Source organism: Ascidiella aspersa, chromosome 5 (genome assembly GCF_963924565.1).
Source record: "Ascidiella aspersa chromosome 5, kaAscAspe10.2, whole genome shotgun sequence".
Classification (NCBI taxonomy): domain Eukaryota; kingdom Metazoa; phylum Chordata; class Ascidiacea; order Phlebobranchia; family Ascidiidae; genus Ascidiella; species Ascidiella aspersa.
The window spans coordinates 5,589,494-5,650,483 of record NC_139451.1 but is presented as its reverse complement, the minus strand read 5'-3'; the positions used below and the strand labels follow the sequence as shown (position 1 = coordinate 5,650,483).

Here is a 60,990-nt window from a genome sequence, read left to right as displayed (position 1 = left end):
AGGCAGTGATTCCCAAACTTTTTTGGTTCGCGGCACACTGAAAATATCTTAAATATTTCGCGGCGCACTTTTAACAGAACAACAATAGAGTCATTTTACAATCGCCCCTAACACACGACAAACTATTTGTAAATGTCTCAAAAAGATCTGTTTTCCGAAATTACAGAAAGTTTCGCGGCACACTTGGCAAGCTCTCGAGGCACACAGTTTGGGAATCACTGGTCTAAAGACCACTTTAATTTAATAAATCTCTTTTTTTGAAACCATTGAAGGTTTGATGGTGATAGATACAACACATCCATTTCAGAGAATTCCAATAGTTTAGTCTACAAATTTACTCACTAATGTCAGCTGAGAAGTAAAATGGCAGAACGTAAAATCCCTTTTCATCTTGTTGTTCAGTCCATTTGGGAATGATCTTGGCAGCAGCTTTTGTTTCAACACCTGATTCCTGCGCCATAACCCAGTCCATAACATCAGCTAAAACATACACAGAATTTAATGACGGGAGCATTATGAAGTTGTAATAAGCAACAATATGTAAATCAAAACAATCAACTTTACCACAGTATTGAGATCATGATCATAGTAAATCTAAATACGCAGTAATATCCAAGGCAATGTAAGACCTTAAGGCCCGTTTACACTACAGCTGCACTGAGCTAAGCAAAGCGTAATTTGCATTTAAATTCTATTGTGGCGAGCGTTTCACGCTTTGCTAAACTCAAGCCCCCTGCAGCTGGAAAAAATACACTTTGGAGAGTGTTTAACGCTTTGCTAAACTCAAGCCCAGTGCAACTATAGCAACATGATACGTTTGGGGGCGATTTTTACGCCCATGCCAGCTCAGCGCAGCTGTAGTAAAACAATTCCACGCCTGGCTCAGCTCACTGCAGCTGTAGTGAAAACAATTTCACGCCCAGTGCAGCTCAGCTCCGCTCAGTGCAGCTGTAGTGTAAACGGGCCTTAGCATCGTGTGATTAAGACCTAAACATGTCGGAATAAGTCTTCATCGAAAATAAGGTCCAAAATACAATGGTGGACAAACTTTTTTTGTTGCGTCCCAAAATATTTTTTCCAGATACATTGAAGGCCCACTACGTAAAACCACTACAAAAACAGGGAAGGATGTGAAGGATTTTTTGAGGGGTCTGGGATGCAAATTGCGGAAATTGTCAAACAATTACGTCATAATAAAATTAGCTTTAAAAACACCTGTTATTTCGAGCGAACGAGTACTCACATGTGCTGTTAAAAGCAGTCCAGTCAATACGTTTTTCAAAACAATACGTTTTTTTCTTAATATTTGGTGGAACTTCATTTAAAATGATAAGTGACGCATGGGCCACATAAATTATGTTCTAATATTGCTTGAAATAACTGCATCCATAGCCTTATTTAACAGAGATTGGACAGTCGAGTTTATGAGTCACGCGACGCAAGATGACATAGTATGCATAGCGCCTTTGGGCTGAATAGATTTAGGTAAAACTAATAAGTTTGTTATTTTCATCTTTAAACTTGAAGCCATAGCCTGGAGGGTCCTGGGATGCAACAATAAGCAATATAAAAACTATTAGTCACACCAAATTTTTAAATCCAGTACAATGACTGTACGGCTATCACGGGCCCACAACTCCATGATTAAATTAATATATTAAAAAATAGCTTGCGGCCCACAACACGATACAACTGATCTATTAACAAATTGCTTGCAGCCCATTAAAATAACTAAAAGGCCTGCATTTGGGCTGCTGCCCACAGTTTGCCGACCACTTGTTTAAATGGACTAAATACCGTCTAAAATTGTATAGAAATTGAGGGGACTGTCTTGCATCAGCCGTTTTGCTGCCGACGTTCCGGTGCCCTATAGATTGGGGATAGGGACGGGTAGCCTATCGGGTGGGTTTAGAAATTGGGTTAGGGTTGAACTTTATAGGGATGTTTGGGGTGGAATGGCGTACAGGTCTTTTTTGACCATTTAAGCCCCAATTCGTCTGTTTAAGGCAGGGGCGGGCAACTTCTCTAGTCAGCGGGCCTGATATGGGAAATGAAGTACTAGGCGGGTGAATAAGTACTTCGGCATCCAATCCTTGTTAAATGGGCAACTTTACGTTTCGTGGCAAAATCCAAGGGAAATATTGGTTCTAAATTCTTAATCTAATTTGGGAACACACATTAAGACCTAAAAAGCAACAATACCTAAAGCAGAAAATCGATAACAGCTTAGTACATCAACGACATAATAAACCAAAATACGCAGTTATGCCTACTACAGAATAAGTATACTTATCGTCTAAATCAGGGATGTCCAACCTGCGGTCCGCGGGCCACATTGCGGCCCGTCTAAAATTTTTGTGCGGCCCGCTAGTCATTTTCACTCACAAGTAGTATTTCAAACGTTCAATATTAGCCTAATTAAAATGTACCACTCAGCTTTTAAGGGCGCACTTATAGTATAGTATGGGTAAAAAATTATATATATAACTTTAAAGGCCCGTTATAACTCTAAAGAGCAATACTTAATCTTGAAACTTAATAGGTTCTGCGGCCCATTAAATTATTTAAAGTGTCAATGCGGCCCACTATAATAAAATGTTGGACATCCCTGGTCTAAATAATACATACATCGGTCGAAATAAGTGCTAAATTGTTCGGAATCGGGCCTAAATGGCCAAAATAACACATGGAACTGTAGAAAGAGGGTATCAGACGGGGTTAGAAAATGGGCTAGGGTTTAAATTACTAGGGGAGTTAGTGATGTACCTAGAGGTGGGGTTTGGGGTTAGGTAAAATGTTTTTTAGGCCTGATTCTGGTCATTTAGGACTTATTCCGGCCGGTTTATACCTTATTCCGATTTAGAGTATTACGACTATTAGGTACTAATCCTATGTTGGTCTTGTTTCGACGTTGATGTTGGTCTTTTTTCGATCTTATGGCTGGAGTCCGCTAATTGTAATAAGCAAGTAGTGGGGGATTAGGGCAGACTGTTGCCGCGGGCCACATTATCATGTGACACCGGAAACTGTCTGCGGGCCGCTCAAAATCCCATCGCGGGCCGTATGTTGCCCGCCCCTGGTTTAAGGTCTTATTTCGATTTAGACATTATTACGACCATGAGGTATTAGTCTTAGTTTCGGTCTTATGGCTGGAGTTGATCATGTTTAAAGTTTACCATTTTTTCTTTTTTTTCTTTTTTTGCAAAAAAAGCAAGTGTTATACATGTACTTATTATCTACTTATAAGCAAGTTTCTCGACCAAAAAAGTTGCACATAGGTGCGTATTATCCTGCTAACGTTCCGGTATATAATAGACATACCACGGAAACATATACAATATCAAAAATATTACATGTGTAGACGAGGTCGCCAATCCTGGTGTTGCACTTGCATTCACACGTTTCCTTGAGAAGTTTATATCCATAAGGACAGTTACAGCCTCGGCAGGGACCTGGAAGTTAAAATTTTTACCAAGTGATCTGGTCAGATACTTCAATAAATGCAATTTGCTTATGGCAGGGGTTTCCAACCTGTGGTACGCAAAGGTTTTTCAGGTGGTACGCGAGTAGCTACAGTTTTTTTCACTAAACCCTGAATTCACAACTTCATATTTTGTTTATCTGGTTTTGTTTACATAAAAAAAAATTCCCCGAAACCCATTCTTATTGTTACGTAACTATTCTTGTTGTTTCGAAACAATGCGATCTTCAAAATACAGCCATGTCAATCATCGGCAAGGAGCAAAGTTGCTTTGTAAAGCGTACAAGCTGTAGGACAGTTGGCGTTAATTATGTCAAATGATTGCTCTTGATAGATGTTACGTACTGTTTTGTAGCTTAAGTTACAAATAGCCTTAAATAACGCTTGTTTGTAAGCTAAAAATATATAAAAATATGATTCGACCAAAATAGTTGTTCTACAAGAAGTGGTACGCGTGACACTACAGAGCGGTACGAGATCGTAAAAAGCTTGGGAAACCCTGACTTATGGAATTTTTCATAGATATATTTACAGCGTATCTAGTAGAAAAACGATAAGTGCTTCGTCAACTTATACTGTATATGCATTTTGAAATCGGTATATTCACAGACAAATGTATAATAAATCGCAGTTTAAGACTCAAATTCGAAATAACAGTTGTCAAAATCGTGCCTAAATACCCGAATGCAGTGGTAAAAACACAAATATTCCAGGCGAAATACTGTTTTTTTATAAGTTGTGTCAACAAAACTATAAAACATAGGTTCTTAAACTTTTTTTACAGAGGACCCCTAAATTTTTTTTGCTTCGCGCGGACCACCATAGGCAGAACATTTTTAAAAATGACGTCACAATTTTACGTCAAAATACAAATAGACTTTTAGAAGTATGCTGACGACAAAAAAAAGTAAAATGGAGTCTAAATACATTTAGCGCTAAAACGTTTTTTTTTGACTAAACTATTTTATTTTAAAAATTGATTACTTAAATATATACTGATATTTCAATTTAGCCTGCATGGAACCACTGAAATTAGTTCAGGGACCCCCAAGGGGCCCATGGACCCCAGTTTAAGAACTCCTGTTCTATATTAATAGTGGCATTACCAGTAATTCAAAGTAGGCTGTGTTACTTTAATTAAATTGATGTCAGTGAAAAAGTCATAATATTATAGAATCTAGAATATTCAATCAAAACTTGTTCAGGCACAAGAAATAATTTAAGGTAGGCCCATAAATTTGTGTTAGGCCTACATAAAAATGTGTGTTTTTTTTACAAATAGTGGTATTAAGAGTTAATTAAAGTACGGTGTGCCAATAAAAGTGACTATTCATAGTGATTTAACTTTAAAACTATCACTTACGGTGATGTAGAGGCTAAGCACCTATATCAAATCGTAAAGAGTAAGAAACGACATAAATTATTCAACAGGTAATTTAATAATATCTTAGAATATTTGGCCAAAACATGACAAGGCAAATTTTATGTTCTAATTTAATTTCACAACATGCAAGAAATCCAATAAGATCCAAAATGAAACACAGGTGTAAAATATAAAACAATTATTTTTTTACCTCGTGGCTCTTTTTGGATCTTACGATATGAATAAAAGATAAACAACTGGCAGTGTTGGAACAGGCATAAATCCTAATATAAACTACAGAAATGGTAATTTTTACATTGTATTGTTTGTGACATATATATACAAATGTTTAACTACTGGATAACATATTTATCGCAATAAACCTACAAGATACTAACCATTTCCTTGAGCATTAGTGACAAATATAAATGCCACAATGTATAAAACCTTCATTTCTAGTTATCTGCAATAATTTAAATAATATTTTTCAATATTTAAACAAAATTTTAAAGTTTAAATTTTTTTTCAGTCTATTCCTGGTAAACACTTTAGTGCCGTTTTTTTCACCACACTATTTTAAGTGATATACATTATATATATATATATATATGTATATATATATATATACATTTACTGAATACGTTATCCTATTAGTAATAATTTTGATCAGCAAACAGGAAGTTAAAATGATTTTCAGTGGATATGATTCATGTTTGAAAACAGTTGCTACAATTAGTTGCAGTATTAAGACCGGACTTTTTTATTTTGCCTATATTGAAATTATTTTAAAGATTGCAACCTTAACATATTTAAACAGTGTGTGTTTTATGAAAATAAAAACACTTGGTAAAAAACAAGGCTGTTTTGAAAAATTGTATTTTTTTTTATATTTTGAATTGATATGTGTGCAACCAAATGGCTTTAATGATGTATTTTTGTATCAGCAAATACTGTTATGTTGCAAAATTTTCCCATCTTTTCTTAAATTGTAACCAATAAAGACACAAAACTTGTGTTAAATAGTGTTATTTTTTAAGTAAATGGTGAACAAATGCGATTTTTATATCGTCACACTCATAAAAAAAGTGATTTGTAAAGATTTTTAGATTTTCTGCTTAAGTCACTCCTTGTTGCCGTCCCCATCCATAGAAAAAGTGCCCAAGTCATTTCGCTTTCGCATGTGCATCTCCCTTGTGTTAATGTTTTTCTCTAGTGACCTTGTGTTTATGTTTTTCAATATAAAGTCTCTTTTTTACAAAGTAGATGTCAACAAATTATAAATGTAAATTTGGAGTGGGCTATAGGTGTGTGAGGTCACGCCTGTTGCCAGTACTCACTTTAACAACTGATTTAAATACAATTATCAACAGAGGATTAACCCTATAAAACATGTAAAATCTAGATTTTAAATGCATATTAAAAACCAGCAACCAGAAAATATACACGAAGTCGCACAGAGATTGTATATTCCTGTTTTATAACAAAATGGTTACTGTTTCAATGCTTTAATTATTTTTGTTCTTAAACCTAGTCTGGTTTACACTGAAAACACTTAACTCAAAAGTGTTTAAGTGATTTACTATAGGAAAGTACCAGTGTTGTACAATGTAAACAAGTCATTTCAAAATGACTTAAGTCCCAGTAAAGTCATTATGAGCGCAAGTCAACTTCAAGTCATGTTGCAGGGCTAAACTGAGTTGGAAGGGGCTAATGCTAGCTTATGCTGGATTGGAATCCGACTCCATTTGTTAAAGGTTCTTCGAAGGTTGCGTGTTTCAAACAACTTAGCCTTTGAATAACATCGGAACGGCAATCAACTTACAGGAATAGCTTAAGATCCATGAACAGTACTAACAGTCCAGCATAATAACTTCTGTCCGTTACATTATTTTAGTTGAGTGAGTTGGGCCATTGTCCAGTTGGCGTCAGTTCAGTTTAGTTTAGTTAAGGCAAGTCAGTTTCGTTAAGTCTCGTTTTGCTTAACGCAAACTGCTTTTGTAAACATCGCTTGGCCAAAGAGTCGTTTAGCAGAGGCGTGTTCACGGCATGGAAATAACATCTTCGTGTTTCTTAACGCGGTCAATGTTTTATGGTGACAGGGCTGCGTTTGGGTCACGTCATAAAGTTGATTATAAAACTTAAATAAGAACAAATAATAAGACGACCCACTCAATTTTTGTTATGCATTTAAATTTAATAAAAAATAAATAGGACAATTGCTCTATTCCAGGGGTGTCCAACTCAAACATGCCGGCGTGCCAATTTTTATCTTATAACTTCTTCCCGTGCCAAAGTTTCGTAACTAATTCTTTTCAATCTTAAAAGCGCTTTTTTCAGTCGATGAGCTGACTTTGCTTCTTCACACCAAGCTATATAATGATGTGAATGCTAGTAATTGTTAGTTGTCCTGATTGCCGTGATTGTTTTATATTGTGAATAAAACAATGGCAGTTGGCTTTATAACAAATTTAGGATTTTTTGACAATTGGCTGAATAACAATTTTAGTATTTTTTTGGGGGGGCTTGCGTGCCATTTTTTATTACGTCGCGTGTTGGACACCCCTGCTTTATTAAATTTGAAATTAATTACTATTTCTGACATGTCACTATTTTTTTTTCAACAGAGGGTCAAATTAAAGTAAGAAATGTCTTGAAAGGCCAAGTTCAAAATAGTATCTAACATACACGTACAAAACATAAGGCTTTAACAAGCCCGAATTTAATTAATATTGGCCATAACTTCGTATTGCTCCAACAACATTTTTTTTAATTGAGATATTTTGCTCAATTTTAGTGAATCTAACCATACACTGCAGTCAGCGACTTAATCAAATCTAACAGCGACACAATTTTCAGTCGTAACCAGTTTAGAAAATATTGATTGAAAGTAATTCTTTTTTGCAGGGCTGAACCATATTTCTGTCTGGTTAAAATACATTTATTGTGTGAACTAGGCGAAGCAATTAACAAACTAACACAGCTCAACAGTTTCAATAAATTCTATGCGGCTACAATGATATATATTAACACAGTAAGAAGATTAAGTAACAACTTTCAATAAAAGGTTGTTTGGTTTTACAGTCGACAACCACTAAATAGATTTATAGATATATACTACTAAACAAACACACTGGCAATACGTTGATTGGTTTCCCAACAAGCGAAGCCCAAAAGAAAGTTGAATATGAATGTTATTCCAACTTCTTTTCGAAATCTTTATCTAAAACAAAATAAAATTAGACTAGTTAAAAATGTAGGGATTGATTTAAATATGCATTCCAATTGTGGGATTAGTTTGATTTTTTATGGAAAGCCTCGTTAGAACCTTTAAGGAAATCACACTGAATAAATATATGCCGAAACTTTAGAAGGTGTTTTAAACATGCCATTTCTTTTCCTCTATTATAACATTTTCTAATCTAGGAAGATGATAGTTGATTTTACTGAAAAGAAATTTATACATCAGTTAATAAAATGATCTATGACGCACTTCGTCTTTTCCAACTAACAAATGCAATTTTAATACTTTAGGTCTGCGGTTGGTAAACTTTTTTACCGCGGAGCCTAAAAATTTTGTTTTGCGCCGCATGGATCGGCAAGAATATTTTAGAGAGGGCGTCATATATTTACGTCACAACGAAAATAGAAAAAAAAACCTGCTGTCTCTGTCCGAAAAAAAGTGAAATCGAGTCTAAATAGATTTAGTGCAAAAACATTTTATTTAAAAAAAAAAAAAAAAAATTGATTGCTTATATACACTAATATTTTAATTGGACCTTCATAAACCCCCTGAAACAAGTTCACGTACCCCTAAGGGTCCATGGACCCCAGTTAAAGAACCCCTGCTTTAAATAAATAAAAGTGAACATATACGTTTTATTATACAGGGTTGCCACCCATTTTATGAACTTTCAATGAGTTTTGAAAGAAAATTTGTAGGTTTTTAAAGACCCGAAATATAATTGCTTGACGTTTTTGGAATGTAATTCGAAAACAAAACAGTATAAATACAACGGTAAATAAAAAAGGTAAAAATATTTTTGAATTGTTTTTTGGAACACCACTTTACAAACCCACAACATATTCTGGACATCAAATACATTCAAAAACATTTAAAAAAATGTAGGATTTTTTAAAGACTTTTTACTACGTAAATCATTAAAAGACAATTATAGAAATGCTAAGACTTTGTGGCAGCCCTGTTATAGTATGACGGTCTCACATAACATTTCTCTGTGAAACAGGTCCGACAAAATATCATTTATAAGGGTTCAGTTCAGTGTAAAATGTCTACAATTTGGAGTAATTTTCGTTATTTATTTACAAAAAGGATTAGTAGTGTCATGCATTCATGAAATTTCGTAAAATCCAAATAAATTTCAAGACGACTTTTCCTGGCGGCACCGCTGTTATTCCAGAAATTAAGTTTATTTTTATTTGTACTGGATCAATTAACCTTAAGAATTTGCAATTGAGGGCCAGATATAAAATTTTGTATGAAACCTGATTAACTGAAATGAGAGTCGTAAGATTGCATTCTGATGGAAACAATAAATAAACAAAAGAAGAGGGCAGATAAAGAATTTTGAGTCAACTTTATATTAACTTGACTATTCTTAAACAGAGGAAATGTAGTACTATTTAATCAAAACTGGAATAGGACTACAGTATGTTGAAAAAAAAGTTTGCCGAAAGTGATTTTAAACTTACCAGCAGAAAGGCACAATGCTTTACTGAAATAAGCATATGTTTAAAAAAAAAATTGTCGAAAAGTGATTTCAAACTTACCAACATGAAGGCACACTGCACGACGCCCAGCGACTTTGAGAAGTAGCGCACCACAAAAACGTCCGGCCCACCGAACGGCAGTAATTGTGGGCTCCTAAACCTCTTCCTGGCCAAAATTTCGGTTGACTAGAAAAGCAAGAAAGGAGCGTTAGAAAAAATATGACGATCTTCAAACAAAAAAGTGCAGCAAATGTGAGAATGCTAATTTGTGGGAAGACGCTGCCATAGAAGTATGACATAATGCCGGCGACTTGGCAACTATGTCGCCCGGAGAATCCGCCGCCAAACCAAAGCTATTGATGCAAAACATTGCTTTATTTAAAACATTTTTTTCAAATATTTAAAAAAATTTAAATAACTTTTTTTTAAATACATTTTGTTGAAAGATCCATTTTACCAAAAAAAAACTAACCTATACTTTTATCCGGTTGAAGTACGTAAATGTAAACAAAATGTCGGCTTTGCGTGATCTTTCACCTATTTAATTATATTTGTGCCTCTTTTTTAAGCAAATATATTCAGTTCAAAGGCGCCTTGCATACATTTATCAGAAGGCTGTTTTGTAACTTCACAATTTAAACGCGGATACAAGGAGTAAAAAAATGAAACATAGTGTCTTTCGGTAAAAAAAGTCACCAACAGTTCGATTTGATGAGTGCCTACTCATAATTCAAACGCAAATACAAGAAGTCAAAAAAAATAAAAATAAAAAAAACAATCTTTCGGTAAAAAACTTGACTAACACTTTTTGATTTCTGTCTACTCACAATTCGCGCAGGAAATTTGACTCCAGCAAATCCCATCGGATACAAGAAGCACCACCATGTGCCACGTCTTTTCCACCTCTGTATGCATCAATGTCACCAGATTGAACGCACCCAACAGGGGGTTGGGGGATCGGTGGGTCTAAACAATCAATCGAAAACAAAATTGTTAATCGTAGAATGAATATCAAAACCCATACAGAAGTAGATAGCTTTTTGGGAAGGTTTCGAGTAAATATTAAGATAATGGCTAGAGGTTGCAGATAGACGTATAATAAATTTTAAAGCCCATACAAAAGTTCTTGTAGCGAAGTTGTTTGTATTAATCGTGTCCAGTTATTAGAATAAACTGCGACACGCCAAAACGAGACACGTAGACGAGACACAAGGAAAAAGGCAAAACAGGAAAAAAGGCGTTTCTAACAAACGTAGGCGTGTCGTCACTACAGTCTGGTCAATACAATATTTTACACCGGTTGGTTGATTTTGATTAGTTGATTATTGCTGATTGGGGTTGAGTATCATATTAAGAGTTGTCTGATACTTGACATTTATTTACTGTTGCTGCCAGGATTATATTAATTATAAAGAGGGTTCTTCCGACAATTATTTATTCTGTACCGACGTTTCGATAACCTATCCAGGTAATCTTCATCAGGGCATATAAACTTGTAACCTTGCAGACGTATATATACAGTTAAGAAAAACGACGAAAAGCAAGGTGGCAAAACGAGGCGAAAAAAGAAAACAAGGCGCGAATAACGTGAAAACGTGAAAACCGGCATTTGTTTCTTATACACAAAATTTGGACGGAAAATATCACGATCTGATACGATACCTAATGACGCCATTATCAGTGTTCCCACCAAAGTGCGCAACTGTGCAATTGCGCAGATACAACAGACAAATTGCGCAGTAAACTTGCCTTTTGCGCACCTATACAAACACATGGTTGGAAAAAATCCTAAATGTGTCCTTTACAATTTACAGTTAGCGGTCATATCCGTTTTAAAACCTGTTACTGCGCCTGCGAGAAGCGTATTCAACTTTTGATTTTTAAAGTTAGGGTAAGCAGTTTAACATGGGTGTACAACTCAAAAAGGCCGACGTGCAAGTTTTTATCTTATAGCTTCATCCCGTGCTGAAGTAACTAATTTTTTATAATCGCTTGTTTTAAGCTAAATTCTACAGATAGATTGGCCTTAGGTAGTGTAGTAGAAAGGCGCATTACTGCAATTACTGTAATTTGTCTTACATTTACTTAATGTTTCTTCACACCAAGCCTTATAATTATGTGAATGCTATGGCCTCCACAACATTACAATTGGCTAAATAACAAATTTAGTATGGTATTTTTGAAGGACTTGCGTGCCATTTTTTATTAGGTCCCCCCCTTTTATTAGGACGTGTTGAACACCCCTGCACTATAATCATTATCGCCAAAGCGTGGCTGTATTGTACAAATATATTTTGTGTCGGATGTACACCGGATAAAACATGGTTTTTGGAGTAGTACCGATACTACCATTTGGAATCAAACATCAGCTCAGGTATTAACAAAAATCTCACAAATGCATGTCGGAAAAAAAGACTAATATAAAATCTTTAAAATAACGTGAATGATCGTAAGGTACATTAAATAAGCTAAATATAAGATTTAAACAAAATATGCATTTTTAACTAAAATGTTCAGGCTTTGTAACTCATTGCACGGGTTTGAGTTGTAATTTGAATGTAAATAGTTACGCCATAATCTTCAATAAATCGACATTTCGTTGTTCACAAACGTTTCGGCAAAAACTCATGCCATCATCGGTGTAAAATCAAAATTAGTGGCCTTCTTTACCCCTGTTACTTTTTCCCTTTTTTGGTGTTTTATCGCTTTTATTTTTACTTTGGAATATTTACACTGATAATGACATTAAGTATTGCTCAAACATTCGAAAGTTATAGTCTAGTATTTGTACAGCCTTGCTGCTTATCTGGATTTTTAAACAGTTTTTTAAACAGTTAAAAGAAATTGCAAAAAAAACTTACCAGGCATACAATATGGTATGTTGCAATACTGCTTGCCCTGCGAATAGTCAAGTCCATAACACCAAGGCCATATGTCGCCGTCTGGATTGCGACAGTAGTTGTCAGTCAAACCGGCGACAACAATTGTTTCGAGATCGCTGAAACGAGAAAAAATTGAAAGCTACAACGCCATTTTTTTTTTTTTAACCAAAATAGTAGAAAAAATTTTGCTCACTTTTCACCATTCTATAACGTGGCATTCATCTCACTACTAAGAAAGGTATAACAGGTGTTCATTTTATTGTTTTATCCGTAATCCAACAAAAAGGTGTACATTTCAGCCTTACATGCCAATATAGTTATTTTCAAACATTTCCAAAAAGTATATGGCAAATGCTATAATGAGAAATTCATCAAATCATGTTGACAAAAAAAAACTTGTATGCTTGTCCACATGCCTATTTGTATGACAGGCATGTTTTTTTTTACAAAAACACAAAAACGTTCCAGCACACTTGTTGTCTGTCTTTTCATGTAAACTAGTGTGATGTGCAGCAAGGTCACACTTAAATCACACAGACAGTAAACTAAATACACAAAACCTAATAGAGTTCGCATGTGCAGTCCCTAATTTCGAAACTAATAAAGCCTAAACTCAGCATTGAGAAACACTGATTTAACTCATCAAACAGTATTGTTGGAATCTGTTAAAAATATCAACCAGCATGTACTGGTTATTTAACTTACGTATAGGTGTGAAACCAATAACCTACAGAAGTTTCTTAAATTTGAAACTTTCACAAAATGCCACCTACTTGTGCATGGGCTTTGATATTCGTTGTACGTCCAACTACAACCTCCAGTCATTATCTTGAGAAATATTTGAAACGTTCACAAAATCCTACCTACTTCTGCATGGGCTTGGAAATTCAATCTACGTCTAACTTCAACCATTAGTCGTTATGTTAAGATGTGTTCGAAATATTCATGAAATGCTACCTATACCTCTGTAGTCTGTATGGGATTTGATATTCGTTTTACATCTAACTACAACCTCAAGACATTATCTTAAGAGTTATTCGAAACATTCATGGAATGCTACCTAAACACCTGTATGGACTTTGAAATTCATCCAACGTCTAACTACAACCTCCAGCCATTGTGCTCTTGAGAAAAAAACGATTTTACTTATCAAATAGCGTTGAACTTCGTTAAAAACAACTACGAGCATATACAAGCATAATCTAACTACAAACTCCAGACATAATCCAGTATTCGAAACATTCACAAAATGCCACCTATCTCCTGTATCGGCTTTGATATTGAATCTACGTCTAACTATAATCTCAAGTCATTATGTTTGACTAACACTGATTTAACTGATCAAATAGTAGACGTTGAACTCCGTTGATAACAACAACGAGCTTATATATAGTCTAACTACAATCTCCCGACATTACCAATTATTCGAAACGTTTACAAAATGCTAGCTCTTTCTGTATTGGCTTTGATATTTGTTGTACGTCCAACTACAACATCCAGCCAATATCGTAGGAATTATTCGAAACACCCACAAAACGCTAGCTACTTCTGTATTAGTTTTGATATTCGTACCGGTACCACTTGTATATACAACCTCTAGTCATTATCTTGAGATACGAACTTTTTTGCAAAAATGCTACCTACTTCTGTGTGGGGTTTGGAATTTATTCTACGTCCAACTCCAACCTCCAACCATTATGTTAAGATTAATTCAAATCGTTCACAAAATGCCACCTACTTATGTATGAGTAGTGGTACGCATTTTACGTCCGACTACAAACTTGTGTCAATAGTAATCACCTTGAAATTTCTTCGCAATGCTACTTTCTTTTGAATGAACTTTGATTATAAACAATAAGCCCGTTTATATGCACCTTTCGCGTGCAGATTAGATTAAGGTTCAATCCGGATTGAAAAGTAATTCGCTCCAGCGTCGCAATTACATGGCGCAAAATTCAAGCCAGCTTAAGTGTACAAACTGCACTGATATGCATTATTACGTAATATTCCAGTAAACCTCTGACGCACAACCGATTTTTCGGCTTAGGCTACTACTTGCGGTAGCAATCTATTGCTGCTTGTTCGTTTTTATTAACCTAAAATTAAAAAAAGAACAAGAATTTACTTGAGTTAGGTTTGCCGATTAAGTACGTTTTTGACTGTATAGTGCTTCAGTTTACCTGGCACGCAGAATGTAAGTGCAGGAAAGTTAAGTTTATGTGTGCTGGTCAACGCTATACACAAGGCAGAGTGGATGACTAATGAAAACTGTATTTGGCGCTGGCCTAGAATCCTACCACAGCGTTGAGACAATTATTAAAGCAATGTACAATATTTAGGTGAAGACGGGCCAAGTATTATTTATACCTATACCCAAACCCGCATCCTAACCCAAATAATGTTCGATTTTGTGGATTCTAGACCAGCGCCTCTGTCACAAATTAGTATCTAACGAGTGTATATAATATTCTTTCCTTATGCGCTAAACTTGTTGTTTTGTTTACGACTAGCCGTTCGTGTTACGTCATAATGCCCCAAAAGTGGCGTGATGCTTACTGCGTTAAAGCAGGTCATTCTACATTAAACGATTTCGGCCGTCAGCGAAACGAACAGATTAAGCGGCGAACGAATTGAAAACCACTCCTTTTGAACAATTAAGAAACGAGAGAACTTAATTCATTCCAGTGCCAAAACGAGAGAGAATGAATTAACGAAATAGATTCGAATCCGGCTTAAACGTGCATATAAACGGGCTTAATGTTACGTCCTACATACAACTTTCAGCCATTGTCGTAAGAGATGTTCAAAACGTTCACAAATTGACGCTACTTCTGAATGGGCGTGGACATTCCATCTACATCTAACTGCAACATCCAGCCATTTAGATCTGACGTTGATATATTAGACTTACGTAAAGGTGTGAGCCCATGGCGTCATCGAATCCCAGCGCTGACATTCCGCCCCAGAGTCAGTTGTACTTGCATTTCCCCTGTACAAGAGCGATTCGCTGGCCCCTACCTCGGTACACCCGATCTCGGGGAGAGGGGGTGAGGGGACGAAGGGGATTGTAATCGGGGGCGAGGGTGACGCTGTTGGTGAGGCTAAATCAGAAAATTGAGTTTGAAAAAGTTTTTTTTTTATTAAGGTAAGGGATGCACAAGGTAACATTAAAATTTTATTCGAAATCATACTGAATCCAAATGGAAATAAATCTTTACATAAGTTTTTTTAAACTGGAGGCTGGAGCCCAGCATTTTTCCGGTGATTGAGCATTCTATTATTTTTGTGGAGATGGAGCTGGAACCTTTCTTTGTTTTGTGGAGCTGAAACCATTTTTATTTTTGTGGAGCCAGAACAAAAGCCGTTTTTTTGTGGAATCGACGCTTGAGCCAATTCAATGGCTAGCCAGCCGAAAATTTTGGGGGGCCAAAAAGTTTATACTTTTACTAACTGCAGTAACGAACACCAATAACAATGATAGCAAACCGTTTTGAGCAGCAACTGACTGAGTGTTAACGCAATACTCAAAAACCATTCAAAGTGCAAAAACTGTCTAAAAGTAGTAAAACTACTTTAAAGTATAGCAAACGTAATAATAACTAATTTTTTGTGACGTAACAATGCATGATAATTGAAGGTATGGCATGCCTGTGATCGATTTTTGTGGAACTGCTCAAAAATACTAAAAAAACAAATCATTAAAAGAAAAATATTCATAAATTTTTGGGGGGCCATGGCCCCTTAGGTCCCGCCCTGGTTACGCACTGAGCTATTTTTATTATTTTCGTGAAGCCATTTTATAATTTTTGCGAAACCGGAGCTGCAGCCATGCATTGTTATTTTTGTGCCTCTATTTTTAATATTTGAAGAGCTTATGCTATGAAATTTCTATTTGTTTAACTCCAAAACAATTTAAATAGCTAAAATGAAAACTACTAAACAGTTTAAGTCCTGAAAGTGTAACTTAATTAAGGCTAAAACATCGAACACCCTTTTTTGGGTGGGTGGACTAATTTCAGGGCCACCATGAGGTCATGTTGGAACCTTAGAGTATAATTAAAAAAAAAACGATTTGTTTACAAGAAAAAAAAAATTAGGATTAACAAACATTCGCTTTGCCTTCTCCTTAAGTGTATTTAAACTCGATTAAAGTTCAATATTGGCACATAAGTGCGACCGTAAATAACAGGTTCCTCTAGGTCTACTTGTATTATGATCTCTAAAAAAGTAGTCCACGCAAAGCAAAGTTTTTGGGGGTAATTAGGGAAAATGGGAGCAATTGGTTCAGTGTTAAAGGCTGCTAAGTAAGATCATGACATTACAATTTTGATAGAAATAATTCTAAAGTTATATAAATTTTACAAAATTTAAAGGAATTTTTTTATTTTTAGTCACAAAATGAAAGTTGAACTCTGACAGCAGTAATACTAACATCCAATTTGAAAGTGATTTTACAAACGTTATTGGGGCCCCTTATCCACATAGAAAAAACAGTCAAAATATTATAGCAGTATTACTTAATCAACAAAAAAGCTCGCGCCAAAAAAAAAATAAATTCAAGATGGTAAACACTATCACTATAAATTTTCGATAGAATTTTTACTTTGTTAATTGCATATCTTTGTTCGCTTACGTGGACAGGCTTGCTTGTTGCACTTCCGTGATACAACAGCTTTTCCTTGACACATGTAATCCTTTATAAATCCCCCGACGCAATCCCTGACCTTATATTTCCTTCCGCCACCACAAGGGGCGCTACACGCTGAAAAACTTGACCACGTGGACCAAACAGCAACTGGAATAAAACAAATTTTTTTTTAATGCCCGAAAATTATCTTCAGATAATGGCTCGAGGTGGCAGTTAGACGTAGAATGAATATCAAAGCTGATACAGGAGATAGGTAGCATTTTGTGAATGTTTGAAATACTTGATTATGCCTGGAGTTTGTAGTTAGATTAGGGATGGTCAAATGTATTCAATGGAAGAGCCATTGGCAGAAAATACAAGTACCAGCGGGCCTTAAAATTATTTCAATACAAAAATGGTATATAATGCAAGGTCAACGGTAATAATCAACGCAATAATAATAACGGTAATAACAAAATAGCACGCATAATATCTATTAATATCAGTCTTTTGTTAACTAACTCTTTGGATTCTATGTGTGTTGTTTTTCGGATTCTATATCTATATATATATTGGCGTGATAAACGAGATGCTGGCCTAAATAAAGAAAAGAAAAAGAGAGAAACGATTATAAATGGTACTTTTGGTAACATTTAGAACTTTTTTTGAATTTTACGATTCAACTAGAAGAGCCACAAAAAACATGCCGGAGAGCCGCATGCGGCTCGTGAGCCGCAGTTTGCCCACCCCTGATGTATATGCTCGTAGTTGTTCTTAACGAAGTTCAACACTATTTGATCAGTTAAATCGTTGTTTCTTCTCAAGAGCATATTGGCTTGAGGTTGTAGTTAGACGTAGAAATAATGCCCAAGCCCATACAGAAGTAGGTAGCATTTTTTGCAAACGTTTCTAATAAATTTTAGGACAATTACTATGGAGGTTGTAGTTGGACGTAAAATGAATAACAAAACTCATACCGAAGTAAGTAGCATTTTTTTAAAGAGTCGAATAAATCTTAAGATAATGGCTTAGGGTTTTATTTAACTTATACTTGAATATAAAGCCTATATAAACTTTCAAACTGTACCTACCTTTGTACTATATCTAATATCATTATGTTTTTACTCACCATTGTTACAAATAGAAACGTTACAAGGCGCCGTCTCAGTCGTCTTTATGTGACAAAAAGGTTTCGTTTGGTTAGTCGGATTGCGGCACTTTCTACCTCTTAGACCCTTGGTTGGAAAATCTGATGGCAATCTAAAAGCGTAAACAACAAAATAGCAAAAGTTATACGAAGAAAGTTAGCCAATTAAAGTAAATACGTGTATTCGTCAACTGCCTTAATCCTGAAATTTTCCTTGAAATTTTGATTTGTAAGCAATTTATAAAGGTACAAAAAAATCCTACGCAACTGTTACTTCTGACTCCCACATATTTTACAGGGAGTTTACTTCAATTCAAAGGTTGTTTATGGCGATGCTTAGACTTTTTTTGGAAACAGGTCTAAAACATAAAATAATTTCATAAAATTTTACACAAAGATAAGTTCGCCTTATGAATAGGCATCATCGATTTAACAAAAAACTAACATGTATAAAATGCCGAAAATGTAGTTAAAATGTAAAAGACCGCTTATAAAATGATACAATATCTATAGTTGTGAGTTCAGAGGCAAAATAACAACATATGGAATGGCAACAAGCGACAAAGAGAAAAAAAGAAAAAAAGAGAGAACACGTTTTTTTGTTGTTTTATAGAAAAAAGAGAGCACGTTTTTTGTTGTTTTATGACAAAAAGAGAGTGCACGTTTTTTGTTGTTTTATTGAAAAAAGAGAGAGCACGCTTTTCGTTTTTTTATTTAAAAAAGAGAGAGCCCGTTTTTTGTTGTTTTATTGAAAAAAAGAGAGAGCACCTTTTTTGTTGTTTTATTGAAAAAAAAAGAGAGCACGCTTTTTGTTGTTTTATTGAAAAAAAGAGAGAGCACGTTTTTTGTTGTTTTATAGAAAAAACGAGAGAGCACGTTTTTTGTGGTTTTTAAAAAAAAGAGAGAGCACGTTTTGTTGTTTTATAGAAAAAAGAGAGAGCACGTTTATTGTTGTTTTATAGAAAAAAGAGAGAGCACGTTTTTTGTTGTTTTATTGAAAAATAGAGAGAGCACGTTTTTTGTTGTTTTATGAAAAAAGAGAGAGCACGTTTTTTGTTGTTTTATAGAAAAATAGAGAGAGCACGTTTTTTGTTGTTTTATGAAAAAAGAGAGAGCACGTTTTTTGTTGTTTTATGAAAAAAGAGAGAGCACATTTTTTTGTTTTATAGAAAAAAGAGAGAGCACGTTTTTTGTTGTTTTATTGAAAAATAGAGAGAGCACGTTTTTTGTTGTTTTATGAAAAAAGAGAGAGCACGTTTTTTGTTGTTTTATAGAAAAAAGAGAGAGCACGTTTTTTTTTTAATATCTGTGTTTACTGTTTATTTATTAACAACAGAACGGTATTCAACTAAAGGAATAGCTTAAGGCCAGAGTATGATCCTAAAAGCTAGCACAGTAAAAAATACTTATTCTTTACTGTATCCTAGGGAATTAAGGATGCCCAGTAATGTCCGTACTTGTCGGATAATATGGTGGTAGCGGTGCCAACCCAATACTAACTTAACAATGAAATTTTATCCATCATTTGCGACCCAATGCAGTTATTTTTTTTTAATTTTGTGATCCAAACGCAGTTAAATAAAAGGTAAATTTTCTAAGCAATAGTAGGTTAACAAATAAAAGACCTAAAATTCTCGCAGTTAAAGCGAATTTTGGCCTATTTACCTGAAAAAGTTGTGTCGGAACTTTTAACTTAATTTTTTTTTTGTTTGAACATAATAATGACGTCAACATGTTGGTTTCGGATCGTATCGCGATAATATCGGGCATCGGATTAAACTGTGAGGTATCGAACATCCCCGACTAGGGTGGTATGGGTGTCAATCCGATTATAATTTCATATAGGTATGATTTGTTACCCAATGCAGCATTTTCTATCTCAAAAGGTATGTTCTTTAAAAAGGTATAAAAGTAGTAGGTTAACAACCGATGGTAATTAAATTTCTTAAAACTACTGCCAATGTTGTCCTTATGAGCTGAGAAAAATTGAATTTTATTTTAATTTATTTTTTTTTTGTTTGAGCGCAGTAATGACGTCATGGGCATCGGATCGCGATATTTTTTGTCCGAAAAATCCGGTGTTTGTATCGTATTAAAATGTTAAATATGGGACATCCCTTATTCATACATATAAGTTTAGAAACCTGCTGCAAATTATAACTGCCACCACTAAAATATTCATCACAGCACCAAAAGGTATTTACGAAAACGACCTTACGTTGTTGTCTTGGACCACCTCCTGCATCTAACTCCCGATTCTGAAACAGACACTGTTCCTCTGTAGCTGTCAAGGTCATTGGGGTCAAAGCAGTCTTTGTCCGGATCTAACACAATTTAAAAATATATGTAAAAATATTAAAAAGAACAAAATAGGACTATACTAGCTGAAATAGTCATAATAACGTTTAAATCGGGATAAGTCGTAAATCCGTCGGAATAACATTAATAATTAAAATCGGGCATATACAGCTTCTTATTACCTAACCTCAAACCCCACCCCTAAGCACATACTGCCCTCTTAATTTTTACCTTAAATTAATTCCTAACACCTACCATTACCCCCAAACATGGGCAAAAAATCCGGTGCCAAAACAGCGGCGCCCTAACGGCGCCGGTCAAACTAGGGCACCCAAGCGTTGACACCAAAACGGACAACGTCAGACCTATGGCCCCCGGTCGTCATATACCCTGTTCATATAGTTTCAGGCAATATGTTTGCCAGTTAGGCTTAATTCCGATGAATTTAGGTCATATTCCGATTTAGACTTTATTAAGACGATTTAGATCTTATTCTGTCGGGTAGGTTAGGGCATATGGTTTTCTAATGTCGTTGCTCGTTGGTCTTAATACTATGGTATTGTAGTTGGGGTGGGGGTTGTCTTCGTAGTGTTGTAATGACTTAAATGTGACTTAAATAAACTTCACTGTGGGAAAATGATTTGACCTGATTTAGGTCATTTGGGCAAATTACTTTACTTGACTAATAAAAATTACAAGCTATTCAAATTGCTAACAATCGAAGGAGTATATCCAATTTGAATAGCTTGTAATTTTTATTGGACGCGGAATTGATTGGTTCTAGTTATGACTTGATTTGTTATTTATTTAAAAATACTTAACTTGTACTTAAGTTATTTTACAAATGAATTGACTGAGACTTGAGCCATTCCCGAATAACTTGTTTACACACTGGGTCTTAGCGAAACAAACAAACAAACAACACCCTGGACCCGCGATTACATTTGATTCCGAAAAACACAAACAAAGACAATTGAACTTTAAATTAAATTGATCAATTACTTACATCTGGGACAAGGCGTGTTGCTACAGGCTTCCTGAACAAAGACTTCTGGTCCACAGTATTTCGAATCACAGAATCGAACTCGTGTTTTTACTCCGTTACCACAAGGCTTGCTGCAAGCTGAAAACTCACTCCAGCCATCCCACGATCCCACAGGGTCTGTCAAAAAACAAATTAAACAAAAAATCTAAAACATATTGCTTTTATGTTTTATGTTGAAATAAAAAAAATGAATACGATTACGAAATTGGTATAGGGAAATTTTTTAAGGTCCGAATAACTTGTTATTTTCGACGGCTTAGACGTAACATCATGACGTTACTCGTGACGTAACTTTGTGACGTCATCCCTAAGACTTTATCATGTCCCCCCAATAACAAAACTCCATGATCCTCCCCTAAACGGTACCATGAACGATTTTTTGACCAACAGTGCAAAACAGGATCTACAAAAATAAAATTAAAAACAAACAACCAAAATTGGGTCAACGTGGATAATTAGACAATTTCAATGAATTGGAGCAAAATGCGGATAATTTTAATTATAATCAAACTTTTGAATTGCTTGTGCGCTTTAATTTCAATTGTAGCTGGAATCTAATTCGATTTATTTTTACCAAAAACGCTACTTTATGTCTTTTAGGTGGAACAAATTTGAATTACAACTCTTTAGAACGACTTGTAGGTGTTATTTACAGTCTTGAAAAGCACCGACTATGCTAAAACACACAAAATTAGAACAAACGATTAAAATTAAATCGGTAGTGAATAATTAAATATAATTTTAGTTCAAATTTTATTTGAAATTCTTTTTTAAGAATTTGATATTTCTAACTCTAATAAAAAAACTAAAATGAAAAACATTCTAGTTTTAATTTACCTAAAAAAAAACTGAAACGCTATAATTTTATTTCTAATCCAATATGAGAAAACTAAACCGATGGAATTTGTAATTCTATAGTTTAATTCTAATTAAACATACTGAAACTTTCTAATTTTGATTCCAATCTAATATGAGAAAACTAAAATGAAATAATTTTAACTTTAATCTCAATCTGAAAAAAACGAAATGCTCTAATTTTAATTCGAATCTAGTACGATAAATTCAAAATGAAACAATTCTAATTTTAATCTAATTGTAAAAAAAATGGAATGCTCTAATTTTAATTTGCTATCTAGTTTAAAAAATAAATGAAAAATAAAGCTAGTTTTCCAAGTCTACTACAAGTCTAGTTGTGATATACAATTTAGAAACGAACCTGTCGGGCAAGGTTGAAGAGTGACATCCTCACAGGGCCTAGCTTCCCAATATTCACCCGGACACTCCGCCGAACCAGGTTCATTACCAATACAATGACGTGCTCTGCGAAAAATTAAAAATCACAAATATACGAGAGGCAAAGTGTTTAAATGTGGGTAAAAGCTTCACCAATGTTCCGCATAACGTTCAGTGAAATTCAGCAAAATAGAAGCATGGAATGGAACGAAAAATCTTTATTTTAAAGATTTTTTTCTCTTTTTGAGAGAACAATGACAGAATCGTTAAATCGTCCCCAAAACATAAATAAATGTGTTTTCGTTCTACCACAATATTAATACGCTTGTAATCCATTTTGCATCCATTTTATGATGCATTTTTAGTGTTAAATCAAGTTGAAATTCGATATAAAACACACTTTTGATTTATTTTTTTAGGTTATGAAACTGATGATCCTACAGAGAGAACCTAATAATATTCTATCTACTAGTATGTAATGGGTGATATGTGAAAAAAAAACATTTTTGAAAAATTATTTTGATGGATCCTGATGACTGTTTTATGCGGGGAAAATTACTCACTCAATTTTAATCATAGAATTGTTGCGCTTTTGCAGTTTTACTTTGATTTGTCAAATACTTCATATTGAGTTTAAAAAGCAATCACGATAGTCGCCATTCCAGTTAAATAGACCAGTACAATGTTGTAAACAAGTCCTTTCAAAATGAATTAAGACCCAGTCAAGTCATTCGTAAAATATCTGAAGTCTAAGTCCAGTCATTTTCAATAGTCAAGTCATAATTATACAAGTCAATCTCAGACCAAGTCCTTGTCACAACAACTAAATGTTAACTACTAAAACTGGTAAACCAGCTCGAATACGAGAAATAAAACAACTAAAATATTGCAAAAAAAACGCAACAAATAGCAAGTAAATTTCTTATGTAGAAGAAGTTACGACATATAACCAATATTATGAAATGCTTACTAAAAACACCTCTTTTTAAACCAACCTCATTTAAACGGTCATTTATATCAAACACTTAAGTGAAGTAAAGTCATTTGAACACTGGACACGTTTAACATTTATATGGGCATATCCAGAAGGTGCCAGGCAATGCTCCTTCACCTAAGGCAGTCTATTTAATACACCTAGGGTCCATAATAGGTTGAATAATTGTTTCAAAGTTTCATAGTAGGTTGTTTTGAGACAATAGTCGGCAAAGTGTGGACCGCAGCCTAAATGTGGGCCTTTTAGCCATTTTTACCTGGCCGCGAGTTAATTTTGATAGTTCAGTTTTTATCCCAATGTTACCTGTACTGATAAGCTGGTGCGCATGTTCCTGAACAGGACGACCAAGTATTAAATTCAGTCCAGAAACCCGGGGTGTTCACTGGTGGAGGAGCCTCTTCTACCATTGGAACTAAACACAAAGAATTCTATACTTAGAACACCGCCAATTACGCTTTATATATTGAAATTGAAACGGAATAGATAACTAAAAAATTCGAAAAAAATTAATATAATGCATTTCAGCTGAGGTCACTTTGCAAACGTTCTTTAGAAGTTAAGATTGGGCCGTCTAACAGTTTAAAAGAAAATTTGTATTTGTTAATTCCAGGAAAGACTACCAAAACAACTTAGAGCCTGAGGTGAAGATCGAACTTCCGACCTTGGTCATACCTGGAGCGTCGCTCTACCAGCTAAGCTACACAGGCTCAGAGAGAAGCGAATCGAGAAAAAAACATGAAGCAAATGTTGCTACATTCTGTTGGTACGAGCAACTTCATATTGAAGGTGCTCTACAGTACCATATCATCATCCAATGTGATAAACACTATGATCTAGCACTTCCGAAACTGCTGTTGGACCAAATGATACGCAAGCCGTAATCGTTGAGCAAAAAGCAGCTGCAGAATGGCTAGATCACAGTTATCGAACACATATGTGTGTTGACTGTGTATCTTTAATTAAAACTCTTAGTTTCTAATGTTTCTCTCGCATATACCGAATATCCTTAATATATTTCACTTGCCATCAGGGGTGCATGTGGGGATTCCACACGGTTCATAAAACACATCTGGGTCAGTTGTGAAACACCAGGGTCCATCGCTGTGAAAATCAGGATTCCGGCAGTAATTTTCTATCAGGTCTGCACCGGTTATCTCTGAAGGATCCCTGAACATAAAACACTGATCTTCCAATTGCTTGGGATTAAGAAAATCCACCCAGTTACTTGGAATTAAAAAAATGGCCTTACAATTGCTTAGGATTAAGACCGTCCACCTAGTTACTTGGAAATAAAAAAATGACTTATCAATTGCTTGGAACTAAGACCATCCATCCAGTTAGTTGGAATTAAAAACGGCCTTACAATTGCTTGGAACTAAGACCGTTCACCTAGTTACTTGGAAACAAAAAAAATGACTTATCAATCGCTTGGAACTAAGACAATCCACCCAGTTACTTGGAATTAAAAAATGGCCTTACAATTGCTTGGAACTAAGACCGTCCACCTAGTTACTTGGAAACAAAAAAAATGACTTATCAATTGCTTGGAACTAAGACAATCCACCCAGTTACTTGGAGTTAAAAAATGGCCTTACAATTGCTTGGAACTAAGACCGTCCACCTAGTTACTTGGAAACAAAACAAAAAGGACTTATCAATTGTTTGGAACTAAGACAATCCACCCAGTTACTTGGAAATAAAAAATGACCTTCCGATTGCCTAGAACTAATTTTTGGCTCAGAGCAAGCTATACATTACAGATCCATGCATAGTGTTATGGACAAGCTTCATTTGTTGATTTAATTTAATTTTTTTAACAATTGTGTGTTTTTTTTTGTTGTTGTTTTTTTACATTTTTGCTTATTTTAGGTAAACTGACTACAAGTGTGTTGATCATTGATCAAGTCATCGCAACACTGAGAGCAATTTTTAACAGAAAATTTATTAAATTTATTCCCTGGAGTATATAAATTAAAAATGTTTTTCGAAGAATTAGTATCAAAGCCCATACAGAGGTAGCCAGGCAGTAGAATTTTTTAAAAAATTGGAAGGATAAATCTTTCATGACTTATCCTCCACGACCCCCAGTTATTACATTAAGAAATATTCTAAACGTTTACAAAATGCTTTCTATGTCTGATTGGGGAACCGACTCTACAACCTTAAAACTATTATCTAAAGATCTATTCGAATCGTTCACCAAATGCTGCGTACTTCTGTATGAGCTTTGATATTCATTATACGTCTAAATACAACATTAAGCCACTAACTTAAGATCTATTCGATATGTTGAAAATGCTACATACATTTGTTTTGCCTTTGATATTAACTCTACGTCAAACGAGAACCTTCAGCCAGCATCTTAAGATTCGTTAGAAATGTTGACAAATGCTATTTACTTCTATATGAGCTTTGATATTCATTATACGTCTAACTACAACCTCCCGCCATATTTTAAGATCTATTCGAAATGTTCAAAAATGTTCAAAAAAAATGGAAACGTTTATAAATAGTCCCTACTTCTGCTTTGGTTTTGATGTACAATCAATGTTTTGTTTCTGCTGGTAACTTACAAATTGTGGGCATGAGGAGAATGGGCATCCCAGCGTTGACAAGTTCTTCCAGAAGCAGTTGTGTTTTTGGTGCCGTTATAGCTAACACCCAGGTCGAGAGAATAATGACAATCGCTGGTCTTGGGAATGCCTCTTTTCCCGTTACAGCTGTACATTGCCAATATTTGTTGCTGATCGTAGTTCGACAAAATCCACCTCTGTGTTGTGAGGACATTACCGGTGTTTCTAGAAGTTACAATAAAGGTTAACTTACTAACACTTGCCTGGGACTAGCATGACATTTTTTTTTTAAATGAACTAGTGTTAAGCGAAACACTATTGTTAATCCTGTTGATAACGCCAGATTTTGGTTGGACCAAACTTAAAAAGTTTTTTTTTTATGATTTTAGGTTGTTATGGCATTTTTTAAACAGATTCGCTCTATTACATATAAATGTACATACTATATATACTGTTTGGGTTGTTTTTCATAAGTTTTTTTTCATTGTTTAGTATAATAAATATAAGACATGGCAGTTTGGAAACACACTTATTCTAAAATGCTTAATTTATTGCTATTCGTAATCAATTATGTAAATACTTATTATCATACTCAATTTTAAAATATGGTATTTTAGAAACAGATGATTCTAATACACATATACTGAAGTGCCTAATTTAATCGCTATTCGAAATCAATTATGTAAAAACTTAGTATCACACCCACTTTTAAAATATATTTAGAAACAGATGTATTCTAATAACATGAATTCATATACTATTTGGACTCAATTTCAGAATGATTCACATTTCGTTTATATAAATAATGTTAGAAAATGGCCACTTGGAAACAGGTTAATTGTAAAATGCGCAATAAAGTTTCTTTTTTGACTGGATTTAATGTCTCACAATTTTTTGTCTGGTACGGTACAATACACAACTTGTTAAATATAACTTGGGGCAGAATAAATTCAGAATATGAGCTATATCTAAGGTGTTTACGTCACAGCTAGAAAAATTTTTAACCTTCGCCATCCGTCAGAAAATACTTACGCCTCCACGATTGTTGGGTCGCCATTTTTACTGAATGTATACGAACGGTACTGCATTATGGATAGAATGTCATACGGCGTGCCAAAAGAGTCAATCTGGCTGGGCGAAAACTTGGCAAAATTGCTCTCTCTTCCTTAAAGGGTAAAACACATGTTGTGAGTCATCATGCTTTAAATTTGTTAGCTATAGTAATAGGGCTATTCGATAATACCCGATATCAGTCCGACCCGGTCCGATGCCAGTTTAATAAAGAAGTTGCAGCCATGATTTGCGACTCAATATAGTGATTCAATCTTGATACGTATATTTATCAAACAAAAATAGGTTATTAACTTGAGGTAACTCAAGCTATGAACACCAAAGCACATTTCGGCAAAACATTTTAGAAAAAAATACCTTTGCGCGTTTTGATTTCATCTATTTTGCATGTTTAATCATAGTTCTGACCAAATTTACCATCAAATCCGATCGCGATACCTTTCGACCAAAATATCGGGTCCCGGTATGAAACGTTTAGTATCGGACATCCCCTAATAAGTAACTTGAGTGTATTAGCTATACTTTTTCTTACATACATACTATGCATACTGTATATTACAAGGCAGGGCTGCGGAGTCGGACTCGGGACTCGGGACTCGAGTAGGACCACGTAAAACTAGCCCGAGTGTGACATGCGCAGTGCCAATTTTTTAAACTGATATGGCCGCCAACTGGAAATGGTAAAGGTGGAATAGCATTTGGAATATTTTCTACCATGTATTGTGAGTGAATAAAGTATACGACACCCCTATAAGTGGATTTCTGAATATCCACGTTATTTTAGTCACGTAAATTGGCGGAATACAGGCTGTGGAGTAAGGGTCGGACTCGGGACTCGACGAAGTCGCACATTTGACCGGAGTCGGACTCGGGATATTTTTAACAGACTCCGCTGCCCTGTTACAAGGTTACAGGAAGCTGTAGGAGACCATTAAGCCAAAACAAGCAAAAAACATTACGCCGGCAGCAAGAAGTTGCATGCCGAGTTTTCGGGGTGACGTTACAAAATGTTACATCATCAATCAATCTTTGTAAATGGCCGTATTTATTTAATTTTAAATAGGGTTATTAGGCACTATATAAGTTGCGTTGGCTTCATTATGTTGTTGGTGTAAATACTATGATGTCATACATATTTCCTATTTGGATATTGTTGCTCTACAGATGTTGTGTATTCCCGTATCAAAAGTGCTATCTTTTATGGTTTCTGTAGCGTGTGTCGCCGCAGCAATTCGAAACCACAACCCCTGGAATTCGCACGTTTCTGGTTTGAGCTGAGCAGGCAAACACTTGGCGTGAAAAAAGAAATGTAACAAAATTGCGATGATCAACTACTAGCGAGCTGAACATGGGAACTTAAAATAAAAAACGATTTTCTACTTTGGCCTGATGAAGCATTGTCGCGAATTCAATACAATTTGTCTAATCATAAAACGATTAAACTTAAAAATACCTGTTGTACACGAGAGACCTGAATTACCGGTTTAACTCAGTGGACGTGCATAGCTTTTGTTTAATAAAGCTATTTCACATTTCAACGTTCTATTGTGATTTGCTCAATTTGTTGCTGTGCAATTAAAATAGCCGTCGTGGAACAATAGGATTGAAACATTGTGAGCAAATTTCTACAATTTTTTTACTTATCCAAACAGGCACAGATATCGCACTATGAAAAAGAGTAAACTGTTTTGGGGTACGTGAGTTCGAACCTCACTGCTTGCATTGATCGACAGATTCGGTGAGTCTGCAATGGCTTTCAGTGTACTTATGATACGTATGACGTAATCGTTGGTCAAAAAGCAGCTTCAGGATGGCTAGATCACAGTTGCTAAACACATGTGTGTGCGCGTATCTTTCATTGACTTATTTTCTGTTGTTCATTTATATTAAGTGTTGGATGCAGAGGCTCACGAGGGTTGAAAAACACGTTTGTAGACACACTATAGTGTTCCACGGTACATAGTTAAAGGAACATTGGACAATGTTACCAAAAAGTTTAGAGACATTCAAATTGGATAGCTGGACAATTTTTGAATATAATTTAATTACAAACCAGCAAAAAGGTCATGTATAGCACAATTAAAATTGTTTTTTCAAATTATTTTTTAGCTGCAGTTTCAAAAACTTTAGGTAAACATGAAAACAACTATATGACTATTAAAACACCCTTGGAAAACACAAGGTTTGTCAGAGACGTTCAATACGTAAATCATTTCAAAGACTTTCCATAAACAATTTGCAGATTTTCTAAAGACCCAAAACTTGATCGCTCGACAATTTTTGAACCCAATTCGAAAAACAAAAAAATGGCAATGCCATGGTCAACACATTAAAGAAAAATAACGACACTAACGAAAAGCATAACTTAAGCTGGACAGAAATTATATTCAAAGACTCTTGAAGAAAACAGCGTTTATTTCAAAGACTTTTTAATACCTAAATCAATTCTTGTTTTTGATAATTGTTATAATTTTTTTTTTATTATAATTTTTAAAGATTTAAAGATTCAGCGGCAACCCTGACATAGTAGTATACCTGTCTGAATGTTGTCAAGCAAAACTTCCACGTGGTCATCTCGGTCTGGGCGACTTTGCTCGTGGTAAAAGCCAACGGCGTGCATAACTTCGTGTTGGATAGTGCCCAATGACGAACAGCTTGATATCTGAAAACATAAAAAAATCTTTCTACAGTTTCGGACGCTACTTTGAAACATAAAACATCCTTATTCAGTTTTATGCGTTATTTTTTAAGATGGAAAATATTTACACAGTTTCGGACGTATTTTCAGCATAAAAATGTTTTTACAGTTTCGGGCGTGATTTTGAAACATAAAAAATATTTATACAGTTTCGGGCGTGATTTTGAAACATAAAAAATCTTTTTACAGTTTCGGGCGTTAATTTGAAACATAAAAAATCCTTATACAGCATCAGGCGTGATTTTTTTAATATGAATAAAATATTTAGAAATTTTCGGGCGTGATTTTGAAACATAAAAACATCTTTATACAATTTCGGGCGTGATTTTGAAACATAAAAAATATTTTTACAGTTTCGGGCGTTATTTTGAAACATAAAAGATCTTTATACAATTTTATACGTTATTTTTAAAGATAAAAAAAATCTTTTTACAGTTTCGGACGTTATTTTGATACATAAAAAATCTTTATACAGTATCAGGCGTGATTTTACACCATGAATAAAATATTTAGACACTTTCGGGCGTTGGTTTGCCGCATAAAAATATTTTTACAGTTTAGGGTGTTAATTTGAATCATAAAAAATCCTTATACAGTATCAGGCGTGATTTTACACCATGAATAAAATATTTAGACACTTTCGGGCGTGATTTTGAAACATAAAAACATCTTTATAGAATTTCGGGCGTGATTTTGAAACATAAAAAATATTTTTACAGTTTCGGGCGTTAATTTGAAACATAAAAAATCCTTATACAGCATCAGGCGTGATTTTTTTAATATGAATAAAATATTTAGAAATTTTCGGGCGTTATTTTGCAGCATAAAAAAATCTTTATACAGTTCCAGACGTATTTCGCAGCATAAAAATCTTTAAACATAATAAAACTGTGATATTATAGATTATTTTGCTTTAGCTATTGCTGTTTTGTAGGTCTTAAGATATTCAAAACTAGTAAACACAATTCTTAGTTAACATTTTGTGCGGCCCGTAGAGACCTTCCTGAGTTTGGCTTTGGCCGGCGACTAAAAAAAAGGTTGCCGAACCCCGGTATAAATGGTCTGATATTTTGTCAATATTGTCATGTTTCGCTACTTACGTCTTGGCGGCCTCCAATCATGCCGACAAAGGAGTAGCAACCGCTAGCAACGATAAACCTTAGCATATTTACATCCCCGTTTCGCGCAGGTCGAAATTTCAGGCAGGAAAATGCGTTATAGAAGCCGAGAACCTTTCGAATGCTGAGCTTCAGCGCCTCGCTGTTATCTGCAAAAAAACGCGAAAACATTTGCTTTTTCAGGGAATAAAAACGAGGAAAAGTCTATTTACGCTGGTAAAATTAATGCGGCAAAAACGCAGTGTTGTATTTACTTAAGTCCATGGTTCTCAACCGGGGTGCCGCGCCGCCCTGGTGTGCCATTTCTAATGCTAAAGGGTGCCGATAGGTATTTCAGAATTTTTAAAAATCTGATGTTTACTTAGTTGGTAAGCTTCTTGATACAACTCTTTGTGTACGATCAGAAACCATTGTAGCAAATGAGATTTTCCTCAATCTTTTAAGTTCGTTCGTTTTGTGCCAGTTACATTCATAGTGACATTCCAATGAAATACTTAACGAAAATTCCAGTCGGGGAGCCGAAAATATTTTTATTATTTTTGAGGGGTGCCGTATCACTGTCAGAATCACTGACTTAAGTCATTGACTTTGTCACAGACGCGTAACAGACTCGACTTAAGTTCATTTAAGTCACAGTTTTTAAATGACTTGTCTTTAAGTCTTTTGGAAAATGACTTGACTTGGAATTAAATCACTTTGCCAAATATCTTGGGTTTCAGACAGCTCTTTGCTCGTAAACACACGATTTACCAATTATAATAGGTAAACTTTTTACTTTTATGTCAATGACGTGACTTGAAGTTGACTTTCTCTCATAATGACCTGACTAGGACTTGACCTAGGCAACCGATGACTTGGACTGGGACTTGCTATATTTGCAAAAGACTTGACTGGGACTGAGACCTTTAGTGTTCAGTGTGGTCGAAACAGTGTGAAATTATATTCGAATTCAAAAGTTTGCGAATTAGTTTAGTAGTGGTCGCTTTTTAAGATGAAAAATGGCTATTTTCGTCACGCGTATTTGATCTTCTAATGCTGCGTATTGGCCTATAATATAATCAGCTTTAGCAAACTTATTAGGTTAAACTTCTATTTACCGAACGTGTATCGCTATGTATTGCAAATTAAGGGGGATAAACGTTAAGGCAGTTGAGTTGCTGCCTTTGTCTTAAACCTATCCGATAAAAACGTAATATACAATGGTGATGAAAAGCACACAACATAATAGATTGTTTTATTTTGTTTAACCAAGTAAATTTTAGGTTGATTTTGCGAATTATCGCGCGTATTGCAGGTGTAATTAATTTACACAGCCGTTACAACTACATTAGTCCTTTGTGAGGAGGAAACGAAGCGGGTAAAAGTAAATTCAACTAGTAGCTAAATAAAATTAAAAATTTTTTTTTTAGGAAATATAGAAATATCACAGACTTAAATCGAATTTGATTTTGAAAGTAATGGTAAAGCCATTCTATGATAATAAATAGTGTTTGGCAGTTTTTACAGAATGTCTGCTGACTAAAATTAACAAAATTGTCTACTATACTTTTTTAAACAAATTCATGCATGTTTCAAAAACAACATACTCGGCATAAAATAATAATTTAATTAGACAAAACGTTCTTATTTGAATACTGGGAAAAAACATGACTTGCTTTGGCGTAATGAAAAAACAGAAAAATAATAACTTTTTTTGTCTGCTGGTAAATATTAACAAAAAGTGCTTACTAAACCTTTTTTAAACAAATATATGCCTGAGACAAAAACAACCTACTAGGCGTAATATATTAATTTACTTAAACGGTTGTAGTTTAACATCACATATTTTAAATACTGGTAAGAAACATTACTCGGCTTAGGCCTAGTTGAAAAAATAATAACTTTTTAAAGCTGTAAAGAAATTTCACCCGCATATAGTAATAATCCACTTACACACTTCTTCAGAAAAGTAGAAAGGAATTGTCACACAACCATCATTCGGAGTATCATCCGTCCACAATGGGCGTAAAGCAGAACCCGCTTTGCTTCCCGTGCCACTGAACAAGCTGAATTGCTCCTCTAGTTAAGCACATTAATTTTAAGTTTATTGCAAAAGCCCTAGCATATTCAATGGCAAACTAAATGTTTATTGAAAAAAGTCTCCTCGCCCTCATATCAATGACTTATCTTAAGTCAATATTTTTAAATGACTTGACTTGACCTGACTTAAGTCTTTTGGACAAATTACTTGGGTTAAAATGAAGTGCTTTCGTTAAGTATATTTATTCATAACATTGGTATTTATTCTGAACCTATAAAACAAATTTGCTCATAGAACAATTTGCTTGCTATGTGTTGTACTAGTTTTAAGGGTTCCATAAAGGCCTATATGAAATATTAGTCTATATTTAAAAAGTAATCACTTTGTCATAGAAAACAACTAAAAATAAAACGACAAATTTAGACTTCATTTCACTTTCAAATTTTTACCGAAATCAGCGGATTTCTGAAGTCAATTTGTATTGTGACGTCAATTTATGACGTTATTTTTTAATTTTCTTTGCCTACCGTGGTCCACGCGACGCAAAAATGTTTTTTAGGGGTCCACAGTAAAAAAAGTTTAAGAACCACTGCTCTATAGGAAAATTAATTTATACAAGAAATACGAATATACTTAGTATTTTAACTTACCAGTTAAGATTAGATCGTCTAGCTGCGCCTGGCATTTTCGTGTTTCTGGATTACATGTCAGTCCTGCTTTGCAATTGCACACATCTAAAAAAATCAGGCATATTGCAAAAATATAACATTATCAACAAAAGAGGCTGTGATGGACTCCAGCCATAAGACCGACATAAGAACGACACCAACTGCAGAATAAAACACAATTCGGAATGAGACCAAAATGGGACTTATACATAACAGTCGAAATAACTTATAAATTGGAATAACTCTTAAATCCGTCGTAGTATGACCTAAAAGGTCAGAATCAGGCCTAAACAACACTTTAACTAACCCCAAACCCAACCCCTGAGTACATCGCTAATCCCCTAATAATTTCAACTCCATTTTCTAACCCCACCCATTACCCACCAATAACCCTAAACAGGACCAAAAATCCTATGCCAAGCAGCGGCGCCATGGCGGCCGATGCCAGAACAATGGCCCCCAATCGGCCCATACCCACAGGTTGGAGAGGGGGTTGGGCCATTTAGTCCCTCTTCCAATAAATTTAGGCCTCATTCCGATAAATTTAGGCCTCATTCCGATGAATTTGGGACTTATTTCATAGAATTTAGGCCTTATTCTGATGAATTTAGGCCTTATTCCAACGAATTTAGGAGTAATTCCGATGAGTTTAGGCCTTATTCCGATGAATTTAGGCCTTATTACGACAGATTTAGGTCTTATCCAGGTGATTTTGAGCTACGCTGTACTGAATATTACTACGTATTAGGCTGTATTATGTCGTTGGTCTTAATACTACGGTTTTATAGATTTTTCTGCTTGGGTTATTGTTGTTTTCTAGGTCTTATTGTGTGTTCCCGTTTTTGTTTTAAAACTGACTCGAACAGGCAATTAAATGCCTGCACATTTCATGCAGACATAAGGGAACTATATACAAACTGTAATTATTTAGTTGAACTCAAATGCAAAAAAAAAAAACTGCCAACGAAAAAAAAAAAAAAAAAAAAAATTTGTCCAAACCATTTTGTAATTGATATAATGCCTGATGGAAACAGTTCAACACGTTCGTTAACAGCAATAACTTGAGCGGGGAAATTTGAGCAAACTTAGAGTTTTATTGGTAAAAACGAACAATTGAAAGTTTAACGAATTTTTAAATCAATAGATAGTAATCGCTCTTCTGGTGTACACGAAGTATAAACCGACGTTTCGACAACAAATACCAGCTGACCTCATCAGGGTTAATAATAATTAGAACGGTTTATACTTCGTTTCCACCAGAAGAGCTATTTCTATCTATTGATATGCTGCCTGGTGGAACTCTATTTTGAAACGAATTTTTAAATCGTTTGTATACACAATACTCGCAGAGAAATATATTTTAACAATTTCGCCCCTCAAAATATTTTAATAACACCCATAAAACGTTGCTCTGTTGAGTTGTCGATATATTGTTTTTTAATTACGCATTCTATGTATTTCGCTCGTAACTTTTCGCATGCGATTTCTCTTTGTGACACAATATTTTATATGCATCCAAAATCGAAACCGCTATCGTTCTTCAGTTTTTTATCCCTTAATAACCACATATACCCTTCCTATAACTGGTTATTTTATCGGCGGGGCTCTAATGTAGCCTTTATCAAGCATTCTTACTCAGCATTGCTTAATTTGACGTCACTGTGCACGTGACTGGTGTTCACTGAGGCGATTTATTCGAGTTTAAACGTTATATGGATTGCGACTGCGACTTGAATTGCCGTGTTACGTTTTCGTGTGTTTCGTGTGAGATTTGTAAATATATTTTCAACGAGCAATAATAATTGAGTAAAGTGATTCTCTCTGTGCTGTTCGGCCTTTGTCGGTTAGGTTAACCCTTAAAGTTGTTGTGACGAACTCACGCACCCTGATTACTTAGAATGTAAACTGAGGTAAAAAGCGATATGAAAAATCATTATGCATATCAATATCATCATGCCAATTAAACCGAGCGGAGCTGCCGAAGTTTTACTACACGCTGTCGGTGAGAGTTCGATTTTGGCTGCAGGCTGCTTGCGAGTACTATACAGAGGTTCATTTATACATCAGTTGAAACCTACATCTTTTTTCTAATATCCTTAATGTCAAATATTAATCGTCCATGTTTGTGATGCACCCTTGTATATCTTTTCATACTGTTGCACCCCATTTATATTTTGCGCAAAGAGTACTGATCTAGAGTTTAAGAAGTTAAGGATAGGTATTTTAGCGGCCTGTTCCTTGGAATCAGATAAAGGTATACAAGGAACATGTAATAGAATTAGGCAGCCGTCGGCCCTCGCCTTAACAGCCAGCGCCTTACTACCCGTAACTACATTCCTTATTCACTAAAGATTATCCCATAGCTATATATATGTATTAACTTTTTTCGAAAAGTTTTTCACTATCTTTCAAAGCTTGACAATTTCTATTAGCGTATGTAGGTTATTTGAATGTCAACACAAAAAAACGTTATGGTATGTAATTTGATTAACTATTTTCACTGCCGTAATAAGAATACCAAAGCCCATACAGAAGTAGGTATCATTTTGACGTTTCGAAAAACACTTTATTGATTTTCAACATATGGAGAAGGCATTACTTATAATAAGTGCTTTCTTAGGCTACCTTGTTGAAAATTAAGTTATTCAATAGGTTGAAAGTTATACCTACTTCGGTATGGGCTATGATATTCGTATTACATCTTACTTCAACCTCAATTCATTGTCCTAATATTTATTCAAAATGTTTACAAAATCTCCACCATTAAGCTACAAACAATATTTTCACTTCAAATAGCTTAAAAATAGATACAAAACACTTACCTACACCAAATGCTGCATTAAAAAGCAACAAGATAGTTAATAAGAGCAACATCATCTATGAAGATATTATACCAGTCCCAATCTGACAGTGTACCAATAAGACTAAATATAATACCTACATCCAAATGTGGCAAACATCACTATATTTCCTGATTTTTTCTACAGAGGTTTCCTGTTTTCTTACAAAGCCTATCTGACGATAAATCACCGAACGAATTTCCGATTAAGACTATTGTTTCTTCTTGGTAAGGTGTGATATCATCTATTGTCTATTGTGTGCATTATCGTTTGATTGAATGTCCGCCTATCGGTTTGGTTGTTCAATGCAGCATTGTAGTAACAGACATGATTTAATCCATTAATCAAAAACAGCTCCTCTGGTAATTGTAATTCTTAACCAACGTGTCGGCAACCTATGCAAGTCGCCTTTGTTAGGGTTTTAATCTAGCTAATCTTTAAATAAAATAACGATTTCTTTGGATACTTGTTTCATTTGTTTTGCAAATTAATAAACCTAAGTATGACATTGAACTTTTGAGTTGACAACACCACTGCAATTTTTTTTTTGTCATGGTATAACTCAGCGTTTCTTAAACAGGTACATGGTTCACCCCAGGGTGAATAAAATTTTTGCAGCGGTGAACCAACCAAAAGGGGTGAACAAGGGTGAACCGTCAGAAATGGATGATAGCTCTGCTAAATCGACTACTGAACTGTTTTTTTGCCTTTTGTAATAGTGAAGTTGGTTTGCACTGAGTTTTTAGGTACAAAAAATTAGTGACTGTTTTTTGTGCATTTGTAGCTTTATAGACTCGAGAAAATGTAGATTTGCAATGGTAAAACTTACCTTGAGTTGATCTTAACAAAACTCGAAACAACCTAAGTCATTTTGTGCTGTTATTTATAGACGAGATTTTTATCATATCATGAAATTTTATCATATGATGAGACAAGGGTGAATGAAATTTGGTGATAAGTGCTAGGGGTGAACAAAACTAAAAAAGTTTAAGAAGTACTGGACTATAACTTATGTTTTTCCTATGCCTCAGTTATGAAATATTGCGAAAAAGCTTATGAATCGCTGGAAATCTAAATCTACCAAGGCTATTGTAGAGGTTAGGGCAGTAGTTCTCAACCGGTGTGCCGCGGCGCCCTTTTTTGGCCTACGACAGTTGGTGTTCCTATAAACGGTCTACTATACAAGTATAACCAATTACCAAGGTTGCTTAACTAAGTAGTGAGTCGGTAAATGTTTGGTAAAAGTTTAGTTACTTTAAATTTTAGTTATGCAACAAGAAGTCTTTCAAACTTGTTGGTTGCTTTAAAGTTCCATTTATTTTGAAAATCGACAAATTGCACTTGAATGAACTATGCACGGAATGTGCAATGTAGTTTGAATGTGAATTTCTAACTGATAATAATACAATTCTACGATTCGTGACTCGTTTTACGAAAAGATAACTAACATAAGCAAAATTTCCGGGATAAATATCAGTTTAAATGTTTAGCAACTATATATCGAATTTTGATAAAATACGCCCTTTTTCAACAAAATACGACAAAAATAAATCCAAAGCAGTCAATTTACGGCATGATTTCGAAAACTATTTAACTGGGTTAGATTTGATTAAGTTTCAGTTTAATTTTAAAGTGGAATTTAGACTTAAGGGTTAATATCAATGGCCCTCAAACCTTTTTGTCTTGAGGCAAACTTTTAACAAAACAATAAAATAGTGTTTTAGGAGGATAATATTTTTAATAGAACAATAGTTAATTTGACAATCGACCTTATCACATGACAAACTAAATGTAAATGCCTCAATTTTACCAATTTGTAAAGGATATGGCGTAATTAGGTATGAAAATTCTTGCGTGTTATGCCTATTGGTAATTTCAAAATTCACAAAAAGTTTTTTCGTTTTTTAATTTACAAAAAGTTTCGCGGCACACAGTTTATGAATCACTGGTTTATAACTCCCGTTTATATAATACCCACACGACAAGGACAGCAATGTTGCCATGAGTTGAATGCTTAGAGTTGGGATGTTTAATTTGTTTTTTAAGCAATTGAATCTGCCATCTGCTTTTTATGAAAATTCCTTAATTTGATTAAAGTTATGTTCCTGATGACTTAACCAGCACTGTCATCTTCAAAATGACATTTTTAACAGAAAGAATAATTAAAAATATCTTATGTTTTTTATGTGTAAAAATAACGTTTGCACACCCTACTAAACTACCAACCTGTTATCAGGTATATCTCAAAACAGTTACCCAACCTTATATTTAAAATTAAAAAAAAAATTTTGGCCGCTAGAGTCTGGCCAACAAAAATGGTTTAAAATATCAATTTGTACGGCTACACCAGACAAAGCTTAAACACCGATCAAAAACGTAAATCGACGTTGTAAGTAGAAGAAACAAATAATCCCTGTTTTTATTAGATTAAAAAACTGACGAAAATTAGGGCGCCAGTATGCAGAAAAATATTCGAATGTCACAAGTATTCATTAGTCTAATGACCACGTAGCCAAACGTCAATAAATAAAGAATAAACCTTTGAAGATATTGTATCGACTTTTGCAAAGGATTGTGTATGTTACATTATAATAAATTTCGTGAAACACCGTTTAAATTTGGAGCGTAGTGGTTGGAGGTTGTAGTAAGAATATCAAAGCGCATACAGAAGTACTTAGTATTTTATGAACGTTTCGAATAACTCTTTATTCAGTTTCAACATAGTGAGAACACAGAAATTTGCAGAAATTATACTGACATTTAAATACAGTTAAATAATTCACAGAAAACTTTCTCTGCAAAAAAAAGTCATAAGTTGATGCAAATATGAAACTAAACACGATTCCAAAATTGCATGTCAAATCACATAAGTTTAATAATACTTTTCGTAAAATGAATGAAGAATTAGAGCTACAGTTTTTTATTGGCCCTCAAAAACGTGAAATGAGAAGCAGGCTCAGACAGAAAGGGCCACACATGCAAAATTTGTCTCAGCCTAAAAAGCACAGCGATAGCAGCATAATCAAAACAACATTGGTCGATGCATGGATTATGTTAGTTCGGCTTGTGGTGCTAAATGTATCGCCAAGAGTCGTATCTGATGTAAGATCTGGAACTGTCGTATCTGATGTAAGATCTGGAACTGTCGTATCTGATGTAAGATCTGGAACTGTCGTATCTGATGTAAGATCTGGAACTGTCGTATCTGATGTAAGATCTGGAACTGTCGTATCTGACATACCATCAGTAACAGCTGTTGTGTCTAAAAAACAAAAAAATGTTGCCCAATGTTTAAAGGTAGTAGCGATGATGCTTTTGTATAAGGCATTTCATGTAGTATATTACCGACAACTAGTTGCCCTGTTAGCTTGTTTAATGTATTTCATAACACAGGGTGGCCGAAGAGGTTACAGAAGTGTGTATAACATGTTCACAAGAAACAACGGCCAAAACGTACCGTGCGCAAAACAGGAAATTGTACGCTTCGTCATCTGCAGTGCGGTAACTCGAGTGTGACATTAATTTGGCAACCCTAGAGCTGTTACACGTCAGGAATTTTGTTAGAGGGAGACTGCATGCATAGAGTCGCCATAAGGCTATATTATTAAATATCAATCGGACGGATCTAAATGACCGATTTTGCTTCCCAAAGAAATATGTATTGTTCTTTGTTTATGAAATGAGCTTATTCAACATCGTGAATGAAATAAGATCACTTCTTGCAAATACGTGTATAGAAGTAACATATACTATTTCCTAATATTACCCATGACGTCATAAAGAACGTGACCTGGATTCCCTGACGTGTGACAACGCCTAAACCAAGCGGTCTTGGCGTATCTCATTTGATTTTACTTGAAGCTATGCGCATGCCTGACGCCATTCGACCATATTCGGCTTTATTCTAGCGGCTTGAATCACCATGCAACTTTACGAACTGTCAATATACTCGAGCAATATAAACTGAGTGAAGTGACTCAAGAAAGCTTTTTTTTTTAACTATTTTTACTACATAAATGCAACAAGGTTTCTGTATTTTGTTTCTCAGTGAATTTATAATTAGAGAAAGTCAACTTCAAGTCCTTGCCATAAAAATAAAACGTTCAACTATTAGAATTGGTGAACTCATACGAATATTATTAATAACTGAAGCAAAAAATAACTAAATTGTTTCAGGGCAAAGAAAAATAACCCAAGTCTATCAAAAACTGCTCACTAAAACACTTTACTTTAACCCATGCCATTTGTAAGATTTAAGTCAAGTCAGGTCAAGTCACTTTGCCCAAAAGACTCGGTTCAAATCAAGTCATTTGAAAACAGTGACGTGTGCACTTACGTTTTGACTTAAGTCATTACAACACAGCCTGGTAGCAACAGCATATTTACTTATGATCAGTGGTGGGATTCAGCCGGTTCGCACCGGTTCTATAGAACCGTCTCGCGAAATTTAGAATTCCTGGTTACTGTCGATGGATTTTTTGCATCTTATGCGATATACCGATTTTGAAATCCAAGTAGCTTACGTGTTTTGTTTTTTTCAAAATGTAAAAAGGTAAAGTTTGCACGTATAGCAATTATACAAGTGTTAATTTTTATAATTGTAGTAATTTTTATTTTGTGATTGTTTGGCTGAAAACTTAATTGTTGCGTCATAAGTACAAGTCATGAGACGACTGCTGCTTTTTAGTTTAGCTGTTAGCAGTGATGGGATTAAGCCGGTTCGCAGTTCGCCATATTGCCTGGAACCTGGGTTGCGTGCTGTTCTTGCAACTACTTTAATTATTTCCCGGAAAATATGACTTTTTGTAACATAACCGGCTGAAATACATGACTTTTGTGATAGCACCGACTAACAAAAGTTTGAATCCCACCACTACTTATGATTATACTTTCTCTTGTCACACCTGTATACGTTTCCAATGTTCCTTTCAACACCTCAAGAGATCCATTGTTCGGAGCTGGTTCCAATTCAAGTAAATGACACATCAGTTCGTAAATGTGAATCGACTCAAATCCATCGATGGCAAGGTTTTTCTGCGTCACAAAATACGGAAAACTGTTTTCTGAATTACTCTGGTTGTAGCCAGGAATTGGTCGGATATGTCAAAGCCTCGTTCAAACTGGTTAGCCAAATTTCGGCTTATTTTTGTTACTTGGAAATTGGTAAAAAAACAACAGCTAACTATTGACATCAAAAAGGCAATTTAACAATAAAGAATTGTCTAAAAGGCAAATGCGACTTAAAGTTGCATTTGACAATTTTTATCTTGCTAAAATATATGCTATTCTTAGTTTTTGCTTTGCTTTTGGCCCTTGGTTTATCGTCCTGCAAGCACAATACAACCTGTGGGTCGCCTAAAGCTTTTACGGGGTCGCCATTACTCACCAATTCCTGCTGTTTTAGTGACTTCATCGAGCTCGTGGTTTAAACGGGCGAAATAAGTGTAATAAAATGTTAAAACAAACTAAAACGTGTAGCGTTTTATTGTTAACCCTAAGCGCAAGAATTAATTTAAACATCTCGTTTTGGTGCACATGTGCAGACACAGTTCACGGAGTTGTATAATCTACGCATAAATCGCTTGTTTTATTTAGTACAGCATATCTTTTCTGAAAACAAACTGTATTCGCATGTTTATGCTGATTTCAGTTTGTCTAAATTTGGTTCGGATAATAAAAAGGTTGGATACCACTGTGTTAAATAATATATTGTGAAACAATATTAAAACTAAAACAACTTATTGTTTTGTGCCGTAGACGCTACAAGTGGATTAAACATGAATTATACAAAACCACAGTGTTGTAAAAAAGTCATTTGAAATGACTCAAGTCCCGGTCAAGTCATTTAAAAAAAAACTGAAGTCCAAGTCAAGTCATTTATGAAAGAACTTAAGTCCAAGTCAGTGATTTTTGTAAAAGCTTAAGTCCAAGTCAAGTCATAATTAGAGAAATCTTACGTCAAGTCCTTGACATAAAAATTAAACGGTAAACTATTAAAATTGGTAAACTTGTCCGAATATCAGCTATGACTCAACAAAAATAACACAAAACACAACATATATTAGAAAGTTGTCTTATGTACAAAACTTAAGTTGAATAACCGTATTTTATAAAGAAAAATGCTTAAATAAAAAATTAATTTTAACCTAAGTCATTTGTCGTTTGAAAACCGTGACTTAATTACACTCAATATTGACTTAAGTCATTGCAACAGTGGCTCACAAGGCATAATTCATTTGACATTCCGCTAAGCATTTATGCTCACCAGACATGCTTGGTATGCAGATTTTACTTTTTAAAGGTAGATAAATATCCCCACAGCCTAGTATTACAGTTCTTAAAACGTTAATATTATTATTTGTCGTTGGTTATATGAGAGTCTATTCTTGTTCCAAATATCCCAGTTAAAAAAACACAGAGGTTTAAAAAAAGATCTACAACTCTTTTTAAAACACATAAAACTTCTTTTGGATCAATTATACAGGTGAGCCGGGTAAAAGTATAGATATTTCAATCGGTATACACTATAGAAGAGGATTGCAGATTGACGAGATTATTCTGTAGCACAACCTACCTTAAAGGATGGACCGATACTGAAATATGAAGCACGCATTTCCACTTCGTCGTTGTCAAAGCCATGCTCTCCGGTGTTGACAAAAATTCCTGGAAAAACCTTAAAAAATGTTTCAATTTTGTAACTCTTGGAAAAACCGTAAAAAAATGTTTCAATTTCGCAACAGCAAAAAAACGCAAATGTGACAGCGCCGCGTGTCTAGTTGTTCTTGTGATTGTAGCGTGTTCGATTTATGGTAAAGTTTTAAATATTTCACCAACTTAATTTTCCTTGCTTGGCCGGTATAGCTAGTTAAGTCGACAACTGATAATCGCCAGCTGCTCGAAATACACCTAATAGATAAACATGTTTTGCTGCGCTGTGGGCTGTATTCATTAAAAGTGTAGCTATATCTAATAATTTTAATGTAAATAAAATCTGGCGATCTGACGATACGAACTTGAAAATGCTAAGACAGTTTGTTCAGTGTCGATTTAATGGAGTTAGAATTAGTCTACGGTGGTAAATGTCTCACCTGTTGCAATATACACATTCTTGTATTTTCAAATCCCAAGTTTCGGGTAAGAAAAAGCCAAAAAATTGTACTTTCCGAACCAAGGATTTAGCACCTTTGCCTGCTACATCATCTTTGTAGAACTAATCTGTCGTAGGGTTCTAACTCACGACCCACGGCCATATGGCAGCCGTCGCCCTACTAACTGTGCACACAGCCTCATAGAGGAACGAGTAGAGAAGCAACCACATAAAGTCATTGCCTGCTGCACCCTGCTCGTTAAACTATGTATGTGGTGAAATTCGAACTTACGACTTCCAGTTATACGTCGCTTTACCGACCACGCTATATAGGCTCAGAGAGAAGCAAGTCGGCACACAAGCATGACACTAATGTTTACTGCATTATGTTAGTACAAGTAACAGTTTGAAGGGGATCTACACTACCATATCAAACAAAGTGCATGTGTAAATATCTCATTCTTACCACAACGCTTTCGCTTAAAAAATAGTGATGCTGTAACGTTTACCGGTATCTGGCAAAACTTACCGGGTAAGTTGCGTATCCAAGATCGGCCAACACTATAATCGAAGTTATCCGATCGTTATCCTTGAAGTGAAAGCGTTCGGGAAAGTCTTCTTTCTTGTAGACGCTCATTTTTCTGTCGGCGGCTGAAAAAATGTGTAAAATATTTAGGTTTTGTACGATTTAACACTAGAATTACCGCGTGGTGGACAAAAAACTAAACAAACTGCAAGTTAACATTTATAACATTTAATAATTGGCCTAAATAACTCAATTTTACTAAAATTGTATACCGGTAAGTAAAGTACCTTTAACGTACCTTAAGTGACATGTGAAAATGACTTATGTCTGAGTCAAGTCATTTATCTAAATAACTTAAGTCAAGTAAAATCGTTTAACCCAAAAACCTTAAGTCAAAACAAGCCATTTGAAAACATTGACTTAAGTAATTACAACACTGTTTTTTCTACTTTACATCTAAATAATTCATATAACAACCAAGCAAACGAAGTTTCTATTTACTTAGCTTTATACTTAGTATAATCTCTATCATTGCAGATTCTGTTAAAAATATGATTACATCCAGCCCAAGTAATTGTGCATCTAAGCAATTTTCCAAAGCACAGTTTTATCATTTCTCACCCAATAAATCGTTGTAAACCTCGTCAATGTGTCCAGGTGATGGCTCAATCAAAGCCAGAGGTGCGTATGCGAACATAAACTCGACGTTTGACATGTTCACGTAATTCGCCAGCGAGATTTGCTCGCTTCGGTCTTTGATGATTTCTGTAAAGCCGTGGTCACTAAAAATCACAGGGAGGAAAATGTTCAGTGTTGTAAAACATCTTGAAATAATACGTCTGAGATTCTTTGAAAAATACCAAAGTCCAAGTTAAGTTGTTTTTTTTTTTTGCAAAAAATAACAAGTGAAGAACAACAAAATATGTTTTTTTTTGCAAAAAATAACAAGTGAAGAACAACAAAATATTAGCATAAATAAATTTAAATTTAATTAATATAATTCTTCTTCTAATAGTTCTACAGTTTTCTCATATTTTCGAGAAATCTCGCTCAGAACCAATCTCAAAAAATCTAATCATGTTAACTAGTGTTGTGAATAATTTATTTTGAAAGTCAAGTCATTTGTAAAATAACTTCGGTCCAAATCAAGTCTTTTCAAACAATAACCAGTTAAGTCCCAGTCAAGTTATTATGAGAGCAAGTCGACTTTAAGTCAAGTCATTGACATAAAAAATCAGACCTTAACTATTGAAGTCGGTAAACGCGTCCGATTAATTATATAACTGAACAATAACTCAACTTAAAATACCAAAAATGTAGTAGTCAGCGGGAAAATTGTTTCACGTGCACGAAGTAAATAAATAATCCAATTTATTAAAAAAAATATTTAACGAAAATAAGTTAGTTGACAAAATGACTTAAGTCCAAGTCAAGTCACCTGCTGTCTTAAGAACTTAAGTAAAGACAAATTATTTTGGTCTAAATACCTAAGTTAAGTATTTTGAAAAAAAAAAATAAGTTAAGTATATTTGAAAACAGTGACTTAAGTGCATTTAAGTCAATTTGAAAACTGTGACTTAAGTACATTTAGGCATTTAAGCCATTAACTTATATCACAACAATACTGAAAATATCTATAGAACGACGTAAAATAAATTATTCCAATTTTGTGAGTATATTCCTTCGAGAAAAATGTAGATGAGTGTTTTTTCTATTTTTGGTAAATTACATATAAAAGCGATTCGGTGAATTTAATTGACAATAATTATGGGTGAGTGTTATTTTCTTTACTCATTTCACTCAAATGAAATAAATCGCAAAAATACAACTATTGTGTGGGTGGTTTCACCAAAAAACAAAACGAGAGAAAATAGTATACGTCAAATTCCACTTTATTAATCAGTTGCATGTTTTTGATTCAAGCCCAAATACTTAATCAAGTGAATTAAACTTCGTTTATGATTTTCGTTTATTATTATTTCTTTAAAGTTTAAGAAGTGGTTCTCAATACTATTTTAGACACGGCCCCTTAAAAAATACCATCCTTACGGACACCTATATTTATTTGAAATTGACAAAGAAAATAACGTCCCATCTGACGAAAATTTTGAGAATAATTTGTTCTCAATATTGGTCCCGAAACGAAATTTGCGATTTCGATACAAAGTTTATTTCAACGGAATGAAATTAGGGACAACAAAATGGGAACATTGCAAATTCCCAAACAGAGCATTAGCCAAAATTTAGAATTGCGACTTCAAATGCAATATTGTGTTCGAACAGGCTAGTTTTACTAAAAGGATGCAGCAGGCAATGGTGCTATGGTTGTTTCTCAACGTCTTCTCCTCTAAGCTTGGGTAACTCAGTTGGTAAAGCAAAGTTCCCGGTTTGGTCGAGGTCGCAAATTCGAACTTCTCAGCAGGCCAGTTGTTTTTCTAGCCTGGCCTTGCTTGCACCAAAATCCTGATTTCTCTAGGCCTTTCCGAAGACCTCATGCTTACCTTGTTATAATAATGTTCAAGTGGTCAGTCAAACCGACTTCTTCTACTTTGTCCAGCAAACGTACAATTGTTCGACTGATGAGTGGAAGACTCTCTTCAGCTATACTTGGATCGTCCGGACCAACACGATGGCTCTGAACATCTGGCTGAGACGAAATAAATAGTTTGAATATATGATATCCAGTGTTGTAAGCAAGTCATTTTGAATTGACTTAAGTCCGATTCGAGACATTCGTAAAATAACTTTAAGTCCAAGTCAAGTCTTTTCGAATAAATAAAAAGTCAAGTCAACTTCAAGTCAAGTCCTTGTCATAAATCTAAAACGTTAAACTATTAAAACTGGTAAACTCGTTCGATTAGAACGAGCAATAACTTCGATTAGAACGAGCAATAAAAGGTAAAATTATATTCATTATATTCAATTTTATAAAATTGCTTAATGGAAACATTATATTTTACTTAGTCATGTATTTAAAGGTCAGGTCATTTATCCAAAAAATGTAGGTTAAGTAAACTTATTTTGCTTATAAGAGACAAATCGTTAAGTTATTTCAAAACAGTGACTTAAGTGCACTTAAATCAAATTATTTACTTAAGTTATTAAAACACTGAAGATATCCTACAGCAGTGGTTGACAAACAGCGTGCCGTTTTTTAATATAACACTTTAGTGCAGGGGTGCTCAAACTGGGTTAAGGGAGCGAGTTTATTTTGCTGAAACTGCTACGATTTTTAGTAACAGTGATTAAAACAAACCATTACTAACTAAAAGCTTACTGAGTGCAGCGTTGCACAAATCACCAGGATGCGCTATCGTATGAGTGTTGCTATATACATCAACAGATTACTGTTACTGGAATATATATGTGATCAGCAAACTAGAAAATATTTTCACTGAAACTAACATAACTAACGTTTTGTTCGCCCTTAGGAGTCATTATTATCTGCATTTAACTTCACTTATAGTTTTCTAAACCTGTTCAAAGTAAAGCGCGGCCATATCTAGGTTTTCCACAGTGAACCATCTCATTGTTTCATTAATCCTGGCTTGCCAGGCCTCTTCGTCGGTTGGTGTTTGAGCTGTCTCCAGGACTTGTATAGTCGCCCCCACACCACTCATGTTGGCAGCGCTGCCTGGGTACAGGTTACCACCACTAAGCAGGCCCTGTGGGGATCGAAAATAAAGTTAAATTGCGACATGGACTCCGAGTTTGGGGTGTCCCTGTTATTTGTGGCTTTCCAAAGTTATGTACAAGCGTGACGTTATAAAAAAGTAACCCGAAGAATACCACACTGTTCGTTTATTTTAATAAAGGTTTAGGTTGGGTAGGTAGGTGTTACTTTCAATACGAAAGCTAAATAAAAAAGGTGTCTTCTAATCGCGCAAAGCAATAAAAAAACGACTATGCTTAAATTAAAGGCAGTTTTGTGCTAATTTAACAAAAGTTGCACTTTATACAGTTGATGACTTACACACCATCGCGCTTTAGGGCCAAAAAAATTATCTTCAAATAGACAGTAAAACGAATAAAAGTTTGTTTTGTATATTTACAAGGTAAAGTTTTGGCAAAACAACATAATTGTAATCCTGAAAACTTTTACCTGTTTTACCGCCGTAATCCATATTGGTTCGGCGCCGTTATCCCACCATTCGTTAACCGTAAGGGTGCTGTAGAAATTGGATCCCGGCCAAATGCCTCCCTCGCTTGCATTAAAATTGCAGTTGTGGACGACTCCGTGCGATTCCGGAAATAATCCTGAAAAACGATTTTAACAGTTTTTTAAAGCAGGGCGACGGAGTCGGTTAAAGTGACTTAAGTCGATGACTTAAATTACGTGCACTTAAGTCAATGTTTTTAAATGACTCGACTTGACTTAAGTCTTTTGGACAAATGACTTGACTTTATAATTTATCTTAGTTGGTAACATAAAACGATCAGAAATTAAAATGTTGCCTTTTCTTGTTTTTTTATATGATTTTAATTTTGAATGACATGCACTACTAATGACTTGAGACTTGACTTGTTTTTGTCTGAAAATACTTGACTTTGACTTGGGTTGTTTCGAAATGACTTGTTTACAACACTGGTTACCATGGTTAGATTTATTAAGATTGGATCTGAGCGAGATTTCGTCAAAATTTTGAAAAACTGTAGGACAAATAGGAAGACAAGGATCATAATAATTAAATTTGTAAAGTGATAATGTTTGTTTTTTAGGTTACAAAAATACTATAAAGAGAAAAATAACGTCCAAGTCATCAGCTACCTAAGTCAAGTTTCAGACAAGTCACAATTTCGAGTCAACTTCAAGTGACCTCCTTGTCATAAAAAAAACGTTAAATTATTTGAATTGTTAAACTTGTACGATTATACAATAAGCAAAAAATAACCTAAAATATAAGAAAACCCCAATATGGGCTTATAGCAGGCAGTTTTTTTATGTACAAAAATTAGGATAAGTAGCTCAATTTTATAAACAACAAAATGCTTAAGAAAAGCACTTTTTGTCGGAAAAGACTTAAGTTAAGTCAACTCATTTAAAAACAGTGACTATAGTGCACATAAATCAAGTCATTGAACTAAGTCATTTCAACACTGACATGTTTTTTAAACGCAGCGAAAAAAAGTCGACAAACACTGTGTGAGTCGGACCCTGCGTTGTTTGTTAAGTTCGAAGTGATGTCGGTAGTTAGCAGTGTGACTTACGCTTCATCGAAACACCACAGGAGCTACGCCCCTATTAAACCAACATTACTTCAAGGCCAAACACTTAGCTCGGGGTCATATTAAGCGTTTACCAATCACAGTAAACGCGGCCCAACGTTGACTTATAATGTGTTACTGTCGTGCTAATGTTTGACTCACCAGTCTTTTTACGCAAGTCATTTTGAAATGACTTAAGACTCAGCTGTAAAAAACACTTAAATCCAGGACAAGTTTTTTGAATAAATAACAATTAGGTCACGTCCCAGTCAAGTCATAAATAGAGCAGGCCATTTCCAAGTAAAGTCCTTGTCATAAACATCATATATATAACTATTAGAGCTGGTAACTAATCCAAATAATATAAGCAAAAACTCAAATAAAACAGATGTTTTATATGCAAAACGAAGACAAAAACACAAAAATAGTTACGAACACAGAATTATTTAAAGGCCCTAAAAACTATAATACGTAATACTGTCTTCATTATACAGATTTTATTATATATTTAAGTACCCAGTGTTGTAATGACTCAAGCCAATGACTTGCCTAATAATTTGGGCTGGAATAGATTGTTTTCATTAATTTTTTTAATAGCATAGAGCAATTTTTATCATTTTTTGCACATAAAGTAATATTGCTCATATACGAATTTTACTAGCTTAACGGTTTAATATTATGTCAATAACTTGACTTAGTTGACCTGCTTTAATAACGACTTCACTTGAACATGATTTGCTATTATTGCAAAAGACTTAACTTGGACATTTCAAGATTACTTGTTAATAACGCTGGAAATACCTCAAATGATTTGAAAACTGGTGTAGCTAAAATATTTTTTTTTCTGAAATAAAAATGAGAAAATAACAGTTTTCGCAATAAAACGTCAAAACGACTTCAAACCTGTTGCAATCGAGAAATGATTTGGAGATGTTTGCGTTGGAAAAACAGGTTTCAAAAACTCGGCAGTTACACCGTTTTCTCTCAACCTTTTGAAGCCTTCGAGTTCCGGGGCTCTGTCCACGTAATCCCACCTGTACAAAAGCAAGTACAAATGCTCCTAGTGCAAGAAAAATAAGATACGGCAAAATTTTAATTTTAACTGTAAATAACCTCCCCCAAAAAATAACAAATGTTTCAAGATGGTAAACATAAAAACAATTCAAAACGATTGCAGAATTAAACAAACAAGACAAAAATTTTGGCATGTACACCTTAAAATTACGTGGGACTAGTGTTGTAAACCTGTCATTTTGAAATAATCGAGTCATTATTTGAGCAAGTCAATTATAAGTTAAGACCTTGTCATAGGTTTACGCTGGGAATGAAATACTGAGTCTTATGCAAATGTTAAAAAGGGTAAAACAGCTGGAAATGAAACTTATTAAATTTAGGGCAGATTCGACAAGATATTGACAGGGATTACAAAAAAAGATTCATGAAGTCAGCGAAAATGTATCGTACTCTGTAGTGTAGATTCTAGACGAAAATAGTTTCATTTCTTTAACCATTGGTCCCAACAAAAGACAAAGTGAAAGAAAAAAGCTTATAAATTACTCTATTGTCTATGTAGTGGGTTATATTAAAATTAAAACAGCAAAAAAAACAACAAGGAATATAGAGCTATGCAATCAAACACACACATACCTTAAGCCATCAAAGGAGACCAACAACAGCTTATGGTGAGTCTTTACCTTATCAACGTGTACAAACGCTTTGTTGCAAATAAACAAACCAAAAAGCAAAAAAAGCACTGGCACCGTATTCATAACGGTAAGCTTGTTAAGAAGCTATACAAGAACGGTTGGTAAACGGCTAAGACTGTTGCTGTTTTACGGCCAGTTGCTCATTAAAGCCTTTAGTTTCAGCTAAAGCAAATATTTGCCTGATGTTTTCTGCATTGAACATTGTACCGTCATTGCGGTGCCAATCATTATGATACTTGTTTCACTACCGACCGTTATGACGTAATTTCGCGTGATTGATGAGTCATGACGTCACGTCATGTGGTTGATACCTAATGACGTCATTCTTAGGATAGATGATTTTGCTGAAAGTATATCGAGACCTACACTGCTGGAGTTTACGCTAATTTAGTTAAAATGAGCGTTTTTTTTACAGTTAATGATCAATACAAAGTTTAAGGTTTAGTGAGATGTAAAATATATTGGGGACATGTAAATACACTTACCACGCACTAAGGTGTATTAGATTGTTATTTACTTTATTATGTATATTTGTGCGATTTTTTATTTGCTTTTTATAATTTCTTTCTAATCTTTTATCGATTTTTTTTGTAAAATTACTAAAAATTTTTTTCATGTTCCTAAAACATATTTCTAAAACTATAATAAAAAAAGCAAGGTTCGGATATCTTTCATATTTATTCGTATTATGTGTGACAATTAATTGTGACCTCAAATTAGGTTTAAAATTTAAAATTAAGTTATTAACTCGCTAAAAACGACAGAAATGACAAGCAGACCACAAAAAAGAAACAAGATGGCGTCGAAAATGTTGAACAGCCGCTGGTTGTAACAACATTAGGCGTTGTTGCGTCTGAAACACAAATATAGCCATATAAAACAGTTGTAGCTTTTTCAAAACATAGTTTGAAAAAAATGTTAACAAATTTCCTGATTTCAAAATAAAAATAAAATATATAAACCGAATCAGCGCAGTATAAACACAACATCATGAGTTTTTATGTTATAGGACATCCATAATGGTACACAAAGCAAAACCATGCCAGCCACAATTGTATACTCACAAATTATGGTGCTCACGCAACGAAAAAAATGGTTTCACGGCAAAAAATGATTATAATTCCTTAAACATCGAAAACTTAACTAACGCCACTTAGATTTCAGTTCAGTTTAACATTTTGTAACAAAGCTGGCCTATATAGATGACGATAAAGCTTCAGATCGAACTAAAAAGTAATTAAAGACAGTGATTTAAAATGTGATTAGATTTATCTATAGTTTCAAGATTTCCAGGTGTTGATTTTTGTCAAATAAAAGGTCAATTTCCTTTAAATGACGATAAATACATTTTGACTACATGTTGAATCTTGTTATCTTTACAACAATTTTATTTTCTAAATAGCATGTACACTCTACTACCTGAATCTAAGTTCAATGTTCCTTTCAAGACGTCAAGAGATCCGTTGTTCGGAGCTGGCTCCAATCCAAGTAAATGACACATCAGTTCGTAAATGTGAATCGACTCGAACCCATCGATGGCAAGGTTTTTCTACGTAAACAAGTTTTCTAAGGATGTAAACAGAATATTTTCAAAACTTGTATCAAAAACATGGCCAAAAATATTATTTTGTACGATGCTACCTTTCAGATATTATAGAGAAAAAGGTAATATATTTTGACGTTTTTAAGAAACAGTTAAAAAATAGCAAAAACGTAACACATGGCAAATAAATTGTTTGATAAGAAAAAATAGGATAAATTATCCAATTTCATTAAAAAGGTTAACGAAAATACCTTATTTCAACCCAAAGCATGTTATTTTACCCAAAAAACAGTCAGTTTAAGTCTTTTTGAAAAATTGAAGTCATTACAACACTGCAAAGCAGCATTTAAGAGCCAGGGATCCTTCTGTGGGTGTCAAGGAGCTAACACCTGGCAATTATTAAAGTTGCTTTACACAACATACCTTAAACGAGGGTCCGATGCTATAATACGAAGACCTCATGTCGATTTCATCGTTGTCAAAACCGTGTTCACCCGTGTGGATGTGGAACCAGGGAAACACCTAAAAACGGATCATTAAGGACTTTAGAAGGTTGTTAAGAAATTTAAACTAATAAAAAGTCTCAAATATTCATAGTTGTACACCGAAAGCCATCGCAGACTAATAAAATCTGTCGATCAATGATGCAAACTACGCAGGCGAGAAAAACAACTATAGTAGCCTGTGGTGAGGTTCGAACTCACGACCTCCGGTCATACCGGGACCGTCGCTCTACCAACTGAGCTACACAGTCTCAGAGACATATGAGTGTGCATCTTTCATTGAATAAGCATGGTTGCTATAAAAACGTTTAGGAAATTTGAAAACCTGACTCGGTTCCTGAAGCAGTTTAACAGACTTTCTGTTATATTAATTAAAAAAATCACCACTTTTAAAAAAGTTTTAGTTGTCGACGATAGCTTTTAATGAAACAAAAGCGGCGAGCACCTTTAAAAGGGATAAATTTCTCAGTTAATCATGACAGTAATAAAAACCACTTGTAGCGAGACTTAAATAACGTTGTTTAATTTCTACAACTAAAAAAAACACAAAATCGTTGATAATGAACTCAACTGGCGAAGTTAATGAACTCATTCGGGACGCAAATATTTAAGCAAAAACGAAAATGTTTAAAATTAGTAAATACCATCACGTATAGCCTACTGTATTGTACTTGGGTTTACCTTGTTTATATATAACATGGTTGGGCAACTTACACCCAGCGGGCCAGATTTATCTAGCCAACGCATATCATCTGGCCCCCGAGCTATTTCACAAACTGGACACAAGGCTATTCCTCATATTTTGGGGTTATTTCAACTACCCTTTTCACTAAATTATATTTATCTGGCTATTCCAACTACCTCTTACTCTCATAATCAACTAACTCATAGTATATTTTTGGCTATTTCAACTACTTTTTCCACTAACTTATTTTTTTGTGTATTTCAACTGCGCAAATCTTGTTCCTCCAACGAGTGTAGATTGCAAAATACTCTTGTTCCTAGTTAACAGTCGTTGAGGCTGTTATAGCGAGATCCGTACAGTCTACACAGGTAAATTTAACAGCCCGCAGAGATCTTTATAAGTTGGGTTTTTGCCCGCCCCTTTATACATGACATTTTTCGAAAAATACCAAATATTTTCCCACCGGGTAGATTGACATGCCAAGGTCGGCGAGTATTATGATCGACGTGATTCTCTCGTTGTTCTTGAAGTGAAATCGATCTGGGAAATCTTCTCTCTTGTAAACGCTCATCTGGCGATCGACGGCTAAAATTTAAAGTGAAAAAATATATTAAACCTGAAAATGTTGCTATAGACTTGAGATAGAAAGAAAACAAGGGTCACTGACAAACTAGGCACGAGGCAATTTTTCATGCTTTTTGACTGTTTCACAGTAAGTGAAAAATTATAATTTTATTTTTTGAATTCTTTTATACATCTAGTTGAATTTTTTAGACCTAATGACCTGCAACTTTCGACCTTAGAAGTTTGCTAACTTATGATATCTAAGTGCATTTTATTGCACTTATGAACATAAAATTGAGCGTTTTACGGCTATATTCAAATGACATCATGAACTAAATTACCGATTACCTTTATTGCGTTTCTCTAAAGCAGTGGTTCTCAACCGGGGTGCCGCGGCGCCCTTGTGTGCCAATTCTAATGCTCAAGGGTGCCGATAGCTATTTGACAATCTTCAAGAACCTGATGTTTGGTCAGTTGGTAAGCTTTTTGATATAACTATTTTTGTACAATTAGATATCATTGTATCCAATGACATTTTTGTACATGTTTCAAGTTGATTGTGTTGTTGCAGTTCCATTTATAGTGACATTTCAGTAAAACACTCAACGAAAAGTCCAGTCGGGGTGTCGCAAATCTATTTATTATTTTTGAGGGATGGCGTAAGGCATAAAAGGTTAAGAGTCACTGTCAAAGGGCGTTTAAGTATTGTTTTACACATTTTATTGTGCTCATGGATTTAAGTTTCAGGGGGAAACCAGGACTTGTTATAAATGTATTCAAATTCCCCCGTGCATACTATGGGTGCTGCGATGTGACCCATAAACTAGAGTAAAGGGATACATTTTTATAAAGTCACGTTATGACGTCACCCCAGAAAAATGCAATCCCCCCCAAAAAAAAACAAATTCCCAGATCCGCCCATGCATTATGTTCACTTTGGGCAATCGTCTACAATTTAGTCACCAACCCTTCAAATCGTTGTAGAACTCATCAATGTTTTTTTCGTAATATGCGCGATTCCCCCCCCCCCAAAAAAAAAAAAAAAAAAAAACCTTTTCAAATCGTTGTAGATCTCAATAAAACATGTTTTTCGTGATACGCGCGATCCAGATGGATTTTAGCTGCATATGTTTGTAAGAGTAAAAGGTTAGACATTTTATAACCTCACTTTATGGCGTGAAACCTAAAAAATGTAATGCACCCCTCAAATAAAAATTCCGGATATGTTCCTCCATATTCACTTTGAGCAATCGTCTACAATTTAATCACCAACCCTTCAAATCTTCGTAGACCTCATCAATAAACCCTGGAACTGGTTCTATCAAAGCAAGGGGAGCGTAGCAGAACATGAACTCTACTTGTGACATGTTGACGTAATTCATCAAGGAAATCTGTTCGTCGTCAATCTTGTTCACCTCAGTGAAGCCGTGGTCGCTAAACAGGGTTAAAGGTAAAACACTTTTTTGGTCTTTGCAGTTTTCAGACGTATGTAAAAACAAGTCCTTGGAGCCAATTCCCCTCTTCGTTTCTACTGGTATTCAGATTGGGGTCATCATTTAAACTATGTCCTTCGTCGAAGCCAGCGTATTAAGAGTGCGCAAATAAATAAAACGTGCAATTTAAAAAGGCGTTTTACCAAATTAGGGGTACGATTTTAAAAATAAGTTTTCATGAAAAAAATAGGTATAACCATCACCAAAAATTAAGAATATAATAAAAAATGAGGGATTAATCGATAAACAAGGACAAGGCTATTTGTACGATTATAATTATAATAGTTACATTATTAAAATGCTTTTAGATTTATTTATAATTTTAAACATTGTGTGTATGTTATCTCATCTGTGGAATTAAAAGGATGTTCCTCAATCCCTCGGATGGATGTTTGCAGCAAATGATTGTGTAGGGCTTAATGGACTTTTCAGTTGTATGACTGCTTTTTATCAATAAGATATTTTTTTATTGAATTGTTGAACCTTTCATTTGTAGGTTGTATATGATAAGGTAAAAAATTACTTAATTTAGTTGCAGGCAGTGCACTTAGCTCAAATTGCACATTAAAAGTTGTAAAATGTGCTTCAGGAAACCCCGCTGATTAACTGTAGTTTATAGCGGTACATATCTTTAATACTAGTACATATGTGGTTGCTAAACAAGTTTTGTTTATGATTAGATGATGTGAAGTAAAAGTCCCAGTTCAGTCATTTGTAAAACAAGTCTATAAGTCTAGCCTTTTTCAATATAATTAACAAGTCAAGTGACAGTCAAGTCAAAATTAGAGTAATCCTTCTCTTAAAAATAAAAAGTTAAACTAATAAAATCGGTAAACCTGTCCAATTATGAGCAATATTTGCAATAAATAATGCATTTTTTTTCAACAGAAGTCATTTTTCAATAAACTTAAGTCAAGTCATTTGAAATCAGTAGCTTAAGCGCGCTAAAGTCAACTTAAGCCATTACAACAATGCTATTCATTAATAAGGGCACGAAAGTAAAAAAATATGCTTGGCAAGAACCAGCCACAAGCAATTATTCGGCAAAGATATTGATGTTGATATAAAACAGCACTCTGGCCAAAAACTTCTTTTTTAAAACTTGGGGAATTGAGCTGTTTTTTACAAACCTATACTGAGTAAGATGATAAGCAATTTGAATAATAATAGATTACCTTACAATGATAATGTTCAAGTCGTCAGTCAAGTCAACTTCGTCGACTTTATTGAGCAAATAAACTATGGTTCTGCTGATTAAAGGCGTCCACTATTGAATCGCTGTCGGGTCCAACTGAGTGGCTTTCCTTGTCGGGCTGAAACACAAAACAAAAATCAGCAAAAAGAGTTAACATTCGAACAATTAAAATGCTACCCACTTATGTGTGAGCTTCGATATTCTTTCAACGTCCACTACAACATCCATTTCACGCCTAATTACAAACTTTATCTTAGATTTATTTAATACGTCCACAAAAAGCTCCTACATTTGTATGGTTGACATTCTTAGTATGTATTACTACAACCTCCGGGCATTATGATCTAAGGCAGGGGCCGGCAACCTTTTTCTAGTCGCCGGCCAAAACCAAACTCAGAAAGATCTCTGCGGGCCGAACAAAAAGTTGACTAAGATTTGTGTTATTTTCATGTTAGAACAACTGTGAATCAGGCGGACCTCGCACCGTTTTTGCACTTAAAAACGTGTTTAATTACGTTTAAGGAGGCAGTAGAGTGTTGGCGCAAAGCGCGAAAAAAAGCGTGGTTTGGTTTAAAATTCGAGCTCACACGTCGTCATCCATACTACTAATGGAAAGTGTAATAAAACTTGTTTGAGGGAACGCGATGATCCGGCCCGCGGGCGGTAGGTTGCCGACCCCTGATCTAAAGAGTAAATATTCTTTGGACTTTATCAAAGTTCAAAAGTTTAAAAAGTGTAATTGCGTAAACCTTTTCTGTGGTAAAATGAACAAAACGTTTTAAAAGAGTTTATATAATGTTACCTGTTAAACTAGTGAATTTCAATAAGTGTTCTATGGCCAACATAATTGTGTTAGTGTTTTATGGCTTGAGGTCAAATGTCACTGAGCAAACGGTGCCTTGAAATTGTAGTTGTCTTTACGGCAGTTGGTGTTTACCTTGTAGCGGTAGGAGCTCTTATCGTTGGTTACTTTTTAGTGTTTGTCAATTATGTTTGTTTCGGTTCAAGTAACATTGTTTTGTATGTACACCGAAAGCCATCGCAAACCCAACGAATCTGTCGGTCAATCAGAATGCAAGCAGGGCCAGGCAAGAAAAAGAACTAGCCTGCAGTGAGGTTCGAACTCACGACCTCCGGCCATACCGGGACCGTCGCTCTACCAACTGAGCTACACAGGCTCATAGGGGAGCAAGTCAAGTATCAACCACGACGCCGATTCTTTGTGCATTCTGTTAGTACTTTATGTATTTTCTTTTTCTATTCGAATTAGGATATGAATCCACTTGAGTAATCTATTGTGTTATTAATAAATTCATGATAATAGTAATGACTTCTAATAGTGAGTTTGGTATTGAATCAAACCCACTAGTTTGCACAAATAAAACAAGACTACCTAAAGGTCTTTATATATGACAGCAGTTTAAATTTCTAAGTCAACCTCGTTTTGAATGCAGATAGTCTCGTTAAACCGGAGTACTTTGTTTTGTAAAAACATGTTGCCAATGCAGCACTGTGTAACATTACTATGAGTGAATATTCAGCTTTATATTTACACCAAGCAGGCCAGTCCACATTTACCCGACCCTTGTTAACAAAAATGGCGACCCCTTGAATAGACTCTAAAATTTAAGGAAACATTTGTTAAAATTTATGCGTTAAAACCCTGGCCACAACTAGCTCGCATATAAATAAAACACCAACATCATAATCACCTGTTCAAAGTACATCGCCACCATGTCTAGGTCTTCTTTAGTAAACCAATCCATAGTAAGGTCAATCCTATCAAGCCAGGCCTGTTCGTCCGAAGGGGTGTCGATGGTGTCCATCACTTGGAATGTGGCTCCGACTCCGCTCATGTTGGCTTGGCTACCAGGAAACAGGTTACCGCCGCTGCGAAGGCCCTGAAAAGCAATAGAGTTTAAAATGAATTTCAAATCCAAATATCATCTGAATAAAGACATTTCGATACGCACACGTATCTAAATACCAAGTGTTGCAATGACTTAAGTCAGTGACTTGATTGATTTCATTTAAGTCACTGTTTTAAAATGACTTGACTTGACTTCAATCTCTGGCGAAATAACTTTAATTAATTTTAGTCTTTTGGACTAATGACTTGACTTGGACTAAAGTTATTGTGTCAAATACCTTTGGTAGAAATCAAGTGGGGGTGTTTTTTAGCCAATTCTTACCTACAGTTCAGGGGTTCTTAAACTTTTTAAACGCGGACCTTAACGAAATGGTTTTGATCCGCATGGACGAGGACCGAAAATATTTTTTACGGCTCATTTAATTGCAATAATTAAGAAATCCTCGATTTTTCTTTTAGACACTTTTTTTGCCGCGCGGCGGGCATTTACACGTTCACATAGAGGGCAGGTCTTTATTTTTTGTGACTGTCCTTTACAATTGGCACACTCGGGCTTTGGCATATTTCCGCCCCGCGAGCAAGAGCATATTTAGGCAGCGCGAGCATTGTATATTTCGGTCGCGCGAGCAAGAGCCTATTTCGGCCGCGCGAGCGTTCACTACATTTCGGCCGCGCGAGCATTGAATATACTTCGGCCGCGGGAGCATTGAGTACATTTCGGCCGCGCGAGCATTGAGTACATTTCGGCCGCGCGAGCGTGAGCCTGTTTAGGCCGCGCGAGCATTGAATATATTTTGGCCGCGCGCGCGAGCAAGAGCCTGTTTAGGCCGCGCGAGCATTGAATATATGTCGGCCGAATTACCGCGGCTGCTGGCACCAGACTTGCCCTCCAATGGATACTCGTTAAAGGTTTTAAAGTGTACTCATTCCAATTACAGGGCCTCGTTTAGAGTCCTGTATTGTTATTTTTCGTCACTACCATCCGCGCTTCGGGAATGGGTACTTTGCGCGCCTGCTGCCTTCCTTGGATGTGGTAGCCGTTTCTCAGGCTCCCTCTCCGGAATCGAACCCTGATTCTCCGTTACCCGTAAGAACCTCGGTAGGCCAGTACCGTACCGACGAAAGTTGATAGGGCAGACACTTGAATGATCCGTCGCCGGTGCGAGACCGTGCGATCCGCAAAGTTATCCAGAGTCACCAAAGGTTGCGGGCCGAAGCCCGGTCGGTTTTTGGTCTGATAAAAGCACGCATGTATTAGCTCCAGCATTTCCACAGTTAACCACGTAAAACGTACGATCAAATGAACCATAACTGATTTAATGAGCCATTCGCAGTTTTACTATACGAGAGGTCGTACTTAGACTTGCATGGCTTAATCTTTGAGACAAGCATATGACTACTGGCAGGATCAACCAGGTAGCTACTTTAGCGTAGCCCCGAAAGGCCGACGAAGGGGGCGCCGTTTTCTGTCGGAAAAAATGTTAAAGTATAATTATTCTCAAGAGAAATAAAAAACTGTCGTTTTCAATTAAACTCTTGGTTTAAAAAAATCATTCCTTTTTTAAAATTACAACTATAAATTTAATTTGGCCTTAATGACCCCATAAAACTAGTCCACGTACCCCAAGGGGTCTACTATTGAGGAACCCTTGCTATAGTTGATGTTCCATCAATATTTTTATTAAATAAATTAAATTTATTTAATAAAATCGGGTTACGTTACAGAATTTTTGCAGGTAAAACATTTTGCTTGCTATATATTACATTTTTGTTAATATAATGCTCATACACGGACGAGTTTACCAATTTATGTAGTCTAACGCGATA

General features: G+C 35.0%; 1 protein-coding gene, 2 non-coding genes and 1 pseudogene across 3 annotated transcripts; all 4 read right to left on the bottom strand.

Moving 5' to 3' along the window:
* Positions 1-10,395: 10,395 nt before the first annotated feature.
* On the bottom strand, positions 10,396-34,448 carry LOC146141597 (plasminogen-like). The gene is made up of 17 exons (XM_083390199.1): positions 34,421-34,448; positions 33,929-34,012; positions 33,191-33,316; positions 31,241-31,407; positions 29,978-30,104; positions 27,404-27,536; positions 26,372-26,596; positions 24,823-24,965; positions 24,102-24,210; positions 22,788-22,891; positions 21,533-21,688; positions 20,447-20,552; positions 18,307-18,341; positions 17,088-17,249; positions 15,366-15,555; positions 12,434-12,570; positions 10,396-10,538 (listed from the first exon to the last, which is right to left on the bottom strand). The coding sequence occupies exons 1-17, from the start codon at positions 34,446-34,448 to the stop codon at positions 10,396-10,398; spliced, it is 2,175 nt and encodes a 724-aa protein (XP_083246325.1).
* Positions 34,449-39,776: 5,328 nt separating this feature from the next.
* The window catches only part of LOC146141594 (uncharacterized), a 24,514-nt pseudogene continuing 3,300 nt past the window's right edge, over positions 39,777-60,990 (bottom strand).
* Positions 53,533-53,607, bottom strand: Trnat-ggu (transfer RNA threonine (anticodon GGU)). The gene has a single exon. It is a non-coding gene; the product is annotated as a tRNA-Thr (tRNA).
* On the bottom strand, positions 58,397-58,471 carry Trnat-ggu (transfer RNA threonine (anticodon GGU)). Its single transcript has one exon. It is a non-coding gene; the product is annotated as a tRNA-Thr (tRNA).

Bases quoted from the DNA above. Each gene is read 5' to 3' on its own strand.
- LOC146141597 (XM_083390199.1), bottom strand. From the start codon at position 34,448: ATGGCCCAACCCCCTCTCCAACCTGTGG. The intron at 30,105-31,240 runs GTAAGTAGCGAA...TTATGTTTTCAG, and splicing joins TGATTGGAGGCCGCCAAGAC to ATATCAAGCTGTTCGTCATT. The intron at 24,966-26,371 runs GTAAGTTACCAG...TTTTATGTTCAG, and splicing joins TCTCCTCATGCCCACAATTT to GGATCCTTCAGAGATAACCG.